General features: G+C 38.7%; 1 protein-coding gene across 1 annotated transcript; it reads left to right on the top strand.

The window, feature by feature from the left end:
* Positions 1 to 38,229: 38,229 nt before the first annotated feature.
* Positions 38,230 to 67,198, top strand: MFSD14B (major facilitator superfamily domain containing 14B). The gene is made up of 12 exons (XM_051777367.1): positions 38,230 to 38,467; positions 49,354 to 49,449; positions 51,960 to 52,022; positions 53,143 to 53,270; positions 54,086 to 54,200; positions 57,044 to 57,262; positions 58,404 to 58,517; positions 59,058 to 59,129; positions 61,062 to 61,174; positions 62,047 to 62,144; positions 63,880 to 64,037; positions 65,543 to 67,198. Exons 1-12 carry the CDS (start codon positions 38,285 to 38,287, stop codon positions 65,744 to 65,746), a joined length of 1,563 nt encoding a protein of 520 aa, XP_051633327.1. The 5' UTR covers positions 38,230 to 38,284; the 3' UTR covers positions 65,747 to 67,198.
* The last annotated feature ends 4,891 nt before the right edge of the window (positions 67,199 to 72,089 follow it).

Below are 72,089 nucleotides of genomic sequence, written 5' to 3'. Positions count from 1 at the left end.
TAGTACCAGAGTGAGCTTTGAGCTTGTCCAAGTAACCAGGTCCTCTGCTGTTTATTCTTGTAAGTCTTACAGGGTTAATATAGCTAAGAAGAGCTAGCTGAATTTGACTGTAATTCATATACAAATACAGTTAAATCCATGGGTGTTATTGGTGACCCTGCAGCTGGTGAAAGATCATTTTTTCTTTGTTCTTCTTACAAACCCTGTATGCATTCTCATTTGGCATTTATTAGTGGAGTCATTCAAGCAAAAATATGAAGGCCCATACTTTACTTGGCTGTTGTTTGTCTGGCTTAAAGAAGAATGGAAAAGAAACACGTAAGAGCACTGGAAAAGAAGTTAAACAGCTGAGCTCAAAAGAACGAAGGAAAAAGGGTCAGCTTTCAAATTTCCATCTTCAGTGGATGATGTTCTGTGTAAAAGCTGTGGTCAATCCTAGTGTTAATATTTGATTCCAACTATTGTCACAAAGAGAATAAGTGTTGGGAAATACAGCATTCTGAGGATGTTTCAGCAGAGTGATGAAAGACTGAATGTATCTGGCAACACAGTATTAGAACCAAGGCAATTAGGAGAGGAGTAATTTAGAGTAAGTGAATTTTAAATTCACTGTCCACTTCCATGGACAGCAGAAATCTCAGTGGAAATTCGGACAATCTACTCTCAAGAGCTATAACAACCCATTTGAATGACACTTAAGGCACATCACTAAACCTTTAACAGGAAATCTCTTCAGTCCTGACTCAAGAACTGTCTGCATAAGGAATTTGTACTTTATCAACCCATTTTGCAACAATTATTTCTTCAGTATTCCTTCTCAGTGCACTAAATTATTTTATACTAAATTCTTACCTGTAATTTAGCTGAAGACACTTCCAAAAGGGCTGAAGTTGCTGTTCAGTTAATACTTTAAACAAGCCAGTCCTTCAGTCACTCTCACTTACACATGACTTGTGCCCATTCCCTTGTTCCAGTACAGTTGTCTATGTAACTACAGGGTTAACTAGATCAAGGAACTTGTGGAGACCAAGAATAACTATTGGGCTCATTTCTTCCTGACAGCCAGTTCCACAACTGACTTCACTTCATGGCTGCACAAATGCATGTGCAGGAGGCAGGGGTGGGAGTCCTTCTGTAGGCACGGGTAGGACTCCTTTGGGCATTGCAAGGCAAGTGTGGCCACTCAAGCTTTAGCAGTTTGCTCCCATCACCCTACTGAAGGTTTCCAAGTGTACACATACTCAGAGTACCGGTTGCAAAAAAGGAACAAGGATGTGTTTCTACAGCTCAATATGATGTCCAGGAGCCTATTTAAATTCTCTGTCGTCATCAATTTACGTCAATCCTCCAGACTTTCCACAATAATCTTATGTTCTTCCCTCTGTAGAGAGATGAATCTCTAGCAAAGAGGTGGAATAGAAATTGGAGAAGTAGGATTTTTTTAGCTCCTCTCCTTTTATAAGTGCTTTAGGTGCAGGAAAATGGAAATAAGAATAGAGGGATCTTAGTGGATCTCTAGTGGAGAACAGCTATTACACTATACAATATACAATAGCTATTCTGAGATGGTTTTGAACGTAGATGGGCCATTGAAGATAGCAACAAAGCCAAAACCCTGATGCATTTACAGAATAAAAGGGGATCTCAAAGTAGCAAAGGAGTAGAAAGACTTTCTGAAGCATATGCAGGGACTTTGTACACAAGGTTTGGAGCCACAAACAGCTTTGTGTGAAACTTACGGTTCTGGTAAGCCAGTTTCAAAAAAGATTCATCCTGACTGACACTGTTGAAGACAGAAGCTATTAAGACTGTGAGTCTTGTCAGGCTGTTTTTTAAGTTAAAGTGAAATTTAAAAGGATTTTATGTGGTTAGACCCAAGCAAAACCTCCAAGTGTTCTTCAAGAGCGTGGAGCACAAAGAAAGGAAAAGACCAAACACAGAGAAGAAAAGAATTAGGAACTCAGGCCCCCAGGATGAGAAACCCTTATCATATGTCACTGATATTTCTTGTTGAATAAAATAACTCCTTTCACAGTGAGCACCTCTGAATTTCTTTATAATAACATGAAAACCATTGGAACGGGTGCTGACACAAATGAAAGACATAATGTGGAAGAGGTGAAAAATGAAAGAGACATCGACGGGACAATAAAGTTCTGTGTGCATTAGTCTTGTTTAAAACAGGGTGTACAGCGAATTAGTTGCCACCTTAATTTTTTTACTGAATGGCACAGGCACTCAGTAGGAAAGCCATCCAGATTATTAAGGTTTGCAAGACTTTTGAGACAGAGAATAGTTTTGCCTATCAGGTCATTAATTCAATATCAATAGCAAGCAGCAGCTCACATCTGAGCTCAGAAAGAAAGAGAGGAATATACAGAAATAACCTTGCTTTTTAAGATTAACTTGGCAGAGGTCTTTTCCTCCCCCCTGCTTCCACCTCCGAATTTAAGTCAGCCCAGTGATGAATGAAAGGGTTTGCTGTAGGAGGGAAAAGGAGTCAGGCATAAATACTGTAATAAAGTGAAAGGCTGGATTCATCAAAAAGAAAGTTACATTTAACTACCTATAGTACTGCTTTGAAAAAAACAGTGTAAAGCATTGTTTGAACACCTATAGCTTATCACAGAGAGGAGATGGATGAGAAAATTGCTATGATACTTGAAAAATTGGGCAGTGAAGACGGAGAAAGTAGTGTAGTTGAAACTTAAATTCGGATGCACAGTAGCTATTTATCATAGCAGCAGGCAAGATAAATTTTTCAGAGTATGAAAACGGCAAGTGAGTGATCTCTTTTTACTTGCTTGAGAGATAAGGAAATTCATAAGCACCTTTGTTGTTAAGGTGCAATAAATATTTGTGGGATTTCTTTCAGTGCCACTCTGTCTTCAGAAAAGTTAACTCTACCTAAGGCCCATAGCACTTAAACCCCAGTTTCCAAACTTTTAGTGGTGAAAGAAAAGCAGTTTTTAGGAGGCTATAAAATTAGTGGTTCATATAAATGAAAAAAATATATGTATATACAAACTGTATGTCTATCCAACTTTCAGTTGGTTTATTCCTATTCCTTCCTGATTGCTGACTAATTCCTCTTGAAGATTGATGACAGGTTCTCACAGACCACCTCAAGACTCTGGATCAAGAGGTTTGTTATAAATTTGTCCCTACATTCTCATTAATACTCTTGAATTAAAAACTTATACAGTATCCATGTGCAATGCATTTCCTTCTTTCTTTTTCTTTCTTTCTTTCCTTCTTTCCTTCCTTCTTTCTTTCTTTCTTTTTCTTTCTTTCTTTCTTTCTTTCTTTCTTTCTTTCTTTCTTTCTTTCTTTCTTTCTTTCTTTCTTTCTTTCTTTCTTTCTTTCTTTCTTTCTTTCTTTCTTTCTTTCTTTCTTTCTTTCTTTCTTTCTTTCTTTCTTTCTCTTCTTTCTTTTTCTTTCTTTCTTGTAAAGCTGGGAAAATGAGAAGGAGTGCAGTCCATGTAAGGTTAATTCTGAACTTGATTTATTAATTCTTTGCCTATCATATTCCTTTTTCTATCCCACAAGGGTAGTTTCCATACATAAGGTTTGAGGAGATAAACTGCATCCAGATGGCTGTTGCCCAAGAAAATTCCTTTATGTAGCCCTTATTTAATGGCAGCATTTTCAATGTATGAGGTAATGCAGAAAAAAACATTGTGGGTGCACAAATGTACAGGATCACACCAGAAAGGTCATTCTATGGTAACATAAATAGTTACTAACAATAAATGCCATCATTCTATCTGTTTCAGCATTTGCTTCTCAATATCAGCACAGCCCATCAGCTGATGAACTCCTGGGCCTTTTGTTTTTTTTTTTTCTCTTAGCTTTAACTTCCTTTTAGTTTTGCATTTTCTTACTTACCAGTTGTAAATATTTCTTCTTGGGCATAAGATTTGCAGAGGAATGGGGAACAACTGACTTGTTTATCCCTTTATTTATACTGGAACCTGGCTTATTTATGGACTGTTTGTTAGGAACAGTGTGAATACCTTGATATACATACACAATGCATCTGTAATCCATTATCAGTTTACTAACATTTAGTAACTATTAGTCCATCTCCCCCCTGCTTGGGCACCTCCCTAGGGTCCACATCATACTACTGGTATTCACTAAGTTGAAGGATATTCCTATTTTCATATTCTTGTTTAGCATTGCTTCTGAGTTTAATTTTTTTTTTTGCCATTTTCTGTAAGTATGCATTTGAAAATAGGGTGTCTGAAAATACAGGCTAAACTCAATTCCATTTGAAAGTTGAACTTTGTGTAAATTAAGCATAATGATGGTGTGTTTCTAGCATACATTATATCATTATTTTGCCTGTAGTTTGTATTTTACTCTGTTTGCACTGAACAGTGCACAAAATCCTTTTATTCATTGCAATGCTATTCTGCCTCCAGAAAATACACAGGATCCATTTTTTGCACTCACACTGATTTCTGTGACAAATAAAAACATTTACTCTCGTTGTCTGGATAATTGCTACTTTTCAGTTATTTTTCACCCATTTTGAGTGCATCACAGCTACTTGACATGACAGAACTAACCCCATTCCTTAAAGGTTGAGTATATCCCTGGTGGTTTTAACCAAGCTTCTACTGTGTATGAAGGATTAATAAGGATTAGCCAAGTTTACCTGCTCCGTCCTCCCTGGTTCAAGCTGTTGTTTTGAAAATCTAGTTTGAAAACAAAGACAGACAGGAATAAAATCATTCTTGATCCAAATGTTCTCTTGTTGCTCTTTAGTTTGACAGCTTGCCCGTAGAGAAGGCTTACAGTCTTCTCTCCAGCTGCTGCACTGTGCATCTATAACCTTCATGGGACTTATGCTTCTTGGAGTCTCAGAATGCACCAAATACAAAATTGCACTTGACCCCTGACCTCAGAAAGACATATGAAAATGAATCTGTAGGATGAAAAGCAAAGGGTCTCATCACGTGGGGTGAAGAGATGCCACTAGGGAATGGATTATGCACAGCTTAAGACCCATCTAGCTTGTTTCCTCTTGTGAGTTGCAGGGTTCTTAAATTAGGGCTATATACATTTCTTAAAATAACAAGACGCTAATAAGAAACACTCATCAATCAGTGTAGGGCACAGATGTCCAGGTACCATCATCCTCAAAGAAAAGACCTGCCACTGAAACAGGAGAGTTGCTCACAGAACTGGAAAAACTGTCTTCCTCTGGATAGGAGAGCACGAGTCCACTGGGGAGACAGAGCTGTGCTGAAAGGGCAGCAGAGCTGCAGCCTGGTCAGGGGTAAGTCGTGATGTGCTGTGAACAGTCCAGGGCTCAGCATTTCAGCTCCTACGTGCTGAGGTACTTGCTGATGTTGTTGTGAATGGTAAAGCAGAACTGTGGAGTGCCTGCCAGCAAAATGGTCTGTAAAAGTGGATGGCAAAGGCAGTTGGAGCGTGTTTCCATGCTGATATCTAAGGGGGCCACAATGTGATGACATTCCATTACAGTTGAGAAAATTGCTCACTTCTTAACGTGCAGTTTCAGGCTAGAAATACAGTGGACACTATATTTCTGAGATGTTGGTGACTAAGCTATGTGATTCACAAGAAGAGAGACCTGCGTTGTCACCCAACCTTTCATGGATGAGACACAGAACTTACTCTCCAAGATAGTTCAGTGGTCTTTATGATGAATTAAAATCATTTCACCATTGCAAGTGTGTGTTTATAGACGTAAATACTAATATTGTGTCCAACATGCACATTATTTCAGTGTGGAGAGAGTGGTTTTTAAAGCTGATTACATTTGCATTAAATCTATGCTGTACTGTTTAGATCAGTGACAGCCAATAGCTTGAGGAGTGAGTAGAAATTGATTTATTAAAGCTACACTTTTAATTGGAGTAAAGTTCTACTTGTACGGACTCAGAGCTTAACAGTAGAAGAAGATCTGAAAGCAAAGAGATTCCAGTGATCACGGTTTGATCTTTAAAGAATCCCAGTGATTTTAAAAGATTAGTATTAGAGGAGCATTTTTACAGCCCTGTTTTGATCTTTCTTGTATCTGCAGGTAAGTAGACTTTTTCTCAATCGAAAAACTACAAGAAGAATAGAAATTTTTTGCTATTTTTCCCTTACTGGAACTGCTTGACTATTTGAGAATAATCTTGTCTTGTTAAATTGCTATACTGCTATTTTAAAAGACTCTTATGGCAAAATAATCCTGCTTTAGTACAATGAATTTCTTGTATGCAGGAAGCATTTGCTCCCTACAAATAGTCACTATAATCAGTAAGTCCGTGTGCTGTGCCTCTTGTAGGTCAGAACTCAGCAGAACACTCACAAATGTAAAAATGTAACTTAAACTTAGCCGTGTTCTTGAGTCTTGCACAGTTGCATGGGGCTAAAGCACACGTTTACCAAGTTTACTGAATTGAAGGAGGGTTGTCACTAAGCTTTAGGCTGCCTGGAGCACTGAAAAGGCATGGCCACTTGAAGCAAGAGTAAATGACAACCAGAGGACAAAGTATTCCAGTTTTTTTTTTTTTTGCTGCTGAATGGGCTGCAGCGGGTTCTTCATTTGTCCTTGGTTGGTTTAGAACCCTAGGCATAGGCAGAGTGTCTGTGGTGTCACTGCCTCAGCACACTAGTTTAAATTTGACGTGGTTTGTACCATTGGTTATGATGATCTGCTCTGGTTAGGGTCCCAAACAGACGTCCTAGTTTTGAACAGAATGTTGCAAAGATGACAGAATGTCTGAAACCCTGACACACTTGATGTGGTACTTCTCGTGTTGGTCTGTTGGTTTTGAAGTAATCCACTGTTTCTGCTCACTTTAGAACATCTCCAGGCCCTCACCAGAAGAGTGGGGATGAATATGAAGAGCAGCTGCTTTTCACCAGACCATGGTTACACTGTGGTTACTATGTCACTGTGGTTACATCGCCCATTTTGCTGTTCTGCAGAGTAAGTGGGACACTCTTGAGGCCCTCTTGGTTTAGGATTGAGTGTTTCTAGGCAGAGCTGCACTCCCTAGGTTTCCCTTTGTTCAGAGAACTTGCCAAGTTTTTACTGAGAGAGTCAGTGGTGTTTCTTTCAGCTCTTTTAAATCAAGTCCCAAACATGGAGAGCAGAACTGAAGCCTTGAGCTGTCTTATACAATAGATTTTGTGACGACAGGGACATTTTAGTGGATGTCTAGCAAGAAAAAAAGTGGGCAAGGATGTATATGCTGATCTTTTACTGTCACAGGCATGATGGAACTTTGCTAAGCTTTTTCTACCTGTATAAGAAATTGAAACTTGCAATTGTTTAAGTCATTTTTTTTGGAAGGTACCAAAATGAGAAAGTGTGAAGAAAATGTTTAGAGAAATTTTTTTTGATCAAGAATTAAGGACAACTTGATTATCCTCATGGATGTAATCTTCACCAGAAATAATGTTGACTTGTTGAAGTGCTCAGCTCAGTGTATGAGTATTCTGCAGTTTCAGATGAAAACCTGTATAAATACCTTGGGTTCTATTTCATGATTAGTCTGGGTTTTTTTTTTCTTCCTTTTGTGACCGTTTTATTTTTTTATAGTGGGGTTCAAGAACACTCTCGAAATGTGCTCTACAATTCTTTTCACTCCGTGTAAGGGCACCCACTTCTGGTTTGAATTAGAGCCTGAAGTCAGAGTCTGAGTCAGCCTTTTACCACCTATCTAGGGAGTGCTCTCCTTCTCAAGCAGTGAGAATCACTCCCACAGGATCTAGTTTTAGACGAGAGCAGGGAGGAAACAAAGAATCTCAACTAACTGGCTCAACCTTAAGTTAGGAATTTAGCAGCTGCCCATTGGAAGGATGTATAACTGTCATCCATTATATCATTGTATTTTCTCCTTTTGCTCTGCTGAAGATTTAAAGGTGGGAATTTGAATGAAAGTGAGAGCATATATCAAGAGTACTTAATAAAATATGCACGTGCTGAGTACCCAATTGCAAAAAACAAGTTAGCTTAAGTTTGTTGAAAACCTCTGTATTCTCTGTACCCTTCTGATATAATATTGCTTCAAAACCTTAGGATGAAACCTCTATGAAAATTACTAATTATTCTACGGCCTAATTATGCTACAGCCCTGGAACAGGGAGGGTAGTTCTTAAAACTGATAAAATGTCTATCCTGTCTAGGAAGTGTAAATGAAGGTGTGGGAGAAGTCTCCAGTCTCTCCACCCCATTTTTGGCCATACAGTGTTCTTGTACACAGCTTGAAGGTTAAAAAAGTTTTACATGTATAGGAGGACCTTCGATATTTGGTATGTTCAGAGTAGTGAAACAGTAAAGTAACAACCCAGTAACAGAATGGATGTCAGTTCAAAAGAAAGTGATGAGGAGTCAAACAGCTAAGATAAAGTGATCAGAGTTTGCAGGTGGCAATGTGAGAAAGAAAACACCAAACAGGTTTTGCATTCTCTGGGCAGTTCAAGGCATCAAGCAAGCAGACCAACTAAAAGTTAAACAGTACCAAAAAAGATCCCACAAGATTAAGTACTGGAAAAATGTGTAGAATTGCTCTGGCAATATACTTATGTAATCCAAAAGCAGCACCAGAGATGAGTGGAAAAAATAATGCAGTCTTGGATACCATTATTAAAAGTCTCCCTACACAAGACAGACTTTAAAAATAGACACTGCTGGGATCTGGAGTGATGATCAAGCACAGCCCATGCATTGCAGACCCTTCCAAGTGCTCTGCTTCTGTCTGCAGATGCAGAAGATGGGAGTGTTTGGAATCTGACTGCAAAATCTCAGAGGTGGTGATAATGCTGTTAAATCAAAAGCCTGGTCATTTTCACATTCTACAGATATACAGCTAAGTGGCAAATGAAGGATCACAAATTGATTAGTGTTGAGTTTGGATGTTCTTTTGTATAGTCCCAAGCAGATACAGAGAGGAATACAACCTTGTTTTGTTGCCTGGGTGTCTGTTCATCTAGGATGCTTCTGTAGGGTGTATTATTCTATCCAGTCATTAAAAACCATGGTTCCTGACTAATACATCATTACAATTGTACTCATCTAGACTCAGTTTTCTTATATGATTCCCCACTACTTTACTGGATCTTTGGACCCATATGTTCCTCCAAACACACAAGTAACCTGCAATAAAATGTGCATGTCACGATACACAGAGCAGTATCTTATGTAAGATCTAATGGAAACAAGTATTTATAGCACTGTAAAAATATTCCTCACACTTATGGAGGAAAAAAAATCAAAAAGTGAGTGAAAGACTGAAGGAACTCGTCAGTTTTTACCTCTTATTAAGGATGTAAGATAAGTGGGATTTGATGAAAGCTACTGTGAACTCCCTAAGTAGATCTCAACTAGGGAACTCCTTGGGTACTATCCAGTATCCCAGCCTAATATCCCAACTTAATTTCAGTGTGTCCTTAGGCATCCTAGGTGTTTTCTGTGTCCTAGTGGAAGAAAAAGAAACCTGTAGCATTTGGGAAGTGAGGAGCATTTGGGACTGCAGTTTAAAAAATGATCCCATTCTGGCACATTGATTACCCATCAACTGCATGGCAGGTCTGGATTTTCAAAGGAACAGACCTTCCATTCAGCACTCTCACAGACACCTCTCAAAAGTGGAGATCACAAAATGAACAAACGAGCAAATCATGGCTTATTTTCTTCGGATGTGAACTTAGTGCTTGCAGCACTCTGCTCTTGGAAATTAATCTCTCACTTATACAGCCCTGAAAAGTGGTGAAATTCTAGAAGTATCCTTATCTTAGTGCTGGAAAAATCCCATTTTAGGGATGAAAACAGTCTTAAGTTCCTCTGTTATCCCTCCCGAAAGTCCTATAATGTCGCCGATTTTAGGAGCTCTCTAAATACGGACGAAGGGTCAGGTTTCAAAAGGAAGAGCTGTTTATTCTGTCCAGGGTACAAGGTGGAAGTTTTCCACAAACCAAGGAGTAAACGGTGAGAGAATTTATGCCTATTTAGTACACAGTTACTGCCTACCTACTGCATAACTGTTTAACTTGCACAGGTTTATATACTGCGGTCACTGCGCCTGCGTGGGCCTCTTCAGGGGTCACTGATGGTCTCTGGTGGTTGTCTGGGGAGGTGTCCCCTGCTCAGTTTTGAACAAAGTTCAGTTCAGAACAGGCAGAACCCCAGGCTGAGTGCCAAAGAAGATGTGATCTGCAGCTCAGCACCGCGTGTTCTCAGACAATTACCAGGCAAGCCATAAGTTACAAAAGCTTTCTATAAACATTGAGTAACATCTGCTTAATACACGTGATAGCATCTTCTTACATTCAAAGGAGGGGTTAAAGGTGAGAATGATACCATCATGTTCCATCTGCAACAGAGATCAAAGGAAGGGACAGGGACAGCAAATTCTGCTTAAAGACTCAGAGCTTAAAGATACAGGGAATTCTACTGAAAATACAGAGAATTCTGCTTTAAGACATCAGTAAGACTTCCAGCTGGAGGTTATTCAGTTATGTGGACAATAGCTCACTTTACTGATCACTTTTAAAGAATCACTGAAAGTAATGCTGTTCAGTCATCATCCTCTTGAAGTTTTAAGAGTGACAAATGTTGGAGAGCCCTTTTGGGAACCTAGGCCAACAGGTTATACTTGAGGCTGTGATATAGCTCAGGGGTGCCAGATTTGGGTTCAGAGAGGATCAGAGTGCAGGAGGTGGTGCCTTTTGGTCCCCCACTGTGGCTGTTTGAACACACTGCAGTTCAACAGCCACAGAGTGAAATACTGCATAGACACCCCCATTGATGCTGTCTAGGTTAGAATTCTGCAAATGAGTGACTAATGTATCATTTTATGCACCATGAGGAGAATAATTCTCAACAGGGAGATGAAATTGGTCCTTATCTTGTCACAGTGTACTGTAAATGTAACGGTGTGTCCTTGCAATGGGTTTTCTCCTCTGACTTTGCATTGCTGCTGCATGGCCTGAGGGAAAATAGCTTAGAATAAGTATGTAATTTCCATTATTTCCTTTCCTGTCTGAAAACTGTATTTAAAATTCTTCCTCCCCAACAAGTCCCAATTCTTTGAAATGCAGCTCTCAAGAGAAAGATAACCAGAAATTAAAAATATTGCTGTCTCCAGTCTAGGGAGTGATGAAAAATAGAGAACGATCTCCCTCTACTTCTTTTATCGAAACTGCAAAGAACACACTGAGTTTCTGCTGTGACCCCTCGACAGACACCTGAAAGGGCAACAGATGATTTTTTGTTAGAGCAAGCTGGTTTCATTGTAAAAATGTCAACATGTCAGCAAAAATGACTAATTTCCAGATGACCGAGTTGAAGTGAAAGCCAGAGTAGGAGAAGGAAAACTGGGGAAGAGAAGAATGTTTCAGTAATAATCCTCAAAGGACAAATATTTCATGGGAGCATAGCACATATCTGTGTTGCCTGCAAAAGTCTTCTGCATCTCTGGCATTGCTGAGTTGGCAGGGCTGGTTGAGAGGGCTTTAAACTAAGTTTGAAGGGGAAAGGGGATAAGACCAGGCTCGACAGAGATGAGCCTGGGGGTGACACGCCAGTGTTGGGGGTGAAATAATATCCCAGCTGAAGTGCATCTGCACCAGTGCACACAGCATGAGTAACAGACAGGAGGAGGAGGCCATTGGCAGGAGGAAAGCTGTGACATAGTCACTGTCAGGGAAACGTGGTGAGATGACTCTCATGACTGGAGAGCTGCAGTGGATGGTTACAAACTCTTCAGAAGGGCCAGGTGAGGAAGGAGAGGGGGTGGGATGGCTCTGTACACTGGATGGTGTTCTGACTGTGCAGAGCTCCAGGGCAGTGGTGATGAGGCTGAGTGCCTGTGGGTGAGGACTGGGGGGAAGATAACGAGGCAGACATCCTGGTGGGAGACCATCCATCTGCTGTAGAGCTCCCAGCCAGGATGAAGAGGCAGATGAAGTATTTTATAAGTGTCTGGCTGACGTTTCATGATTACCAGCCCTTGTTCTTGTGGGAGACTTTAACCTGCCAGATGTCTGCTGGAAACTCAGCACCGCAGAGAGGAGACAGTCTAGGGGATTCCTGGAGTGTCTGGAAGACAACTTCCTGACACAGCTGCTAAATGAGCCTGCCAGGGCCAGTGCCCACTAAACCTTCTGTTTACAAACAGAGAAGGGCTGGTGGGAGATGTGGTGGTCGGAGACTCTCTTGGGAACAGTGACCACAGAATGTTGGAGTTTTCAATTCTTGATGAACTAAGGAAGGGAGTCAATAAAACCTGTACCTTGGATCTTCTAAGGGAGGACTTTGGCCTCTTCAGGACACTGGTTCAGAGTCCCTTGGGAAATAGTCCTTAATAACAAAGGGGTCCAGGAAGGCTGGACACACTTAAAAAGGAAATCTTAAAGGCTCAGGAGCAGGCTGTCCCTATCTGCCAAAAGATGACCTGGCTGAACAGGGAGCTTTTGCTGGAACTCTGAGAAAAAAGGAGAGGTAATGACTTTTGGAAGAAGGAGCAGACAACTCAGGAAGAGTGCAAGGATGTCATTAGTTCATATAGAGAGAAAATTAGAAAGGCCAAAGCTCAGCTAGAACTCAACCTGGCCACTGCTGTGAAAGATAATGAAAAGTGCCTTTATAAATATATTAACAACAAAAGAAGGGCCAAGGAAAATCTCTATCATTTATTGGAGGAAAAGGGGGAAAATTCTCACCAAGGATGAGGAAAAGGCTGAGGTTCTTAATGCCTTCTTTGTCTCAGCCTTTAACAGAAAGATAAGTTATCAGTCAGGGCAACCAGCTGGTAGACATGGATGGGGAACAGAACAGACCCCCTGCAGTCCAGGAGGAAGTAGTTAGTGACCTGCTGTGCCACTTAGACACTCAAAGGTCTATCAGGTTGGATGAGATTCATTCAAGGGTACCGAGGGAGCTGGTAGAAAATCTCGCTTAAGCAACTCTCCATCATTTATCATCAGTCCTGGTTAACAGGGGAAGTCCCAAATGACAGGGAATTTGATGCTTATCTACAGGAAGAGTTGGAAGGAGAATCTGGAAAACTACAAGCCTGTCAGCCTGACCTTGGTGCCAGGGAAGTTCCTGGAACAGATTATCTTGAGTGTCCTTCACGCAGCATATACAGCAAAACCAAAAGGTGGGGCCCAGCCTTAGGGAAGGTGGGTTCTGCTTGACAACCTGACCTTTTATGACCAGGTAACCCACCTAGCGGAAGAGGGAAAGACTGTGGATGTTGCCTACCTGGACTGCAACAAAGCTGAAGTCTTCCACAGCACCCTCCTGGAGAACCTGGCAGCCCATGGCTTGGACTCCTCACTGGGTTAAAAACTGTCTGTGCAGCTGGGCTCAGAGAGTGGTGAATGGAGCTGCATCCAGTTGGTGGACAGTCACTGGTGGGGTTCCCCAAGGCTCAGTATTGGGGACAGCTTAATATTTTTAATTGTAAATAGGTTTAATGTCTTTATCAATGATCTGGATGAGGAGATCGAGTGCACCCTCAGTAAGTTCACAGATGACACTGAGTTGGGTGGGATGTTGATCTGCTGGAGGGTGGGAAGGCTCTGCAGAGATGTCTGGACAGGCTGGATCAGTGGGGCCAATGTCAGGGGAGTGACTGAGTCACCATCCCTGGAAGTGCACGAGAAGTAACTGGACATGGCCCTCAGTGCTATGGTTTAGTTGACCTGGTGGTGTTCAGTCTAAGGTTGGACTTCATGATTTTGGAGGTCTTTTCCAGCCTCAGTGATTCTGTGATTCAATGATTGAGTCATCAACAAACTCTTCTTCTTTAAGCTGATAAGAATGTAAGGACATTAAATGTCTTATGAAGGGAATGGTTTGTCAAACTGAAAGGTACCCAAATTCAATTCACACACATCAGCAGAGTATGTGTTTTCAGCAGAAAAGCCTCCAAACGTAATGTGTCACTCTGTAGTAAAGGTGTGACCTGAAAAGAACGAAGTAACTGCTGATTCCAAGAATGGTTCTAGAATTAATTAAATTAGCATGATTCATAAATGCAAGGAAATCAGACTAGCATTAGATGCAGTTGGGAATAATACAGCAGAAAGTATATCCTCTTTATATGGTTTCTTTCCCTATTCTGAAGAAGTTCTAAATCTTCATTTCATATTTATAGTTTGCTCAGTTATCACTGAAGTATTAATTCTTCTTACCATTGAGTTTCCTTAATCCACATTTCTGCAGCTTGGAATAAATCTCCAGATGCACAAAATGGTTTTGCTTTGAGGGTGGAAAGTTTTGTGATTCATGCTCTGTTTCAATTTAAAAGAGATCATGACATTCCTCCTTGAATCAAATAGATATGAAGACATATATCCTTTGCATCATTTGAATGAAATAACATCAATTTCCACATAATATCATTCAAAACCCGGAAGAAAACACATTTTATAAAATGAGCAGACCACTCATCTATTTGGACATCTATCTAACATTTGTTAGACTTCAAAAGAACTTTTCAAGTCTGAGGTAAGAAAATAATAGCACCACAGCAGGATCTTTCATTAATAACCTAAGGTTCTAATTTTCTAAGAAAATCTACTAAATTACATGAAGGTCTGTTCTATATCTGCTTTTATTACAAATATATTATTCTGAAGTGTGGCTTTTTGCATCCATAATTGAATTGGGAGGATCCATTGTGGTAATATCATGATGACTATTTCTCATTTGTGTTGTGGGTGCGTCACCGAGGATCTTTTTTCATCAACCAAGAACACATCATACTGGGTAACACGTAAACACAGAATAAAAAGACAATGCTTATGCTTCAATAAGCACACTAGTACCTTCAGAGTAGGATGCTGTTCACTGCAACCCTGCACAGCTCCTCTCTTCAAAGCCTGTTTAATCAAGATGAGAGGATTTAAGTCTACTTACCAGCCGTGCTTTATTTGTAGCGAAGGACACTTTGTAATGGAAATGCAAACCTGGAGCCCACGTCAGAACGTGTTCTGTGAGACAACCCACTCTTTGTGCACCTCTCTCATAAACCAGACCTTGCTGTTTTTTTGCTTGCCGTGGAAAAGCTTTTTGTGGTGAAGGGGGAGGCATGAGAAATATTTGTCCATGACAATTGGAGCTGTGAAGAACTGCAGCAGCCAGGATAGCTAAGTAGTGTTTTGATCAGACAGCTGGAATGATAGCCCTGAACAACTCCAGTCACAGTGTTCTAACATTCTGCATTCCATGCAAACTGAAATTATTTCAGTAACACAAGTGCAGAGTGTTGGTGTTCTATCCTGGTGTAAGTGGGGTGCTGCAAGAACTGTTCTGTTGCTGACAGAGATAAACATGACCAAGAGCTATTGTCTGCCATTTATAAATAAAGTGCAATTATTCCATGTTTGTTTCTTCTATTAACCAAGATAGCATAACCACATTCATGCCCCTTCATTAGATACTGAATTAAACTGAAATGTAAAAGGAAGATGGGTAAGAGAAATCTTTCTACACTGTTAACACTGCTGCATCATTCTAAAACTTGTTGTACCTCTGGTTCTGTCAACTGTCACAAGCACATTTAACTTAAAACAGACACAACAAAGGAAGGAGGATGACAGATGGTTATGAAAACAATTTCATGACTAAACTCCCTTGATCCTGCAAGCAAAAATGCAAAGAAAGAGAGGTATCCACACTTCAAGTCATCTTCGTGCACATTACATGATTTGATTTTACTCATGCTCGGAAACCCTTCATTTAAAAATATACCCAACAAAGACAAGTTTTTTTTGGAGCACCAAAACTGTTTGCTTTTCCAGCCTCAAAGAGTTTCAGTGAACTTTACTTTTCAAGGAGTCTAGAGCTTTGCTTCAAGCGGAAAAGACCTCTTATTGTCATATTTCTTTATATGAGCATTTCTCTAGCACAATTCTTGTAATAGATTCTTGCATGAGACAGATAGAAAGACTTTCATTTACCTGCACACTCACTTGCATAATTCATGGCCAGGATGACTTACAAAATAAATTAAACTTTCAAATGCTAAGAAATTTACTCATAAGTAGCAGTGATCTGATTGAACCAGAAACTTTACTTTAAGTAAGAAAATGCTCCGTTTGTAGTTGTCTGTAATATTTTTCAAGACTGGCTAAACGTTTAGAAAGCTTGCCTAGATGTATTAGCTTATTATCTGCCTCAGAGGGATTTCCTTTTTACGAGAAATTTTAGGATTTTTAGGAATAAATAAAGTCAAGATATCTATTAATAACATTTTGATTTATTTCTATTTTTTGTTTCCAATAAGTTTGCAGATTTTAGCCATCATGATGTAAGCAGTGTCCTACTGGGTCAGTTTTAGGTGCAGACAGACTTTAAGACTCTGGTTCTTGTGAAACACATAAGTCCTATAAGATCTTTAAACAATTGTCTTTTCTTGTTGGAGGCTATGCAGGAACAAGTTTAGACTTTAGGGCATAATCCATTACAAAGACACTAGTGAAGAATCAGTTGTGTCCAGGGTTTTTTAATAGAGCTGAGATTCAATTTCTGTGTTAAATATATGGAATTCATCATATCTTGCCCAAATTTTTAGCACTTATTAATTAAATTCTGAATGAACTTTCTCAGAATTTACATATAGAGTCATAAATTGAATAATTGATTATAAGGAACTAAAAACGAGTCAGAGTTTTAGCATCTGTGTAAGCAGGTTCTTCCCCCTGAATAATCCAAACAGTGGAACAAAGCAGCTCTTTAAGGGTTATTATGAAAAATAATTGAGATTTTGTATCCTGGCTGTATTTGAAGGCAGTTATAGTTGCTGTACCTATGCAATTGGTAAGACCAGAAAAGGTCATCACCTCAGATGACTTTCAAGAGGAATTGCAGGACCGGTTTAAATAAGGACTATTCATCCGATAGAGCTAACAGATTGAGAAAGTTCTGCTGGTTTTTGTGATGTATAGGTAAGAACGAAGTCAGATAGCCAGGTTATCTCACTTCCAGGTTACGTGTTCCATCCCTGCCTGTCGCTAAAGGTCCGTGTCTGCGGCCCCGCTCGTGTGTCTGACGGACACCGGGGGGCAGCAGTGGCTTGGCTGTGAGCTGGTCAAACCGAAATGTTTTTCTCCTCTTCCTGAGCATGACGTTAGCATTTATGAAAACTGCTGAATTGTTCACAGTTGTTCAATCTGCACACTAGAGTCTCATAAACTCAGCCAACGCCCACCCCTGATGGCTTTGTTACACGTGTACGTGCGTGGCTGTGTCGTACATTGTCACACCAAAAGGCCCTGGCAGAAACCTGGACGTGTATTTATATGATGAGAAAATCTGTCAGTCCGTATTTCCACACTCAGTTCTTGGCTTCTGCAACAAGGCTGTTAAGAAAGGTGGGTTTTGTCTGCTGTGAAAAGAATGGAAACCACCAAATATGTTCCTCTAATTGTATTTATAAAGCGCATCGTGGTCATTTCTAACACAGGGCAGGGAAGCAGAAGTGGAATTCTGATATTCTATTTCAGTCCACGTGATCCTGATAGTTTCCTGCAAGCTAACATTCATAAAAAAAAAAAAAAAAAAAAGGAAAAGCAAAATAAACGTTTATTTGGGGTGAGAGTAGCTCATAGATAGTTCATGTGTTTGATTTTGGTTTTGAATGTTTGGAAAAACTACATGGAGGGAAAAGTTTCTGTGAAAATTGTTAACATTCCCATGCCCAGGCCCTCAAACCATTGTAAATCTACTTATTACTGCCTCCAGAAACTGACATGCAAGAATATATCTTTCCATCCCACCCCAGTTGCAAAATCTGAAAATAAATGGGATTAATTTATCACTCTTGAGTGCCTACTTCGATGTAGTCTGTAGCTTCATGTTTGCCTATATTTTTCTTCTCAAGATCTTTTCCTCTTTCAGTGCACAGTATAAACATTACACATCTCTTGGTGAAGAAAAAGAAATGGAAAAACAGGATTGCCTTTGCACAAAACCATAATGTCCTCTATTGAGGCAATCAGAAAATTCTCTGCACAGACCTCCATGGTTGAACTAATGGAGTAGTAGTCTGGCTTTTTGCCAGCCTGTTTGGACAAGCCCTAAAGGAAGGTCAGATACTCCTGTGGTTTTTAGCTTCAAGTAAATACTGAACCTCCAGACACTGAGTTACCTTGAGGTGCCTTTCTCCTTCACAACTCAAAATGGTGTGAAAGGGGAGATTAAGAACACAGACAAACCTTAGGTAGACAAACCTTAAATCACAGAATCATTTATATTGGAAAGGACCCTTAAGATCATTGAGTCCAATCATAAACCTAACACTGCTAAGTCTACCCCTAAGCCATGTCCCTAAGTGCCACATCTACAGGTTTTTTAAATACCACCATGGATGGTGACTTGACTACTTCTCTGGGTTTCACAGAGAAGTTTCACAACCCTTTTGGTGTACAAATTTTTCCTGTTATCCAATCAAACCCTCCCCTGACACACCTTGAGGCCGTTTCCTCTTGTCCTGTCACTTGTCACCTGGGAGAAGAGACCGACCCCCACCTGGCTACAACCTCCTGCCAAGTGGTTGTAGAGAGCCATAAGGTCACCCTTGAGCCCCATTTTCTCCAGGCTAAACAACCCCAGCTCCCTCAGCTACTCCTTGTATGCTCCAGACCCTTACCCAGCTCCACTGCCCTTCTCTGGACTCGCTCCAACACCCCAACATCTTCCTTGCAGTGAGGGGCCCAGAACTGGACAGAGGATTTAAGGTGTGGCCTCACCAGTGCTGAGCACAGAGGGACAATCCCTTCCCTGGTCCTGCTGGCCACACTATTCCTGATCCAAGCCAGGATTCCACTTGTCCACCAGGCACACTGCTGGCTCATGTTCAGCCACTGTCAAACAGCACCCCCAGGTCTTTTTTCCCAGGCAGCTTTCCAGGCACTCTGCCCCAGGCCTGTAGCACTGCACAGGGTTGTTGTGACCCAAGGGCAGGGCTCTCCACAGAATTTCCAGTTATATTCCAAACCTAAGCTTTCTAAAAAGAATATTTGCCAGAATTTTGCCAGTGTTTTGAATCCTGGACAAAATAAAATAGTCCGCATCAGTGGGGAGACATAAGGCTTGTAAAACTGAAGTTATAATGTTTTAGGTTGTCAGAGCTGTAAGACATGTTGTAGTGAGAAGTGATAATTGGTCTGATCAGTACTAGAGCTGCCATGAAATACTTATCTGTGGGTACATGTAGAAATGTTCTAAAATTTTTATAGTTCACTGAAAGAAACAAACACTTCAGATATTATGGCTTTAATCATCAGAATGATGCTTAAGTTGCTTCTGTAGAGCCGCAATCCTCAAACGACAGGACAAGACCCTGAGCAAGTCATGAGGTGCTAGGAGGTAGCAGACAGAAAGCAGCAGCAGTAGCAATTTAATTTCCTGTGAGCTGTCCAGAAGTTCAGCTCTTTTGAGGTGGGAAAGTGAGAAAAGACTGTAGTGACTGACAGCAAGCACTTCCTAGCCAAGGATCTGCCTTTTATTACTGGCAGTTGCTCAGTTTCTCCAAAGAATTGAAGTAAACATAATCACTTCCTGCCAGTTATCCCCGTTCAACACCCTGCTCCGTGGATGCCAAGTTCCTTGCAGGGGTTTACCTTCAACAGATTGTGCGAAGGACAGAGCTTGCAATGAGTTTGACTACTGATGGGATACATACATATTTACCTATATTAACATCCAAATACTACCCACATACTATACAAATGAGACATGGCTTTCAAGTTCCCGAATTCCCCAACACAAAACTCAAAAGACTTATGCCTGATGGAACTCTAAAAATGGTTGTCATATATGTTCCTACCTCCATTGAAAGGCCAAGAGAATTAAGCCAAAACTCAAAAGATCTTCATGTGGCTTTGAAAAGAAAGAGTTCAAATTCCATCTTAATTTCAAATTTACTTTGGAGCCTGAAGAATCTTGCTCAGGTCCTCAGGTGTTCTCTCGTGGCAGTAGGTGGTGAAAGATAATTTTCCCAGCATTTCTCCAACTGAATTGTAGGCTTAGCAGCATTAAATTGTACATATTTTTGACATGTTTAATGGGATTTAGTCTTTAATTTTAAATTGTATGAAAACCTCACTCTGAAAATAAACCAGCAAAGGTGCTGTTTGAGGAATGAATGAAGATTTTTACCCTTTGAAACACTGTACACAGTAACTTTTGATTTGTAATTTTTTGTTTTGTTCCACTGTCTCTTTTAACGGTTTCCACACTGGCTGCACATTTAACACTTTTATTTTTCTTATACTAAGAAGTGCATTGCAGAATGTCAATAGTAAAAATGTTATTTCTTGTTCTCTGAGAATAAAAACTTTTGCAGCATTACAAAATAATATTATGTATGAGCTGGCTGATCAAGGCAGCATGATTTATGTTTAAAGCAGCACCAAAAATGTCTTTCAGTTTTCTGACTTCAACATGCTTTTTTTTCTCAGGACAATTAAATATTTCCTGTTACTTTAATTGAATGAATACTTGCAGAAGAATTTTTTTCTTACATTATGTCTTATGCACCCATGTAATAATTCTCTCAAAGGAACTGCTATTTTGACTTCAGTTTGTTTCATCTTATTGTCTGGAATATAAATTCCTCAGGTCAGTTAACTGACTTTCCAAAGTGAGATCATTTAAATAGCACAGGCATATCCTATTTGTTTCCAAATAAATACTTCTTAAGTGTGCATCTTGCAGCATCATGTCTCAGTCTAAAAATAAGAATACATTATTTCTGGGTGTATGAGTACTTGAAAAGAGACATAGTAGTTTTGACAGGGGTCTAATGAAAAGATTGTAAAATACAACAGGGAATTTTAAACTCCAAGTCATAGTAACAGCAGGGTAATTGATTATAACTTGTACCCTCTGCAGGAGTTATGAACTCTATTGAAGAATAACAACTATGTATGGCAGTCCAGAAAGAATCTTAAAGATCTGAAAGGTATTGTCATTACTTTAGTGGCATTAAGAAAGCAACGTGGAACATAATTCAATATTTTACCAAACCCAAAAAATACACCTGAAGTTATCCAACTGTGTAACCAGTCTTTTTGTACTTCATGATAACCCGAATCTTCCATCCAACTAAATGCAACCTGTGAGTTTCAACTATGCTAAGAGCTAGTTATAAAATAACCCTAAGGTTATTTTCTTAGGGGCATAGATGTATGAGGGCTTTTGGTAAAGAAGATGAACAGAATGATGGTGACTTAGAGGAATGTCCTTCAGTCTTATGTTGCATTGATCTCAGGGGAAACAATAAGAAACACATTAAGTAATTCATGTTTATATAGCATAAAAGTCTGCAAGCATGATTTTTAATGGTATTCTTTTTTCCAGTGCAGTGCTCTATGTGCCAATAGAGGTATCTGTTTTCCAGTCAGAACGTCACCTAAAGCTCCACAAACTCAAATATATTGTTTTGAATTGTGAGATGTGTTTCCTAAAAAACAAAGGCAGTTTATGATGGCTTTATTTACTTTTTACAAGAGCACATAGTGCTCTTAAACAGTGCAGTCGGTGAGCTTGTGTCAAGCAAAGTCAGTGACTTCCCATGAGTCTACTACTAACCTTTAAATCCCACAGTCTCTTTTGATTTCACAGTTCATTTTCATTTCATCAGACACAAACATTCAGACATAAACATTTCATCAGACACAAAAGAAAAATAAAAACATGAGTCTATATTCGAACTGGTCAGGTGGAAGCATATAACATTTGCACAAGGGTGGTATTTTGGGGATCCCAGCAAATGACTGTAGAGTACTGACATATCTGTCTGTCCTTCCCCAGAAATGCATGTTTTTGCACATACACCTGATGGGGCTGAGACATTATTTTAATCCCATATTTCTTCTTCATAAACAATTGTAGTGACACACCATGCATTAAGCTGATTGAACTCCACAATTTTACATCAACTCCTTGGAAGTGATAGGTTTTATATGTGTTGTTCATCCTCAGAATAATAATTAATTAAAGAAAATCAAGGGAAGCATAACAAGGGATCTAAACAAAAATGTGCAAAATGTCACCTTGCATGAACAATGCTAATGAAATTCTTATTTTCAGAGACTGATGTAAAAAACCTGAAGGCAGTTATAGCTTAAATACAAGTAAGAAAATGCAACCCCCTCACTTACACTAAGTTACTCGGGTTCTGCCTCCCCATGTCCTGAAAGCAAAGTGAGCCCATACGTTCCTTCCCATCAGTCTGAAGCACCAACTCTAATCTGGCTCATCATTAGAGAAAGCAAAATTTGGAGTGAGTTTCAATGGGCCCAGTTAGGGTTGCTGACCAAACACTCCATGGGTTGTGCACTTCACTAGAAATGGCAAACACAGGCAAACAAAAAATTTGCACAGTTCTTTCTGCAGCATCAGAAGCTTGTAAGTTGCATTCACAGCATCATAAAATTGCCCATTGTATGAGAGGTTTTCTGTCAGCCTAAGCATCCATGCTGCTCTAATGCCGAAAAATGCACTCTCATGTTGCTCTTGTAATGAAAAATACAAACCATAAAAAGCTGAAAAATTTTAGTACTGCTCATGATCAGGGGAGCAAACCACAACCAACATTTGTAATATCCATGGTAACAGAAAGCAACCTAGACTTAGTAGGTCTTATCTTGCTGTGTGTAATAATAAGTCATTCATCTGTTAAGAAATAAGGACAGTTTAGAAGAAAAAAAGAGTTCTTTGTAGGGCTTAGCCTTAAATTAGTTGCAAAGTTCCCACGCTTCACCCCAGCCACTTACAAAAGGAATCATGTAGCCAGCCAGATTTTGCCTTCTGGCCCTTCTCTTGCCATTTCTTCTTCACAATTGCTTCAGTGATAAATACACCACTCCCTGCCTTGTGACTTCCCCCTCTGCAGTGACCTTTCTCTTCCTGTCCCAGGCCAGATTTGCTTTGTATGTGCCTTTCTCATATAGAAAGATAGACCTTTAGGGCAGATCTAGGAGAGGTGTCTTGATCTACTGTACCAGAGCTGTTCCATTTAAGTTAATTGACCTAAACTTAAACCAGATATTTAGACAGAGTGAATAAATAGTCTAGTGGGTGAGTGGGTACCTCAGTGGGTGAGAACCCCTTATGTTCACAGCCTTGTTCTGCCAGAGTATCCCATCCTGTCCCTGGATCACGTATTCTTAGTTCCTCAGGTTTTTTTTTTTTGGGGGGGACCTGATGAAGGTAAGGGAAACTTCAAGATATATTGAGTTTCTCCTGATGTTGATGGCATTACTTTGGAAATCATTAAGATATTTCTTGTACCAACCTCTACACGCAACGTCTGGGACCACTTTTCAAGGTGTATTTATTAAAGCTCCTGTTCTGATATGAACATTGAGAATGGCACTGCTGAAATGACCTGTGTTGAGCCTGCATTGTGCTCACTGTTTTCAGCTATGCTCCTCTGTGGAGCTGAGAAGTCTGAAGTGGGACCTGAAATGCTGTACTCTGAGAACTAAATTTGACAAAGAGCTATTTTCTATTCATAAAGCTTGCAGCAAGGAACCTCACTCACTTAGCCAAGCTGTCTCCAGGGAATGAAGCAAGGAGATAGGTAAAAGAAGCATTCCTAAGTAAGGTGCATTCTAACCAAGCTTCTTGGGAAAAGGTCTAGAATTACAACAGCAGCTACACCAGTAAAGAAAGTTAACTGGTTAATATATCCATCTAAACTCAAAACACCAAGAAACACACTATCTCTGTAGACCTGCCTGAAGTCTGATAGTAACTTGCCTGAAAGCATTCTCCTTATGGAAAAAACTGCTGCACTATGCTATACTTTCAGATTTCAAAATGGATTTTGTTAAGTTTTCATATTTATAAAGAAAGGATATTCTAAGGCAATTAGTAGATTTTTTTTTTTGCCCTGTAACATAACATGTATTTAATATTCTAATACATATCAATATAATATTCATAATATAACTTTGAAAGGTTTGGAGTTGATAAGGATATAGGGAGTTCTACTAGGGCACAAGCTGAATGGATGACAGTTTTCATCACCAGTTTGCATTAAAAAATCATCACTGAAAAAAATGCTGTCTTTGTAAAGAAACAAAAAAACAAACAAAAAACCACCACACCCCAGCCCTTTGCATTAGGCTTTGCATTGAACTTTTCTGTTGCCAAAATCATACTTGTGGATTCCTCACAATCTTCAGCATCCCACACTGGACAACTTGCAAATAAATATAGCTTTTTTTTCTGCTATACTGACATAAAAAAAGGATTGGATGACTGGTCCATGGTGCAGTTCCTGAGTTAGTAAGTAGAATTTCTATAAGATCTGTCACGTTTTCAGACTTATTCTTTATAGCAAATCATACACAGAGAACATTTATTGGATTCAGGCTTAATAATCTGATGAAAGTTCTTATACTGACATTGCTTGCATCTAAAGGTTCTGTTTATTCTTCACTGTAACAAAAGGACCTCAGACAACTTTACAAACTTCATACGTATTACAGAGAAACTTTTCCTTTGTTTTTTTTTAGATTTAAAATACATCCTTTCAACTCATTACTGAGTAACTAAAAACAAAAAGTTGTTTTGACACATCTTTAAGCAATATGCATCCCCAGTGCTGCTTGTTGGTGACAGTGTCTGTTAGGGAACACATGAAGTGAATTTCCTGTCAAATTTCTAAAAAAACACTACAAAAAATGAAAAGTGTTTCTAAATCAAGGAAAGTAAAAGCAGTGCCTCTTAACTAAAAATCCCTCAGTATATTCAAAGAATATTAGTATAGATTAGAACCCTGGGAAGCAAAAGTACATTGATACAAACTTTTTAACCTGCAATTCATCACTGCTGTTGAAATGAAACCATGTTATTTTTCCTTCAGTTTTACTAATGTGGAGATTTTGATTCTAGCTGTATTTCCCCAGATCTTGTTCTGTTTTAATTTTTATATTGATTTCAACATTTTTCATTTTTCAGTGGATACCAATCTGAATGTTTCACACCATCTTCCTGGCATTGAGATTTTATATTTGGTGCTTTGATTGCAATTGATACATCTAAGTGCATTCATGGAGACTTGCTAAGCTTTTCTTACTAAGGATGTTTGTACTACTCTTCTATGTTTTGTATTACAAATATACAAGCATTGTACACTTTTTTCTGATGAATCATTGTGGATTTTTACTATAGTAAAAACTATATAGTTTTTAAAACTATAGGTATATAGTTTTAAAGATGCATATGCCATTTTACCATAAAGATCCCTTATCTAGCTTTTAAAAATGCTAGATATAGTATTTGATAAACTTTTCTGACTAAAGCATCTATCTCTAAAATAATGATGTTCTAGTGTATACATACATATATATAAATATATATATAAATATATATGTATATATGCAGAGAGAGCAAACATCCAGACAGTTACTTAGTTTGACAACAGAAAGTTTAATCTATGAGAGTCATATCAGGTGTCTTTTCTATATCCAATACTGAAGAATTTGCAAGAAATGGAATTCTTAAAGAGAAAGACTACTACTACTGGCCTAGTGTGACACTGTTATGGTGATTACGTGGATTATAAATATGTGCTTCAGAAAAAAATGATTTCAAAACACAGTGATGTCAGCTGTCTTCCTGACAGTCCTTCTGTATGTCTCTCATGGTTAAAGACTCCCTGCTGTGAAACTATTTGGCTCTCATGTTTTTCATTTGTTTATTGGCTGCACCACACGAAATCATTTCCAAGCAACAAAACAAAATATTTTTGAAAGCAGAAAACAGTCACAAGTTTCATGTACTTGCTACAAGTCTTCTATGCAAGAGAAAGCACATTACAATAACAAATAAATGCAGAGTCCAGAGGGTAGTTCTGAGAATCAAGGTCAAATTCAAGTTTCTAGGACCTCATATAACCATAAACTTGCAAAATCATTAAATCAGTTCTCACTCTCCTCATCTTTTAAAAGTAAGCAATACTAAGCAACTTCATAGGAATGCTTCAAGTTTTGTTTACCTGATACTCTCAAGAGTTTTAGTTTTCTTAGAAGTAGCAAAATGTTATTATTTCTTCTAAGATTAAGATTTTGATGTTTTTCTTTAAGGAGATATCTCACTTCAATAGTGAGATATTCAATTGGCTTAAATTGGCTCCATATGGGAAAAGCCTGTTCAAGTGGCACTGAAGACAATGGCATAAATCAAGGGTAATGTTAAGGACCTTTACAAAGGATTCCAAAATTGTTGACAAGTGTGATCTTTTGCCGTGGGATGTTTTCTGCGATGTGTTTCCACTTAGGACTCAGGCTGTGCACTGCACCCAGACATCTGCAGTTCTGTTAATGTGCATTTTCTGAGAAGCCTGACACTGAGAGCAGAGTTTTATTTAGCTTAGAGACAGTTGCACCAGCAAATGCTCTGCCTCACCTCAGCCCAGTATATTGTGCTAGAAAACTGCTTAGGAATCCATCACTGTAATTGTACAAGAACAACTATTTCTAAGTTACTAACAGCTAAAACCTCACACCACATCATCTAAATTTTATTTCCTTACACCATTGTTCTTAAATGTTTTTAATTGATAAATCACCTAACCTTTCTAAAATACACACACATACACAAGTGCACACCTCTGCTGTTAAGCAACAGGTGAGAGACCTGAGAACTGTTTTGTAACATGCATGTAAATAAAATATTATTATTATATAAAATCATGGTTTATCTCAGAATTAGAAACAACTGAGTGTGGAACACAACAATAACAACAAAACAAATAAAAAAAGGTGACAGTTGGACTGATATGCCAGAGGATATCCACAGCGATTACTGATTAACTCACAGCTTTCCTTCAGGGCACTTGCTGTTTCTCTGGTTGCAATATTTTTATGGATTTTCTTCTCCTGCCTCATATTAACCTTTAATTTATGGAAATGGGATAAATAACACTGCAGATGTACTTAGGAACTTCCAAGGAGAGACAGAAGACACAATTAGTATCCGGAATTAGGTGGGAGTGGGAAAAGGGTTAAGCCTGATGGAAGGATGGAGGGCAGGGGGGACATTTATAAGCAATACATGTATGCTTTAGGGGGTACATACTGGTGTCTTCATGCAGTCATTGAGATGTCCAGCAATATTCCTCCTTAGTTTCAGGACATGTTGGCTTATGCTTCCACCAAGAGGCAGAATGAGTGTCCTCAGGGGAAGTCCTGAGGCTGCAGTCTATAAATCATATTAATTTCTATAAAATACCAGGTTCAGTTCTTTGGATCCTCGGGGGACTTGGAGGCAAGTCAGGTCTAGTGCATCCACTATGACAGCAGAGAGAGCACAAGTTCAAAATCTCTATGGGAAAAGGGAATCCTTTTGTATGCCAAATGGGCACAAGACTTCCTGCTTGTATTCACAAAAGTTGCCACTATGATTTTGCTCCTTTTTTGCTCAGGAAGGAAAGAAGTCAAGAGTACTGTCACTTTGGGTACAGAGTACTCCTTCATTTGTTTCAAAAGGGTTACAATTGCCTGGTTTTGTTTGCTGTCCTCCATTTCTTGCTATGGGGGACTGTGAAGAAGAATACTTTGAACTGAACCCTTGAAACAGCAGTTTTAGTTCCAGAAAAAAGAATTAACATTATTCACTTGTTTTTTGAAGAGGAAGCAGCATGGAGCAGAGCAGTCATTTATCACATCAGTAAATGTGAACTGCAAGTAGGAAAGGGCAACATGTTGTGCAAAATGTCTGCTTTTCCTTTCTCTCCCATTATACCTGAGCAAAATTATAGGGAACTCCAATTCTGTGTACGTAGAAGAGAAAACGTTTCCAAACTGATTCTAACATATACGTATACTTTAGCAGTTCTAGGACTCGTTTGTTTTTTTTAATCCTTTCTGAAGCTCAGAAGGCAACGTCCAAGGCTGCATATTCAAAATAAACAAAAAAAAATAAAAAATTGAAAAGAACAGTGAAAGAGAACCAAGAACCACCCAAGTGGGATTTCTGAAATCTGATACAGGTCTAAACACAGCTGCAAGGGAAATAACTGACTCCACTAAAACTGAACATTCTCTGTACTTGAGTCATATGTTCTTAGCTTCTACATTTCTAAAAAAATGCTATAATAGGTTATACCACTGGAACTCACAATTTCTCTTTACCTGGAACTTATATGGATATACTTACTAAGTATTCTGTGAGTCTACACGTTAATTTTCATTAATTAGATTGGTTCTTTAAAACACTGCTTTGTTCATCACTAGCTCCTAGTCATAGCTTTTGTCTGGTTAATATTTTGAGAGCTGCTTTCTTCAAAGTGAGAGGGAACACAAAACAATGAGTAATTTATAGAACGGCATTAAAATTCCAGTAAAAAGCCTGAAAATATACTACTGTGAGGTACTTATTCGGCCATGCACTAAAACCTGAAAACTGGTGTGAGTTATTTTCTGAATGGGACATCCCCATGGAAATGGGAGTCAGGGGGTGAGCAGTGGTAGCCACTATGACCATCCCTGCTGTGGGAAGCTACTGAACACTGCTCTGCAGTGCCTGGGAATATATGAATCTGTCAGTCAAAGGGAAGTGCTGTGAATGCTTCAACCTCTAGTCTCTTCCAAAGAAACTAAATCTCTGCAGTAATTAACATTCTATTACTTTAGTAAAAGTATAAAAAAGCAAGATTTGAATTCTTCTTATGTGGTGACATATGTGATATGTAAGTCAGGGATATAGACAAATCAAAACATTAGGGATGGCTTTTCTACTACTCTAGTTGTAAACTTGAAGTCAAGCTATGGCTCAATTAACTTTTGCTTTACACCAGAGAAGCAGAGGAACAGTAGCACCAGCAACATTTACTGGATAAGAGCAATGCCAGCTGAAATTTCAATGGAGAAAATGTCTCATTTGCAGCTGTATACATTCGATACAATTTGATATTCACATTTTCTCTTTCTTGAGCAAATTCAGGTTTAAGTAAGTATGTTCTGCCACCTTGGCATTTTTCTTTACTTCAAATTGACTCTCCTATATTCTTTATTTTATCTACTAAATTATACAGGTTGCTGCAAACTGTTGAACTGTAGCTATTTATGGTTGAATAATTGTTGTAATATAAAGTGAGCAAGCAACATCCACTACAGTTACAGCTGAGCTTCGATTTCCATCTATCATGTGTAGCCAGTAAATTAGTCTGAAATGACTGGACTCAGCTTAAATGAAGTAGGAACTGTGTGGGTAAAGGTTAAACACTACCTTCTTTTTTTCTGTTTAAGTTTGAAATCTTGCATTTGAGTTTCTAGTGCTGTCACCATAACTAACCTGACATTTCCTGCTGACAAGAATTCTTTACCATTTTAACCTCGTGGCATTTTATTAATCATTCGTTTCTACTACTAAAACCCACAGACAACACACATAGAGACAGATATACATGTATCTAATAGAGATACTTTTAAAACAGAGAACAATGAAAATTAAAATGTCCCTTATTTGTTGCAACCTGGATCTCACCTGATTAAGCCATATTTTAATAATGTGGTAATTTTCACAACCTTATTTTTCCTTTGATTTCCAACTGATCCCAAGATGTAAACACAAGCAGAGCACACTGATGGATGTGTGAGTGCCTTCAAAATATGGCATCAGTGTCAACCTCGCTGTGTGCCTGAAGCACTGTTGGATGTGTTATTCCCTTACAGAGAAACCAAAGAAACAAGAATCTTGAGGAACTTTATTCTAACTCATTTCCCATCAGAAATCAGCTAAGTGATCCTTCTGGACCTGTAAATAGTGGTCTATTTTTTTTTTTTTTAAGTGCCACTCTGAGCCAGCAAGATTTCCCATGTGGCCCATGTATGCATTGTCTTTGACACTAACACCCCTCTTCAGACTGAAAGCATATACCACTTGGACACGCAAAGAGGTTTCCTGGTTCCCTTAATCCTCCTAATGGATTAGTCCAAGACTTACTTTCAATATTGTCCCACGGACTTAGCAGACTGCATATTATGATTGAAATCAATATGTTCATTAATAATAGGAATACTCAGCTAAACCCTGTGTCTTATGATTAAGTAAATTATTTGTGACTGTGCAGAAAGTAACTACTATTTTAATTAAATCATCAAAAAGATGGTTAGAATTATTAATGTCTTAATAGACACTGGGGAGACCTCAGTGTGGCTTTGCAGTGGGGGATGAGGATAAATTTTTTAGAGGGATGTGTTGTGATAGAGGAGTCATGTTTTTATGGTAAAAAAGAGTAGATTTAAATTAGATAGAGGATAGAAATTTTTTACCATAAGGGTGCTGAGACACTGGGACAGGTTGCCCAGAAAAGTGGATGCCTCATCCTTTGAAATGTTCAGGGTCAGGCTGGACACGGCTGTGAGCAACCTGATCTAGCTGAAGATGGCCCTGCTCATTGCAGAGAGGATGGACTAGATGACTTTTTAAAGGTCTGTTCCAACCCAAACCATTCTGACTCTTGCATTTTGAATTACTTACAGAGACTACTTCAGTAACACTGATGACCAGTCATGTGTCTCCAATTAACATTAATTGAAGCTATTGTGCATCCTACATTTTGCAATACAGAGTTGCTGTATCGAGCAACTTTGTTTTAAAATTGGTATAGAAGTTGAAATAGGCAATACCACAAGGGAAAATGCCAATGCTCAGCTTTTAAAAAGGACTTTTCCTTAGTCCCTTCCCATGCTATGAGGTAATTGCACCCCCTCAAGCCAACTAGTTATTACAATTCATCAGAAATATGATTTTAGAAAACATCTGCATGGAAATCTTCCAGGTCTTCTCTGACTACACTAACAACTCAAACAATATCTCATTGCTACTAACTAGCAACGACATTTTTACAGTTTTTAAAAAGACATTTACCTAAATTTGATTAAATTAACATCAATACTTTCATATATTTAACAGTAAAGCACCTTGTAAAGAAGTACCCCAAGACTTCTTTGAGCAGAAAACCTAAAATGATATCTACTCCTTGATGCTTTGTTATAAAAGACTCAGGGGTAAATTAAAAGTTACATATCACCTTTTTAAGTTCACAGTGGATGATGCTTCATTCCTGAATGATAACTGGCTATCATATTTTCATATAACCTACTTGACAAGTATTAATAGAAATGATGGAAGCCACATCTTCATCATTGCACTGATAAATCTGAAGCGAAGTTTTTGAATAATCATGCATATCACTCTTATGGCTGTACACAAACTAAAACCAAATTAAATTGAAATTTGTTTCCACAACTGCTAGTGAAAAGTAAGAAGTGACCAGTATCCTCTGCAGCTGTGGATTCCAAAATTACACAGAACTGCCTTTAAGCATATTAGCCTGAACAGTTGCAAGTTGCCACTCATAGGCAACAACAAAGGTAGCTGCAGGGGGTCTCATGGACTAATCTTTCAATTTTTCTCACTAATTTCTGCTGTATGTTTTTATATGTTGCACATCTTATCCATAGCAATAGTCTGTACTGTTTGATGCAATAATTTTAACCTTTTGTCATAGAATTAAGGAGATGGTCTAACCAGTGTGTATGTCCTTTTCTAAGACAAGAAATATGCCTTTCTTCCCAACATCACAGAGGGATGGGGATAGGGAATCCAGTGTGAGGGACCATTGAGAAATAAGAATGTTAAATAAATAATTGACATTGTAATATTCCATTATTCTTCTATAATAATCTCACCTTACTATTATTTTTTATTGGGAAAACAGCACATCTTACATCTTGTGACATAGGTGCTTCTAGTAAGCCATGAATTACATATAATCCAGAAAGAAAATGTTTTTGAGTTCCCAGCTTAACATCCTTCCTTCCTATCCTATTGAAACACGTGAAGTTTCTCTGCAATACGATTGTAGAAAAAAACAAAACTCAAGTATATATTTTAAAAGGGATCATGAAGAAGTAATTTCATATGTTCTATATCTGGCAGCAAAAGTTAACTCTTCTAACTATACAGAATATTTCTGCAAGCATATATGAATATAGCAGGTTAGCAAATAACAACTGTTGGATATGCCTAAATAAACTCAGAATCACAGAATGGTGGAGGCTGGGACCACTGGAAGTTATTTTTCTGGACTCTGGAATCATGCAGGGCTACCTAGAGCCAACTTCCCAGGACCATGTCAGCAAGGCTTTTGAATATCTGCAAGGAAGGAGGATGCACAACTTTTCTGGGAGACCTTTCCTGACACTCATCCACCTTCACAATGAATAAGTGTTTCCTGAGGTTCAGGAGGAACCTCCTGTGTTTCAGCCCACTGACTCTTGCCCTGCCAATTAAAGGGAATGTAATAGTCCGCAAGAGAATATTTATTTCATTGTGCAACTGAAATATGTAGCTTGGGAAAAAACCCCCTTGGTTCACATCAGGAAAAAAAAAAGACACGAATCTTGCGGTTCATGCTGAAAAATTCTCAGCAGTGTCAGCCACTCCTGATGAAGAGTTTGTCATTTTACATGTCTCTAATTCCAAAGGTGTGAAGTATTGCCTTCAGTCAAAAAAGCATTTTCTATCCAAAATTTAACCTTCAAACACAAAAATCTCAGTATCAGGTATCACACAAAGATTAAATATTTGACAGTGAGTAGGACCTGCTTCTTTTAATTCTCTTTCAAACTTTGTTGAGCTGCTGTTCTTCAAATATCCATGATAGCTAATTGCTGGTGGAAGGTAATAGCCATGTTATAGTATTGCAGAACTAAGTCAGTGTGCCAGCTCTGGTGTTATCCCAGAAGGCAACCTCCAGCTTCTGGCATCAGCCCTGGAGATGTTTTGGTGCCATATTATGTAAAACGTTGGCAGTGGCATTTGGTGACAATGACAGTGCTGGATGGGTATGAAAAAGGATGGGTGTGAAAAATGACAGGCAGCTGAATGGTACCCACAGCTGTGGACAGAAGAAGGTCTGCAGGATCCACATTTTTTGTGTGTGATGTTTATCACAGAATGAAGAAAGTTTGTAAACACAATTTTTCTGACTCAGTAAGTTATTTTTCCTGAATCTGATTTTCCTAAAGGCTATCAAACCTCTTCTGCTGCAACCAACAAAGTAATATAATATGTGGGTAGGGGATTCTTCATTCAAAAAGACCCAAACCACTATGCAAACACTATACATGTAAGAGTATTCCAGGTATGTACCTATACATTATTTCAGGATGCAAGTGAAATTGAGTAATGGTAAGAGCAGGTAAATTTTTGAAACAAAACTAGATTTTGATCAAGCCACAATGCTAAACTCATTAATTGTGCAACAACTGCAACCAATGCATGATGTAAAAAAAGGACTGCAAAAGATCAAAATTTTAACAAATTACAATATATGAGGGATAGGTGGCTTTTAGTTAATTATGAAATTCAAGCACAGGGAAGATGGTAAGTGTAAGAAAAAGCTTAATTTCTTATTAATGGGTCAAATAACTTAGCAACACAAAAAAAGTTTCATGGAAGCTGAATTACAGTGTAATGTAAAGATGAAGCTGGAAGGTGCCTAGCAAGCACCAGATAAATTAACATAATGTGTCTTGGGATTGGACAATCCCCAATGACCTTTTCTGTAACCCAGTTTCCACTTGCTAATGCCATCTTTGAACAATAGGGCAAAAAAAAGTATTGTTAGGTTCAGCAAGGACATTCAGAATTGTATTAATGAATTCAATTATTTCACTTAAAAATTTTGGAAGAAACAAATTGCCATTGTATATTTATTATGCTTGTTATTGCTTCATACGGTAAATGACTGTACTTCTGACAGCTCCCAAGCTACAAATGTCTTGTGCTGGAAAAAAAGTTTAAATATTGAGAGTCAGTGAGCCAAAAGTGAAGCAAAAAACCCCTCCTTTGTTATTTTCTCTTTTCCTTCATTCTATAGTCTTCTCATCTGTCACATGTGCTGTTTACACTTACAGTGTAATGTCTGACAGCCTGTGGGTTCAGCACAAAGTCAGAAATTCCATTCTCAGAATTTGAACTAAATTAGAACTCATACTATGGCTAGGGAAGGGAGATGTTAAACCACTTCTGAAAATAGAGTTTTGATAAGATTTTGACAATTTTTAAATAAGTTTGATTTTCCAGTACCTCTTGCTGGAATTCACAACACTTGATATAATCACTAGATGACTCCCAATTTCCCTGTGTTCCTGTCCTCGTCCAGTTCACCCCGTCCCCCTTTTTTCTTCTTCAAGTGGTTTTAAAAGTTAAATTTCATTTGTCATCTTTTGTATGAAAGACTGTAGACAGAAGGGATTTAGTATTCACTAAATTCAATTAAGTTCATTACAGTAGAGATGACCCTTAAGGTTCCCATCATCATACTTAAAATGTAAAATGCAAAGGCATTACTGTAAATATCAATTAAACTGACAGATGAATAAAAGTGTTCTGAGTGTAACAACAACAAATATGGTAAAAGAATATTAATAAATTTTTTTGTATAATCACAGACCAGACAATGTCAAAAAATAATTTTGTTAATCAATTTGTTTTCACTGGATTTTTGTGTATGTGTTCTTCCTTTTAGTTACTACTACATCTAATTGATTCTCATTTGAGAAACTGTTTAAAACTGAACAGAAACAGGGATCTAGGAACATAATTATTATATATATTTAATGTAATTATTTATTATTGCCTTCAGGGGAATTAAAACCCAGCTAGAGGGCGCTCCTGTGCTAACCAGTTTTCTTTTACAAAAATAAAGAAATAAACAAAAACTCTGTTCCCAATAGTTCACAGATTATGGCACCAATGATGTTACTAATGTCAAATTAAAATTATTTGTGACAGATTTTTTTTCCTGTAACTGCTATATATTAGCATACAAAATGATACTGAAGCAGTGCTAGGGACAGCAAATTAAACCCCAAATTTCAGCCATGAAATCTATGAACAGTGGTAAGAGTGCCCCAAACACACCAATAACTTACTCAGATAAAGCTGCAATAACTTGTGCTGAATGTCAGAATGGTAAAAAAAAACCTACTGGTGAGCCAAAGAGATAAAGACATGTTCTAATTTCATAGAATTATGTTCTAAATTTGAACAAAATAAGAAGCAAAAAAATGCTTCTCCTCAAACCAGATGAGAAAATACTCTCCCTTTGAAACTATAACCCCATCTAGTGGAACTCCCTTTCAGTAGCTGGCAGGATTCGATCTATTCCTTACTCTGACTTGAGTACTTTGTGTTAGTAAAGACCATCGAATATCACTGGGAGATTCCCAGGTTTTGTCTATACCAGCTCTCTCTCTTTGCTACTGTTATGACCACTTCATTAGTTAGAAAAGGGTTGATGCGTATGGGGAACTATTTACTGTATTTTCTGGATGAGATCTGAAAAAACTTAGCAGAACAGTGTGGGAAAAATGTTTTATGAGATGTAACTGATTATAGGTAGAAAAGTACAATGGGGAAGTAGTGTTGTCAATGGTCCCTAGATTACTCAGCTTGCATAAATTTCCTTCAAAGTTGTCTGTGTTTACATAAATTAATAAATTACAAGGGACCCCAAGAGCATAAAAGAAGGCAATTTTACTTTACTGAATGTTTGGGACTAGGCTATAATGAACTTGAGCAAATCAGCAAGGATTTCTCACAGTGTGCACAGCTAAATTGCAGTACTGGAGCACAGTCCACTGCTTTTGTTCTGTGCCTTTAATAACACAAAGAAATGAAGGAGGGAAAATGGCTCATTGGTTCTAAACTCTTCTCACTGGGAGCTGTGACGTATGGAGAAGGAGAGAGTGGAGCGTTTTTCTGGTCCCTGATACCTATAGCTCACATTACTGTAACACATAGCTCAGACTGAATGCAGAAACCATGGCAAGTGTCTGCCCTGCAGAATAGGTTGGCCCAGCTCTTGCACACAGCATTGCTCCATTGATAGGAAGCTCAGAGTAAGGTGATCTCCATCAGCACCCTGCCAAGACAGAGCACTCTCACAAGCTGCAGGGATTGCTTTTACAAACTATTGGCCCAACCAACACCATCATCCTCCGTTTTCAAATGATTCTGCAATCTTTGATATTTCTTTGATCAGTAATAATGGTTATTAGCATTGAGATACATATTATTATCAATTTTCTAGAGAATATACACACAGTGAAATAAATGAAGCAATTATATTTTGTCAGATCAGTCATTTTATGCTTGGCAAGTTGGTCGGATGATGCAATTGTATTTTCTGTTTCAAAAGCTCTCAGTCTGTGAGTCTGCAAAGATCTGAGCCTTAAAATAGAAGAGCAGATATGTAGAGCTACACCAAACTTATGCCTATCCAGGTTCTGAAACATTAGCTTATGCTTATGCAAATAGTGGAAAATATGAGCAACAGCAGAGGGATCCTCCAACTAACTCACCCATGCCTGTGCAGCTAGCAGACTGGGGGACTTTGTATGGTTTAGTAGCCCTTAAGAGAGTTTTATTCTACAAAACAATGTAATTGTCTTTTAAACCACTTGTACTTTTTTAACCAAAATATCTTGTGGAAATTATTTTTATGATTACTGACAATTTGACTGGAAAAACACTTGCTTCCATCTGTTTCAAACTTGCTTCTTGGTAGTCCCATTTAATCCGAGGCAGACTCAGCTACCTTGGACAAAGAAAAGACCGAGGTTCTCTAATAATTCTGTGCCTCAGACTTCAATAAGTGCTCTATGCAAGCCTCCCAAGGCAGAAAAAGCAATTGCAGGGACTGGGAGAATGGGGACCCCAAGCCTGGATCAAGGTCAAGACCTTCCAAGGAACCTGAATGTGCACAAGTCCATAGGACCTGATGAGATTCATCTGAGGGTCCTGAGGGAGATGGCAGATGAAGTTGCTAAGCCACTATCCACCATTTTTTAAAAATTGTGGCAGTCAGGTGAAGTCCATGATGACTGGAAAAGGGGGAATATAACACCCATTTTTTAGAAGGAGAAAGCAGAAGACCCGGGTAACTGCAGACCAGTTGGTCTCACCTCTGTGCCAGGCAAGACTGTGGAGCAGATTCTCCTGGAAACTACGCTAAGGCAGATGGTAAACACAGCCAGCATGGCTTTACTAAGGGAAAATAATGCCTGACAAGTTCGGTGACCTTCCATGACAGGCTGGAGCATTGGAAGATGGGGCAGAGCAACTGACATTGTCTACCTGAACTTACACAAAACATTTGACACTGTAGCTCATGACATTCTTGTCTCTAAATTGGTGACATGGATTTGATGGATGGACCACCCAGCGCATAAAGAACTGGATGGATGGGTGCATGCAAATAGTTGTGGTTGATGGTCCACATGGAGAACAGTGACAAGTGGTGTCCCTTGGAGTCAGTGTTGGGGCTGCTACTGTTCAACATCTTTGTCAGCGACATGGAGAGTGGGATGGAGTGCACTGGGAGGTAACAGGTTCTGACTCCTATGATGAACCTGGGGCACTGCTTATGGCAAGCAGCTGGCCTTCCAGTACTGCAGAGAGGAAATCAAGCTCACTGTTGTACTTGCCCGATGATGAAGGACTGAAGGGCCAAGCAAGGTTTAACAGAGCCACACACGACACTAGTTCGGAAGAGATTTGCCTTCTGTGTCAGAAACAGCGTGGCCAGCAGGACCGGAGAAGTGATTGTCTCCCTGAAGTCGGCACTGGTAAGGCTGTACCTTGAATCCCCTTTTAATTTCTGGGGCCCTCAATTCAGGAAGGACACTGAGGTGCTAGAGTGTGTCCAGAGAAGGGTAATGGAGCTGGGGAAGGGTCTGGAGCTCAAGTCTTATGAGGACCGGCTGAGAGAACTGGAGAAAAGGAGGCTCAGGGGAGACCTTATTGCTCTCTGAAGCTGCCTGAATGGAAGGTGTAGAGAGGTGCGGATCGTCCTCTTTTCCCTGGCAAATAGTGACAGGACAGGAGGAGACGGCCTCAGGTTGCGCCAGGGGAGGTTTAGATTGAGTATTAGGAAGAACCTCTTCACAGAAAGGGTGATTAGACACTGGAATGAGTTCCCTGAGGAGCTGGTGGAGTCACCACCCCTGGAACCATTCAAGGAAAGCCTGGACGCGACAACTCAGCGCCGCGGTGCAGCTGCCGTGTTTGGAGCTCGATCGCAGGTTGGCTCCATGACCCCGGAGGCACCTTTTCCACCCCCGGCCGGCGCTGCCCGGCGGGAGGCGGGCGAAGGGCTCGGCCCCAGTCCCGCCTCAGGGGCGGCTCCGCGGGGCGGGCGGGCCGCGCCCCCACAGCCCCGCCCGGCCCGGCCCGGCCCTGCGCGGGCACCATGCGGGGAGCGGCATGAGCTCCGAGCCGCCGCCAGCCCCGGCCCGGCAGGCGGAGGAGGACGAGGAGGAGCCGCCGCCGCCGCCGCCATCGTCGTCGTCGTCGTCGTGGTGGGAGGGCGGCGGCGGCGGCGCCAGGTGGGGCGGCTGCATCATGCTGGTGAAGAGGGTCGGCCTGAAGGCAGGCGGTGGCGGCGCGGTGAGTGCGGGCTGGGGCCGGGGGCTCCTTGGGCTTCTTGCGGGCCCTGCCGGCCCTGCGGCGGCGGTGCGGGCCGGGCCGGGCCGGGCGGGCAGCGGGGATCGGCGCCCGCCTCGCCCGTGAGGGGCCGGCTGCCCTCCTGGTTATCCCCTGGTTATCCCCTGGTTATCCCCTGGTTACCCCCTGGTTACCCCCTGGTTACTCGCAGGTGACCCCTGGCTCCCCCCGGCTGAGCCCCGCAGCGCCCTCCCGGAGGGCTCTGTGCCAGCCCGGCCCGGCCCTGCCCGTCCCCCCGCCCCCGCTGCGTTCCTTACGAGGCTTGTCCCCCAGCAGCCGCACCTGCCAGCAGGTGGCCGTAAATAAGGTTTTTTTTCTTCCAAGATAAGCGATGCCGGGGTGGTGGGAAGGTAAAGCTTAAGTTTTCCTCTGGAGTTGTAGGAGGTGCCCCTTTGTGAACTGAAGTACTGCAGCTTTCGTGACTTACTGCGCTTTCAGTTTCGTCTCTCCGCACTAAGCACTAAAATGCCTTTGTGCAGATGACGGAAGCTGGAGATGAGCGATCTGTGCACTCGCCTGAAAGTGTCTCTGAGGAAAATTGCGTTTGTAAGCGTGGCAGCGGTGCGTGATTTCTTCCCAGCAGAAACGAATTTCTGGTGGCTTAAGCCTGTCCCTCCACACGTGTGTGCTCGCATGGTGCCCTGAAACCAGAGATGACACTTCCTGCAGTGAGTGGGGACGGGTGGCTTGTTTCAGGCAGGATGGCCCTGGCTGAGGTGATACAACCCATCCTGTTTTGTTGGCAGTGAGGCCGGAACTTAAGATGGGGCAGAAGAACCCAGACGAAGACACAAAGTAACAAAGCAGATGATCCTGTCATTGACAGTTTTTGAAGGCAGTGCCTTGCCGTGCTGCATCTCTTTCGGCAAGTTGAATGAAATCACACGGTGTTTTTTTAGCAGCGTGACTTGCTATCTAGTAATAACTTTTTTTAGAGTATATATTCACGTTCGTGTGTTCCTGAATGATTTAATATTCGTTTACTCACAAAATAAAGCACGCTGAAAGCACTGCATATGCCAAAAGTTATAAAACAATGTAAAGTTTGTGTCAGGGAGCCAGTGTCTGCTCTGTGTGTTACCTGCCCTCCGAGAGAGGATAGTGTGCTGTTTTTTGTGAATGTGAGCAAGTATGTTTAGGTGAGCATTAACAGTGTAGCATTAACATGATCACGGCTAGAGCCATCAGTTTGACACCATCAGTTTGACACATGTACGCCTTTGTACATTACTCGTGTTTGATGAAGATGTTAAGGTACTTTTAATACATGAATAAACCAGAAGGGATGTTAAAAAAAAAAAAAGTTATTCTATGGAATTCGTTAGTCAAGTAATTAATTTTTCTGTAAGTTAATTCCAAAATGACTGTTTCACCCATCATTTCTGTGTTCTAGTCTTTCAGTGGTTGTGTCTTTCAAAAATCAGATTTGACTCCTTCAAGAAGTGCACCTGATGTCTGCTGTGTGGTATATTGGCTGTTCCAGGTTTGTGTACAGCAGCTCCCATTAAGGACTCTAGTGTGTATAAGATGCAGTAACCCCATCTGAAGTCAGACTAGAAAAATGACTCTAGAAGAGTCTAGGAGAGTTAATGTTTTAATTAAGAAATACAAGCTTTTTTGTCAGCTCAGATGATGTGGTGAAAGAAATCGAGGATGATCCTAGTATATAGAAGAAAACCAGTTACATTTATTTAAGCATGAACAGAGAATAGGAAATGGAAGGCAGAGGTAGGAAAATTTTAAAAAGTATCAAAGGACTTTGATTTCTTTCTCTAACTTTGAGAAAGCTCAAATGGAAATTGAATCCATAACTGACAAAAGTGCTAACCTGTTCTTTTATTAATGGATAGAATGTTTATTACAGTTGGATTAAATGTTAAAAGAATGCTTTTGAGTACTTAAAATACATTCTTCTATCAGTTTGAAAACTTAGCTTCTAAATTATATAAATTCTTGCTTTTATAAAATGATGACAGATTTTGATTCCTGGGTTTATTTTTTGCCCCCCCTCCCTCATTGTTGTGCGCTTAGAGGACTTTGTGTTCCTGTGAAGCATCTGCTAAAAGAGAGAAAGGCTTAGGGCTCTAGCCTTATCTTTTGTACATTGGTGTAGCAGTGGTGCAATTATACTTACATCATCTTCGGGTCTGCATCTCAGTTCCTGACTGAACAGTCTGTTTCCTGCTCTGTTGCTGCGGTTCCTACACCTCCCTGTGATTTTCATGTGGCTGTCACATTGCTAGAACTCTCTCTGCTTAGACTTCATTGAAAGAACTTATTCACACTAAAATATGAGGGGCTGGACCATGGCTTTAGATGTAGTTGCAGAGATCTGTTTGATATCAGTGGGAGTGCATCCCTGACGTCTGAAAGGGGAAGCTTGCCGTTTGGTCTGCTGCTAAACAAGTAAATACAGAAGTGAAATTTCTGTGAGCTGCATCTTTGGTCTTTGAAGAATGTCTTAATTTTTTTATTTTCGTTTTTACTCTTTTGTCACATCAGATCGGTAGGACAAAGAGGAGGAGTATGACCACGTCTGTCAGGCTGTGCAAGGCTTTCTCCTTTTACCCCTCCAGCCAGGGCACAACAAGCTTCTGGTTTTTGATTTATCTGTAACTAAGTTTACCCTGTTGAATGCATTGGCTTCACTGAATCAAAGAACTATAATATAAATGCTGAACAAATGACTTTTTATGAATTGAGTTACTAGTATGTAAAACTAGAAAAATGATAGAATGTTTAAGTAAGTTCCAGTGGAATTAAATCAGTTTTCATTGGCTGTATTACCATGATTTCAGTGAGCTTCAGAAATTGAAATAAATGATGCCGTGGGACATTTTGTTACTGGTTATGCAATCCTGTTAACATCCAAATTATGAACACCAGTAGTATAAAACTTAGCGTGACATTGACAATATTCATCCCACACACTTCCTTTCTATGCACCCTATTGTCGGTAAAATAATGCCACACTAAGGAAGCTTTGCAACAAAATACAGTGCCGTACTGTCTAAATCAAGTGCTTCTATGGGAGAAGTCCCCAAATGGGATATCAGAGAAGTCACACCCGTGTACCTCTTTGGGAATTAATCACATGTTAGTTTAATGTTCTTGTGCACTATAAAATGCCCCAGCTATTGTGAAGCCCAAGACCTTTATGTTTTTTAGAAACATAATGAAAGCATTCTGAACTGTACATGTTGGAAGTACGTCAGCCTTTGTTATTTAAGCTATTTTACTCAGCTATAAGTTACAGGTTCTCACCCTTACTGCTAGCATTTTTCTTTTTGATATTTCATAAAAAATACAGTACAGTGAAACTGAGGCAGCATAATTTAATGTTACGAGACTTTTCTGAAACAGCTCTGAGTTCACTAAGCTGGTTTCTTAAATTTCTCGCTTGTAGGATTTAATTGGACTGCTAGTAGTAAACACATTGTTCAGTTGTCAGTTTGGGTATTAAGTCCCACACAAGTTATTTTTCATGTTAAATCTGAATAATTAGAGATGAACAGTGTTACCTTCTCAAGGTTGCCAATGTAATTCCAAATCTTCCCATCATGTCAAATTGACGCTGAGTCTGAACTGTTGCAGGAGTGATTAGCTGCTGTCTTTGAAAACAAACCACTCTGGCTTATATTTATACTGAGAGGACAGTTTTGCTGTTATGAGTCTACTGTTACTGATCCTCGAAGTTCTGTGAGTGTGGAAGTTTTTATGTTCAGAAGTACACTAGGCTAGAGCAACAGAAGCTTTGTATGACCATGACTTGTAATTTAGTACTGGAGATCCAACCCTTCCCACTGCACAATGAGCTTGAGTAATTATCTGCCCCACAGAGAAGCATGTGAATTAACTAAGCAGTGGGTGCTTTTTAGAGGAATTCTCAGTGTCATACGTGTTTCTATATTTTAGGAAGAAAACTTCAGTAATAGATAAATCAGCTTGTTATTTGGTGTAGCATAATATGCTGGTTATATGTCATTTCTGTAAGAAGTAGTTTAATTAGGCAATTACTACTGTCTAAAGCTGAGCTTTCAGAATGTGGCAGGGTGTATGGCAATTGGTTGGTTGGTTGGTCTTCCTCCCTCAGTGACCTCAGCTGTGAAGACAATCAGAAATGGTGTTCATGTTTTATGTGCCTTAGAAGATTCCTGCTTCATAAGCTTATCAAGCCTAAACTTAAATAGGAATGTATTCCCAGGAGGAAACATAAGACGTTTTAGACACCAAGTGTAAATTATGTGAAGTGCCACTTATTTTCTTGTATCTTTGTATTAGAAGGCAGTGACAATTGTTTTACCACACCCTTCATGACACTCCCAGTTCAATGAATCCCAGTTGTATCTGCAGCTATTCTGACTGCAGCTTGGAGGAAGCTGCTTTGGCATTCCTCTATACCTTTGGCAGTGTCCTTTTTCTTTCTGTAGGCCTCCTGTACTTCTGTAAAATAGACATTCAGTAATGTGTATTGCTTAGAACTTCTGAACAAAACAAGCAGTTGTGGGATAAGAGGAGGATCTTTTTGTAGATCTGATAAAAATTGTTAGAACACAAGAAGTAGAGGGTTAGCAAGGCAGGCACATCATGCGTTTATGCAGTAACAGAGTGATAATCTTTTCCTGTCAGGATATATATTTGAATACACTTTAGTAAACCACTGCTGAATGTAAATGTAGTAAACCACTTGTCTTTCATTGACTTGTTTTCTCCGGGATCACATTCCTACATAGTAGTCATCCTATATGTGGAAATAAAAAAATGTTTTTTCATGCTTGGATTGGTTAAATTCAGCTACATTAATTTCAATCTGCCATTGACTTTTGTTTTTCTTCACCACTGCCTTATAACTTTTCCAGTGTGAGTTGTGTTTTGTCATCAGTGAACTTTATCACTTTGCTTTTACCCCTTTTTTCAGCTCAGTTATGAATGTACTGAACTACATAGCTGCTAGGACAGAGCACTGGGACTGGTCTGGTAACTCCCTTTGTTTTTTGTTTATGTATTTTCCTTTTAATTCCTGTGAAGAGTTTGCTTGCTTTAAGAGCCTTTGGTGAGCATCTTTGAGTATGTTCACTGAATTTCCAGAAAACTTATTAATGTGATCTCCCTTATCTATACATGTTTGTCTGAGAACTCCAGGATCTTTTTAAGGCACAGCTTCTCTTTACAAAATCTGTAGAGACTTTTCCTCTTTGAACGAATTGTGGCTCTGATACTCCCAACCTGTGTAATATGATTTAGCTTTTTCTTGAGAGAACACATCACGATCTTACAATCCAGAGAGAGATCTGCTGAAGGTATTTCTTTTGCAAGTGAAATACAAGTTTGGACAATGTATAACGTGAACTAGTTGTGATTTATATTGCAGTTCACAAGGCATGTCTAAAATGCTGTACTGGTTTGGAAAGTGCTTTCATTTGTGCTCTGTGGGTTTTTTTTTTCTACTGAATTTTTGCCAGTTTTGACAAATGGAGCATTTGTGGGAAACAGTTGGAATTAATGTTGATCCAAAATACTTCTGTTTGAAAATTAAAGAGAATAAGACACTAGCAAGAGATAAACATGCAGTATCCCTAGAAAGCTACCTGGCTAATATGTGTGGACAAAAAGAGAATCTGTAATGTAGTAGGATGGATTGGAGCATACTATTTGTGCAAGAATAAGCTCAAATGATTAAATAGTCATGTAGAGAGACCTACCAGGAAAAGTTTGCATTTGAAATGGTTGAATTTTGGGGGGAAACTAACAAAATATTGGAAAGTGAATGCACTTTATAATTTGGCGTGATCTTCAAGATATGAATGATTCATACATGAAAGCATGTTTCTCAAGATGTTTTTCTGATTCTGTTAGTTCAGTTCTTTGTTTTCTTGAAAACATGAGAGTTGACATAGTGGACTGCAGTGCAGGTGGTAGTGTGAAAAATAAGCACTTGTACCAGTTAATTTTTGTGGGGGGGGAAATGTTTCTGTAGGCACTTTTTAAAAAAGAGAAAGTAAGAAAATTTGTTATCCTAATGCATATGTTATAGAAGGACAGTAAGTGCTGTTTGCAAAGTGTGTCTGTGCTGGAAGTAAATTAGCAGCTAGCAGGCTCTCATAGGAGACCCCATTTCCTGGTGGGAAAGAATTTCCAGAGGATGGTGTGATGGGGGGGAGAAAGGCAAGTTCCTGTGGTTTGTCAATTCAGAAGTTCAGCTTGAGTTTGGTTTTTATCTGCTTGAGAGCTAATAGGATTATTTGACTGTAAAGGTACTTTAGGGAGATCCCTTCCCCTTCAGGACAGGATCAGCTGTGAGGCCTGGGCAGGTTTCCTGGGGCTTTTCCAGGTGAATATTGAAACAAACCCTTCCAGGATGGAGACCTTGCGTCCAGCTTAGTGGGCAGCAGGCTCTGCTGCTTCGCCCTCATGGAAGCAAAAAAGCATGCTGTATTTATCCAGTTGAATCTTTTGCTTAATTTGCATGGCAAGACTATATGACCTTCATCAAAATATGAAAAGTTTGAAAAGGTGCTCTGGAGGACTTCGGGATTTTAACAGTGAGAAGTGATTTTTTTTTCTGAAATAAGCACATTTCCTAAGAGACACAAACATTTAAGCACGTTTGAAATTGATGTTCTTGTTCTTTTGCAGCCATTCTAACAATTTTAATAATTAAATTACAGATTTAAATCAACAGATAAATAGTTACCTAAAAATGTGTGAATAAATGAATACTGTCAATTCTAGCTTTGCTCTGGAGATCTGGGACTGACTGTAATATTGCATGTTGGCCTTGAGTGTTTTAGGATGAATTGTACTAGCTGTTCTTCAGAATGTCTAAGACAAGGTATTCTTACTGATACCTCCCCCCTCCTATTAGCAGTTCTTGCCAGCTGGATTTTTGATTCTGACATTGTCTCATGGATTTATTAATGTTCAACAGCTGTTGAACAGCTTTGAAAAAAAAATAATTGTATTGCCTCCCAGTAGTATCCATGTTACCTTCAAATTAACTTTTGGGTTTATTCTGACTCAATAACGGCAGAACTAAAAATGAGTTCTTTTTAGAATTGGATAGTGAAAAGAGGCATAGAAGGAGCAAAAGTGTAAAACTGGAGAAACAGCAGGTGTTTTGTTAGAATTTTTAGGACTTCAGATTTTATAATGATGGTCTTAAACTTGTATTGTTAAGCATTTGAGATTAAGTAATGTTCTGCTCATTATTGATTATGCAATTATAAAAGCTTGACAAACAGCTGCACTCGAAAGCAATTATAATGTTCATACATAGTTTCTCTGCCCACACACTGGTCTGTCATGTGGAGATGATCCATGTGCATTCCCAATACAGCCATTTGCACAAGGGTTTTTTAATTAATCTAGGTGTTTAAGACACTGTAAAGAAAACTGCAAATCATCAACTGCAGTCTGTGTGAATCATAGATTGGTAGCTATTAGTATATTTGACATAGAATGCTTGTCTTAATTTTGATAGGTGCATGTTTCTTTCAGGATTTAAATTCTACTTTTCCAGGTCACGTCTTGAATCCAAAAAGTGATTTCTGTTTTTTTTTTTTTTTGTTTAGTAGTTCAATGCAGCTGACTGTAAGCTGCATTATGCTGCAGAAATGACTTGCAGACTATTCTGATCTCCAGGAAAGATTCACGGAGGCTCAGAGCTACAAAAATAGTTTTTAAAATGACTTCTGAGTTAGAAACATGCACGCAGTATGTGTGTACATCATCTTTCTATTAAATCAGATCCAATGTGCATGTTATAACATTATTAAAAAATCCACAAACAGACCAAAACTTTATTTTTTAGTAGCCTTAAAAATGTTTGCTGAATACAGAGCAGATGTCCAACATCATGCTTAGTGATATAAGGGTGTGAGAGAAGTAGAGGCAGGAGAAAGTCCAGGGAGTCCCTTACCCACTCCATACTATAAATTTTGCTTTTTCCAGAGGAAACCATTGTGGAAGGGATATTCAGACTTCAGTGTAATCAGTGTTAAGTGCTAGTCTGGCTGACATACATATTGTCAGAAAAATACTCTTAAAATTGTTATCCTGTTACGTTATATAGAAGTACTTGCAGACTTCTTATATAAGGAAGAATTTTTTACTGCCATAATCTTTGGAATCTTTGTTATTTAGAGATTTAAAATTGCATGGTAATCTATGAAGAAATGTTAATAATGCTTGAAAGTTATTAGACTCCCAGAGATAATCTTTTATGCATGATATTATATTGTTTTCCAGAAGAAAAAAAAGTCTTTTCTTCAAATCCTCACAGTTTGAAGCAAGCTGCAATGTAAAAATTAAATTGAATCATATGAGGTAGGATACACTACTGTTACAGGTTTTGATAAATTCTGATAGATCTAAAAATTATTAGAGGTCTAGGCATTTAGACTGTTTAGGCTATAGGGATTTCTTTACATTTTTTTGCTATAATCTGCTAACTTAAAGGAATCTTGTAATACAAGCATTTTCTAAACCTGTAATTTCTACCAATTTGGATAAACTTTACTGAGTAGGGGAGAAATTCCAAAGGTGTCTCTGCTCCTCCTTCACCATAGACCATCTTGACTTTTTTTGAGGTTCAATGGAAGACCCTGAGTTTCATGCTCTCCCTACTCTCCACGTGCTGAAGTGAGAGTCTGGTTGATACTGTTCACTGGATGATGTCTCTTCAACTTAATCCTGAATTGTTATGTTGCACAACAAAAGACATGTTATTTTATATTTTGAGTAAACCTCAGGTATCTCTGGGAGTACTAGCTGAGAATCCTGTACTGCTCCTTTCTAAGAATTGCCAAATCCTCTTGGAGTGTAATGGCTTTGGAATAGCTGGAAACACTGAAAAACAATCTTTTGTGGCACAGGTGTTAGGGGAAAGAGAGAGTAATTTCAGAACACAAAACCTGTGTAAAACAGCTACTCTGGCAATGGGAAGGTATAAATGAAACAATCATAGAATGCTTTGGGTTGGAAGGGACCTTAAGGATCATTTAGTTCCAACCCCTCCACAATGGGCAGAGATTCCACACACTAGATAGGTTGCTCAGGGCCTCGTCCAACCTGACTTTGAACACTTCTGTGGGCAGCCTGTTCAGTGCCTCGTTACTCTTTGAGTAAAGAATTTCTGCCCAACACCTAGTCTCAGTCTCTCCTCCTTTGCTTTAAAATTGTTTGCCCTTGCCCTATCACTTTTTGCCTGTGTAAAAAGTCACTCTCCCTTTATAAGACCCCTTCAGGTAGTGAAAGGCCACAATGAGGTCTCCCCAGAGCCTTCTCTTCTCTTCCTGGAGGCTGAACAACCTCAGCTCTTTCAGCCTGTCATTGTAGGAGAGGTGCTCCTCATATTTGTGTCCCTCCTCTGGACCCACTTCAACAGGTCCATGTGTGTTCTGTGCTGAGGACCCCAGACCTGGACACAGTGCCCCAGGTGGGGTCTCACAAGGGCAGAGTAGAGGGTCAGAAATCCCATCCTTGACCTGCTGGCCACTTCTCTTTTGATGCAGCCCAGGGTGCAGTTGGCCTTCTGGGCTGTGAGTGCATATTGCCAGCTTATGTCCAGCTTCTCAGCCATGAGAAACCCCAAGTCTTTCCTTGCAGGGCTGCTCTCAGTGACTTTCTCCTCCAGAATGTGTTCTTATCTGGGGTTACCCTGACCCAGGTGCACTACCTTACACCTGGACTTGATAAGCTTCATGAGGTTCTTGTGGGCCAACTTCTCAAGTTTGTCCAGGTCCCTCTGGATGGCATCCCTTCCTTATGTTGTGTCAGCTGCACTGCTCTTGATCTCACAGGCTGTGTCACTGATGAAGATGTTAAAGGGAACTGGTCCTGAGACGGAGCCCTGAGGGACACTGGTTGTTGCCAGCCTCCACGTGGACATAGAGCCATGGACCACAACTCTCTGGCTGCATCCATCCAGCCAATTCCTTATCCATGGAATAGTTGATGCCTTAAATCCGTGTGTCACCAGTTTGGAGATAAGGATGTCATGTAGGACTGCATCAAAAGCCTTTACAGAAGTCTAGGTAGATGATGTCTCTTGGTCTCCCCTTGTCAGTCGTTGCTGTCACTCCATTGAAGGCCACTAGGTTGTTCAGCAGTTCTGCTTAACTCTGCTTTGGAAAATAAAAAAGAAAACAGCAATTCTGGTTAAATATGCTTTACCCAAGGGTTCTGCACATTTTGTCTGAATAAAAAGATTCCAGATGTTTTGTCTGGGATCCAGTCCTTGGCTCTTGAATGGCAGCAGTTTCACAGAATCATGAGCACTTCAACAGTTTGCTAATTCTTTCTGGGATTGTTGACCCGTCGAATAGGTCCTCAGTCTCTGACATAAGTAGCCCTTTATTTTCTCGTACTTTGATGTTTTCAAATACAAAACCAGTTGCTTTTCTGATTATGTACATAGTTGTAGTTTTGGTGAAACAACGCTGTGACCTTCATAAAGTGGATCTGTTTTGTTGTCACTTGTGGGGGTAGCAGGGAGAGGTATACCATTTGTCACTCTGCTGTGGAAGGGTTGTGAATAATGCCCCAGAGGAAGGAAGCCTAAAGGCATACTGAAAGTGAGAGCAGTACAGGCAGTGTCAGGAATGCAGCAAATAATTCTCTTCAATCAGGAAGAACTCGAGGGAACAAACTTTTTCAAGTTCCCTGGATATCTTTATTTGTTTTGTAATAGTTTTTCTCCTCCCTTTTTTTGGCTTATTGTTGTTTCCAAGGGCTGAAAACTGGTTATGCTCAAAACGTGTTTGTAAGAGATGTTTGCAGGTGTAATGAACTGGATGTCTACAACCACTGCACATGTTTTTCTCTCTTAGCAGCAAGGTGTTGGCAGGCCAAGTGTATACCATGCAGTGGTGGTCATATTTCTGGAATTCTTTGCCTGGGGACTCTTGACAACTCCAATGCTAACAGTAAGTATCATTCAAAAAACTGTTATCTTGGCAGTAATGACAAATGTTAGTTTCCTAATTCCTAGGGGTTTGGGTTTTAATTTGTTTTGCGTTTCCTGCCTATCTCATTACCTGAATTCCAGAAGTCGTATCATTCAGCACTATGCAGTAGTTAATATACTACAGCTGAGATCTGGACTGCTGAAAGACTGAAAGGTAATAGAAAATAAATTAGCAATATGCTGTACTGCTCTTTTACTTGTCTTTTAGAGTAACATCAGTTTAGTTTGTTGACGGAAGTATCTCTGGAAATTCTGTTTTTTTAAGACTTCGTAGTTCAATTCATCTTCCAGTTGTGACGATTGAATAAACTGTGTTCACTGTTGTGGTCTGGCTGTGTTACCAGCAAGTAACTGAAAGTAAAATGTAAAGGCATTCATGTAAGACATGGATTTCATAAGCATTTAATCTGTTCTGGAATTATGTCGTTTGCCAGATAAACACATAATTTGTGTTTGGTGATAGGATATGAACCATTTCATCTGAAGACATGGATCTCATTCATTGAAATGGGGCCTGCCAGAGAGAAGCTATCAAAAGTCTATTAGTCCAGGTTTTCATCAGTTAATATCTGAGAGCACTTTGAACACATGACGAGCAAAGTTTTGTGGGATTGAAAGAGTTAATTATTTTTCTTCCCCAAACTTCGGATAAAATAATCTGCATAACTCTTGAAGTGTGTTTGTCTAACCTTCCTAAAGACAATCACTGAACATAACTTGATAATAAAAAAGTCCATATAAAACAGTTAACCCCTTTCTGTAAAGCAGGTGTCTCATTAATGACCATCCTGTCATGATGTCCTGCCAGTGTCAAAATATGGGCAAGCTTACTGGGTGGTCTTTCTTATTTCTTTTTTATTTTTTTCCTTTGCTTTTTTTCTTAACCAAAGTGCTTGACTTCAACTTGCCCAAGCCTGACACTTCTTATTTTTTGTGGTTCTGTCATGATTCTCCAGGTCATTGTCAACGTTCAATCTTATTAAAATGTTGTGTATTATGAAAATAAATTGCATGTATTCTAAAGTAGCTGAGATTATTTAAAGTTAATTTTTTAAATTGCTTTTTCACTTCTTTTGGCATCTGTCAGCAAAGCTATACTGTTTGTTACATGACACTGTATTTGGAGAAGAAAAGATTTAAAGTGTTTGTAAAGCACACAAAGGCTTTTTTGGCCGCAGGCTGCCCAAAGTTTGTGCTCATTACTTTTATTTATGTACTTGTATGCCAATGTTAGTAAATCACCATAAGCAATATTAATCACTTACTGACATGTTCTGTCTTCAATATGATTTTTTTTAATATGTATCTATTGGTAGAACTTGAGTAAAGCAGTTCCCTCTACCAGCTTGTCAACTTTCATTTCTCTAATCTATAAAGTTACAGAAATTAATCTCAAAAACTTGAACCAATATCAGCAGTGGTTGCCTCCCAGGAAAAAACCCTGGAAAACGCTTCACAGAAAGATAATTAGATTAGGAAACTCTGAGTTTCCTGCTCTCTTTTTTTTTTTTTTTTTAACTTAGAAGACATCTGCTTTTGGATCTCTAATTTGAACCCTGACTTTTTTCTTCCATTCATATAATCAGATCAGTGATCTTAACAGGTGAAAAATTGTTTTAAATATCTAACCAAATGATGACACCAGAAGGGAAAAGGGGTATAAATGAGAAGAATTATCCGACCAGTAGTTAATATGAGAACCACCACCTTTATTAAACGTATGATTTGAGAATCCCAGTCATCCTTGAAAAATGATGCTGACACTTTTCAGTGACACTGCAGTATTCTGTTTCTTCAGACTAATGGCTTTCTCAGTATGCATATAAATAATTTCTGTAGTTGGTGGCACTACCTCTAAATAAAGAGCAAACGAATTTGAATTTTGTCTGCATACTTGCTTTGATCACTTCAATAACTTTTTTTAATCGACCCTGTAGCACCTGCGAGGCCCCTTAACTCTCTTGCATATTTATGGTAAATCTGTTTAGCGTAGATTAACGTTCTTGCCCCTGAATTAAGACTGCTGGTAAAGCACCTTAAATGAATTTGTAGCTGTATTTAAACACTCAGAACTCTTGCTAGTATTTATAAGTATCTACTTGTTCATCAGTTGTGAATATGTAACTCTTTTTTCCTCATCAGTGTAAGGTAGACAAATCTCATTTTCACTCCTAAACATTGACAATGTTTGAGTCAACCTTTTGAAGGAATTAGCTAGATCGAAAATTTTGTAGTTTTTACTGCACAGAGATGCTTTTTGCTCACATTGATCCTCTTTTTTTATTTTAATAATTTCTTATGAAGAAAAATAGGAAGTATAATTTTTTCTGGGATTTTTTTTTTTTTAGTTTTTATTTTGCATAAGATAAAAGTTCACATAGAGCTATCCTGTTTTACAAATCAAATTTAAACTTGGAATCAACTTTATTCTGTCTCTCCTGATTCAAATAATGTTTTTTTTCCTATCAGGTCTTACATGAAACATTTCCCCATCATACATTTTTAATGAATGGTCTTATTCAAGGTTTTAAGGTAAGATCTTTTTAAAACCTTTGACCTAAATATTGTGTGTGTTCTTGTATTTTACTTGTCTCACCTGAATTCTCCATAAGAACTTACAAAACAAAACAAACTTAGAAAATGGCTTTCTCAGTATGCATATAAATGATTTTTGTAGTTGGAGGCACTTACTTTATAAGGGTTTGGCAGAACAGGGATTTAGTGCAGTAGTCTGTACCCTTATGTTAAACTTGAGAGTGACTGTATTTGAATAACAGAGGTATGCTAAAGTTAGCTGGAGTAGACTTCCAGTATACAGAACCATGCATTTACTGAGGTTTGGACTTACAGCAGAGTTGGATTGATGAGTGAACAAAATACTAATTCGGAGGAAAATGTTCTTCTAAGCTAAAGTTCTGCACTTAACAAGCTTAAGAAATCCTTTACTTATTTTAATTCTGTGTAACACAGAACAGATTTGAGATGAAGGCCTAGACTCTAGGTCTTCATGAAATGCTGAAAAATCTAGTATTTGACCCTTCATCAGTGGTCCTGTACATCTAACTCTGACCTTTGCCAGTGGAATATCATAATGGTGTCCCGTAATCTCAAGTTGCCAAGCTTGCTCAAGTGATCCTTGTAGTTCTTGCAGTGTACAGATGTACTGTACACGATGAATACTTGATATAAAGCAATAAGTGTTATCTTAAATTTGTTTCAGAGAACAGTTAGCGTTACCCAAAACTGTCTCTTAGAACAATCCAAAAGACCCTTCAGTTAGAGAGGAACTTGGATTTGAAATCTAGCACGAAGTCTCTTGATAGAAGAGTGGAACTAGACTGTATTTTGGAGATTTTAAAGAAGGTTTTTCAATCTGTGATACTTCTATATTGAATTAAATGCATCTTGAAAAAACATATGCTGTTTTTTTTTTCTTTTTTTAAATTCACTGGGGTTTAATAGATTTGAAACATAAAACATCAGAATCACAGAAAACTAGATTGTAGAAAAAATTGTGTACATTTTCAGTTATCGACAACTTTGTGTTTAAATTTCGAATCGATTTTAAATTTTAGTCTTTCCTTATATGGTGGTTAAAGTGGGCCTGGGAAATGTATGTATAGACATAATAATTGTTTTTCTTCTGTCCCAGGGTTTTTTGTCCTTTCTCAGTGCTCCTCTAATAGGTGCTCTCTCGGATGCATGGGGGAGGAAATCTTTTCTTCTTCTTACGGTTTTCTTCACCTGTGTCCCAATTCCACTAATGCGAATAAGCCCATGGTAAGTGGTACAGACTTGTCAGTAGAGCAGAGGAGTAGTTTGGATAGATGGGAAAGGGACAATAAGACAGGAAAGCAGCTTTCTTTTCAAGATATGACTGTATTATTCTGAAACTTTTCTGTTTAAGAGGTGTTAAAACTGAGTTTCTTAGAAGTGGAAATAATGAAATGTGATTTAGTAACTGTATTCACACAAGTAAAACAGTACTTGAAAGGATTTGATAGTCCTGTCTAACTCAGTTTTAAGCTCAGCTGCCGGTTTGTTCCCCTTGATGACTGACAGTAATAAACATGTTTTTAAATCTAAATGAACCTTAGCATTGATTTGCCACAGAAAAGTATAATTGCTGCAAATGAGATCTTCTATCTCTTTGATTAGGACTTTGTTTCAAAGTCAATACCCCTCAGTTAAAACTTCAGTTTCATTTACATTAATTGTGAAACTTGTGAGATTACAAAAGAACTTCATGTGCATGGAATGCATTCAGAGTTTATGGTAGTTTATTCCTTAACTGACTGAGAAAATTAGTTCTAAAATAGTTTGTTTTTCTGAACTTAAACTTGAGAGTGTAAAAATCCCTTCATGTCCTACAGGGGCCACTTCTTTTAGGCTGATGTAAACAGGGGAACATAAAAAATTGAGATGCTGTTTTCCAATATTTAAGTGAGATTGCACAAACATTCATCTCCACGAAAGCTCTATTTTAGTTCTCGAGGAACACTTCTCTTAAGCTTAAATGCAAACTTGCTTATTAGTAAGATAAAAAGCAAGAAATCTTAGCTTAAACTTTCTGATTGTTGCTCTTAAATTTTTAGGTGGTACTTTGCAATGATTTCGGTATCTGGAATCTTTTCTGTTACCTTTTCCGTAATATTTGCCTACGTAGCTGATGTAACACAGGAACATGAAAGGACAACAGCCTATGGACTGGTAAGATATGCTAAACTTTGAAAAAAGGGTCAGATTATGACCTCCCTGTTGAACTGGTGTTTTGATGCACAGATTGTTTTCTGGTTGCGGTGGTTTGAGACCCCTCAAAAATCCAATTTCCAAGTTCAAACCCCCCTCTCACAATTTACTTCAGTGTGAGGGGTTTTCAGACAAAACACAACTACTCAGCATTAGGGGAAGGGGAAAATACTTACAAGGTTTATTTACATACATATATATAGGTAACAACTTAACTGTCTCTTCTACGATGAAATAATATATTTACATTAGATTAAATTTCTCTTTTTCTTCAACAAGAGTCCAGGAAGAAAAAAGTCCTTTTGTCACTTTTCAAGTCACAGTTCCTTCAAATTAATTTCTGTGTATTGGTTAATGTCCTTTATTTTTAAGGCAGCAGATTTGAGTATTGTAGTCAGAATTTTTCTGTTCTTGCTTTGTGAAAATCCCAATCCCTCGAGCCCGAGCCTTCAGGGTACTTCCTTAGAGACTTTCACTTCTCCTCCTCTCTGGTGCTGCTGCATTTCGGAACTCCCTTCAAATAGAAGTCCACCTCTCTTTCCAAAAGAGGGTCTCTGAAAGGGGTTTTGGGGAGATCTAATTCAATCTTACCCCCAAAACACTCTTCATTGAGTTTCCTCTGCTCTGTTGCCAGCTCTCCCTCCTTGCAGGACATCTCTGTGTCTCTCTCAGCTGGCTCTGTGCCATCTCTGCTGCTTGTTATCTCTTGGCTCTCAGCCACAGCTCTCCACTCAGCGCTGCCTCTGCCGCTGCTTTTCCATCTTCTGCTGCCCACTCACAGCAAGGAAATTTCCTCCAGTTCTCAGCTACAGTACTTGGCCCAGTTCAATACTGTTCCAAGCTCCTGCAGCCCCCAGACAGGGGGCTGGGGACTTTGGCCCCCAGCGGGGCTCGCTGGCCCCTCTCTCCTCGTGGCTCAGGCCATGGCTGCCTCCTTTTTCAACTACCTCAACTTCCTTCTCTTCCGGCCTGGGCCATGTGTTGATTTTTAGACGCGAAATGTAGCTTCTGATTGGCCCTGGCACACCAGGAACACCACCCCCTGGGGTTAACCACTTCTCTAACTCCAGGGGAAAACATTTTTTTATCCCAGGACACTGGTTAATGTGAAGCGGTTGGTAAAGGAATGAGCCATGCCTCAAGACACAGAGTTCAGGCAATGAACAGCGTGCTGGGCGCTCATAGGAACACCATAACAATTTGACACTTCACCTGCAGAGAGGGCATGTGTAACAACACACCTCTTAACTTCCACAAGCAAAACATGCAGTCTTGTTAAAGGCAGTGCAGGTTATTTAATACTTCATCCAGCAATACCTTTATCATATGGAAATTACACTTTTAGTTCATATGGCTTCTTTTTAATACGGAATGTCTTTTTTCTATAGTCAAAACAGGTAGGAAGGATGAAAAGGCATAATGCAGCATTCGTAGTAACTTAGTCATGACCTTTCTTAATTAGCAAAAGATGAGGAAAATGGTTCAGTTAGTACCAAGTAATCCTTTCAGTAATATAATTCCTACTTAGTTTGCTTTCCTAGTATTTATATTGGTTTAGGGTTTGGAGATCTGTTGGTAGATGCACTTAGCCTTTGAACATTTTTTATCCCTTTATCTTCTGTGCATCTGTTTTCACTATGCAGATATTCATTGAATTCATTTTTGGCTGATTATATGCTACTTTGGGCTATTAAGGGTTCCATTTATTTTTAGCCTTATGAATATATGATTACTGAGATGGTCATTTAGCAGTTAAGAAAATAAAGGACTTAGTTCTCTTGGACTTGTCTGTGTTGTTACAGCAGAGCACAAAACAGATTTAAAAGTTCTGAAATTCTGACTTTATTTCTGCTGCATATAAAGAGGGCCATAGGTATATTTGTAGCATATATTTGCCTGCATTCAAGCAGTTTTTCTTGACAGAAACAACTTTATCTAAAATTCTATGAAGTGATAGACAAAAGTGCAGTTGCTTTAACGAGGTCTGTTTCTGTTTGTTGTACCTTTTCCTTATTTTTTCCCCCTAAATTGGTATAAACCTAAATTTCTAGCTTGTGTTCTTATTCTGTAAAATAGTTATGGTTTAATTTTGGGGACTGTAAAAGAGCAACAAAAAAACCCCCAACCCCAACAACAAAACAGCTGCTATTTAACCTTTTTCTGGTTATTTTTATAGTGAAATTTAGTTACAGCACTTGATTTTTCATCATATTCTGCTGTATGTGAGTATAGTATGCGATCTGTTAGTAGCTGCATGTCACTACAGCACAGTATGATACAACACAGTCTTGTTGAAGTTGTTGTCAGAACTGTTGTCATAGCTAATGATTTCCTAGTTTGCTGTGCTATCCAGTGGTAACTACATATTTAAAATGCAAACTGTTAACAAAGGCATTATATATTATATTACTCTGTGTATTACCCAGGAGTGCTGACAGCTAGGTTCACTTAGGCAGGCATTTAAATACGCTGACAGCTTTTTCAGTGACATCACTTCAAATTCATAAGTAGGAAACAAAAAATTATTTTAGTCTATCTGAAAGTCAGAGCCATTTTCTTTTGAGCCAGACCCGCTCTTTGACTGCAAATCCTGTCTGGTGTGGTGTGCTGTTGAGGAGGTTGGACCCATACTTACTGTCATAAGTGGTGGGTGTTATTTTTTGGGGGTTTTGTTTGTTTGGTGGGTTTTTTGTTTTTTTGTTTTGTTTTGTTTTTAAAACTTGGATTTTTACCAGTGTATTTTTTTTTAAAGCCTGGGTAGGGGTGGTGGTGTTGGTGAACTTGTGAACTGCTCTTTTGCACAGGTGTCTGCCACTTTTGCAGCAAGTTTGGTGACTAGTCCTGCCATTGGAGCATACCTGTCTGCCAGCTATGGAGACAGCCTTGTTGTACTAATGGCCACGTTGGTGGCAGCTGTGGACATCTGCTTCATCCTGCTAGCTGTGCCAGAATCTCTGCCAGAAAAAATGAGACCTGGTTCATGGGGATCTTCTATATCGTGGGAGCAGGCAGATCCTTTTGCAGTAAGATGCGCTTCAATAAGTAATTATTAAATATTTGATGATTAATAAAGAGTAGTTTTTAATTGCATTTTGTAATCATGAGAAATCTTTAATCTTCTCGGTAGCTTGACTACTCATTATACAATAATCTTGCTTCTCTGTTCTTGCCCAAAAAGACCTAGATGCATTTAAAAACCAAAATCAAACCAAACTTTGTGGATTAAATAATTTTTTATTTGAAAATAATGTTTCATGTGAAAGCCCAAGGGAGAATGCTGTACTTTTGCCACTTAGGTACTCTATTTTATTGTAAGAGAAATGCTTAATTCTTACACCACAAAAGTCAATATTTTAAGATTTCCATATTCACTTTATGTTTGTACTTTTGGCAGTATCTCTCCTGATTTCCAGTTTTGGTTACATGTGATTTCTTTCTAATACAGAATGGATCTACAAAGCCTGATTTTTCTACAGGCTTATATAGAAAAGGCTAAAATTTGTCGTCCAATCTTTGTAGTAACTTGTTCATTTGTTCAACTTGTGTTTGTGTTACACCTTGATATCTTAAAAGAGGAAAGAGTGTTCTTCATGAGATGCATCCTGCTGGGAGCTGGTTGTGAATATTGAGAGATGAATGGCATGCTTGAAAGACTGCAGTTACAGAATTTCTTTTCCACAATGTATTTGTTCCTCAAATTAATTATATCATGGGTGAACAAGTAAAAGAACTGTACATGGAAAAATGCTCTAATAATTTTTGAAAAGAAACAGTTGTAAAGAGGCTATATTATTTGCTAACATCTTTCAAAACAGATTATTACGGAGATCGATTAGAAGATGTTGTGCATTTCCCTAAATAGTATATGATGCTGTTTTCAGGGAATAATTGTAAATTTGGCACTGAACAATAGCTTCAAAAATCTAGTGGAAGCTTTGCAGAAGAATCAGTTACCACAAACCTTACTTAATGAGGTTGTTTGTAACTTGACATTCACCTTAACAGTTTCCATGTGTGATTTTTTTTTTTTTTGGTACAGTAAAATGGATGGGTAAATGCATGGGTAAAAATGGATTTAAAAAAAATTTACCTTCTGCTTACTTTATACTTTCCTTAGACTTTGTATAAATGTTGCAATCCTTGCTTTGTTACTTTGTTTTACAGTCTCTGAGAAAGGTTAGAAAAGATTCTACGGTTCTCCGGATCTGCATTACAGTGTTTCTCTCCTATCTGCCCGAGGCTGGCCAGTATTCCAGTTTTTTTCTGTACTTGAGGCAGGTAAATATTGGTGTCTTCACATCTTAGTAAGGATGTTTAAATAAGTATTGCCTGAGACTTGTTTCTTGTTGAAGACTTTTCTCAGAAACCTGCTTTCTGGCAAAATGCAGCTTTAAAACTGCAGGCAGGGTACTTTGTTAAGCAAAGAACTGAATAACACTTGACTCCCGATGATAAACCCTACAATAGCTTAAATATGTGTTAACCTTAAGCAGACCTTTGTTTCCCATTCAGTGCAGCAGTTTCTGGGTCTTGAGGTGAGATCCTGCCTTGTGAAGAGCTGTTGTGTTTATGGGAGGGAGAGAGCGCTCTAGTTTCCGGATACATGACTTCCTCTGTCTCCTATTTTAGGGCATTTTTTTATTTCTATGTTTTTCTTGGCAAGCAGTCAAGGATTATTCTCGAAAGTGGACACTTCCTCTATGGATTTAGAGTATAAGCAGGGATCAGTGTTTTCTTTGAATAAGATATCTCTCTGCTAGTGATTGTCCTGGTTTGTGTTTGGCATTTGTTTTTTATGCATTTTCTGCTTCTCTGCAGGTTATAGGTTTTGGATCTGCCAGCATTGCAGCATTTATAGCTGTGGTAGGCATTTTGTCCATAATAGCTCAGGTAAGCTTTGTTCTTTACAGTGCTTTATTAACCAGTAGAAACAATATTCAGGCAGACACTCCTTTAAGCTCGTCTATAAAATTTTTACATGCTCTAATGTGCCAGTGTATCTTGCACTCACTAAAGGTTATATTCATTATATATTATGTGTAAATTTCCTTCCTTATGAGCTTTTGTTAGAAACAAAATGAAAATAAAATTTGCTGGAAATCTGACTTAAAATTATTTAAATGATACAGGAAGTTGGTTACTTAATACAAGGCTTTCTGAAAGGGAAATGAGTTATTTTAAGCAAAAGTCATGCTACTTGCAGCTATTTAATTAGCTCATGTTATCAAACTTGCATACAAACAATGCCAATATTGGCCTGGTCTGTCCAGAGTTACTTAAGCTCAGCTTGGAGGCTGAGGTGTGGTTGCTATCATACAGCAAGCTGGTTTTTGAACAGGTCCTTTGGATCTTTTGGAAATCAGAGTTTTTATGATATGATCTTTGGTATCTTTATGGGTACAGTCTGTCTTCCTGTTGTGATAACAAGAAGAGGAATGGCACCTACAGCATGTTGTAACCTTGCTGCCATCTTTAGCAGAGTGAAGGTCTTACTGTTTTGATGTAAACAACACATTCATCAGTGTTTACCAGTTTTACTGGCATCAGTTGTGGCCTTCATTATCAATTCAAGTCATTATATTAATCCTTGGTTTGTAGTTTGTTCTGGTGCTGTTACTTGCACTGACATTTGCCAGTCATACTTTATGCAGATGGGTGTTTTGGCTAAAAATCTCTCGAATTGCTGCCCTTCTGGCTTATAATTTTCGGTGTTGAAATGGGGAAACTCTCTATATTTTTGAACTCTTTGAAGAGTGCAGCTTGTTGAAATAATCTTTGCTTCATAAATACTCATTCGTGTTGGCATGTTGGATATATCCAGAAAGAACTGAACACATGTAGATAGAATTATTGTGGTTTTGCTGTTTAGCATTCCAACTTGCTTTGTCTAAGAGTGAGAATCAAGAAAGCTAGGAAGAGAAACAAGACAAGAGAGGAAGTGTGCTCTTCTCTCAAGTCCTTCTGGTTCCTCTTCTCTGTCTTTTTACTGATGCATTGTTGAGTTTCTCATGTTAAATTAAAATGTGTGCTCTGTTAACTGAGTCACGTTGTCCGTATGGACTTGCTTTACTGGGAACAGACAACTTCTTGCCATGACTGTGTTGCTGTTGTACCTGAATTGAGACCTCCTTCCCCCTCAGCAGTAACACTTCTAACAGATGAGAAGCACTGTTCTTCCCTTAGGAATAGCTTCCATGGGTGAATAAAAAGGTCGTATCAGCGCTGTAAAGAGTCAGCAGAAAATATAATTGGTGATGCCTAGGAATTGGCCTTGGCCAGATTTCAGTGCATGTGATGAACTTGAGAAAGCAGCAGGATTTCCTTGTTAGTTTTAGTTTTAAATTTGTATGATAATTCACCTGACCTAAAAAGTTTAATTTTTCTGAGCTAACAGTCTTTTTTTTTCTCTACTGTTTGTAAATATCGGTAAATTCAACTCATGTCCAACCTCTACTATCTTAACTTGGTACCAGCTTTTGTTTCATGGAGCTTTCTAGTGTGTAATGAAGCAGGATTGTAGAGGTGGAAATGAAAGCCAGTTTACAGTAGAAATAGACACTGAGATCTAATAACCTTAAAAAAGGCAGTACATATGCTTCCTGATGTCCTGAAGTAGTAACCCCTTAAGAGTTAAGAATATTTGTACATGATTATTGATATGACTCATCTGTGTTTTGGACTTAATACAAGGGCAATAAGAGCACAAATAGCATGAATTTTGTCACCAGTTGAAAGGTCTTCTGAATTACTTTGTGTGGCAGAAATTACTTTAACAATCTGGCTTTTTAAAACAACTTTTGAGTGAACTGATTTCTCTTGCAGACTGTGTTTCTCAGTATCTTGATGAGGTCCATAGGGAACAAAAACACAGTTCTCCTTGGCCTTGGCTTTCAGATCCTTCAGCTGACTTGGTATGGTTTTGGATCTCAGTCTTGGTAAGTTCACATTTTCATGGGTACGTGCCTGTTAAGGAACAGAAAGTTTTTTTCCCCCAGAAATGCTACAATTTAATTCTGTTGTCCTGAGTATTTAAAAGTTCTGTGGACTAAGTGTTCTCATTTTCATTACACTACCAAAATTTGGTCTATATTTTGCATATGTAGGAGTGATAGAATTTTCCATATATGTGGTGTACTAACAGCCCTTTTGAAAAGGGAGTCTTTGCACCACTTTGGTTCACTGAGTGTTATATCTAAGGATGTGGTTAAAGCTTTTCCTAAAAGCCAATTAGTAACATGTTCTCTCTTGTCATTCCACTAGGTCCTGGACCTATTCTTTTTTCTGTTTTTCTAACGTGCCCTCTTTACTATAATTATGTTTGGTCTTGAAAATTATCTAGAGCTTCTTTTGTAGGAGAAACTGTCTGTAAGTAAGGACAGCTAGAACCATAAGCTAGAACAACTTCTTCTTTACCAAGTTTGTCCTACTGACAGTGATGAATGCTGTTTCTTTATCAGAGCACTTCCTGTAAGTTATAGGAGTCTCACTGGGACACCCTTGGAAGTTGTTCCTTTGTGCAGCATTTGGAGAGGGAAAGCTCACTTCACTCCCATTTCCCTCTTTTGCTCTACTGTAATAGCTAGTGCAGAAGCAAATCCAGTGGTCTTCTGTTCTAATAAGTTCAGGATAATTCATGGGAGGGGAGCAGGAAGAGGGTTCTAACCAGATAATTTCCAGTCTTTAGGTATTTTAATAAGAGTATTTTGAAATAGCATTAATCTTTAAATAAGGGTGCCTTTGTGGTCCTTCTGGGGTGTGGGGAGTAATTACAGTCTCATTTTTAATTCAAATTATGTGCTTAACACAGGATGATGTGGGCAGCAGGATCTATAGCAGCGATGTCAAGCATTACATTCCCAGCAATCAGTGCTCTGGTTTCACGAAATGCAGAGGCAGATCAGCAGGGTGAGTGTTGAATGAATTCCTGTTTAGGCATCATACTGCATTTTCTGTCTAGAAAGCAGTAGAGTTATCTAGGTGTACTCTCAGTTATCTTGGTGAGTAATATTTTTACTTGGTAGTAGTTGTAGAAGTCTGCCAAGTTATGTAGAGAGGAATTTTTGCATTGCAAAGTACATAGTTCGTGTCTGACCAGCTGTTTTTTTAGCTTCCTTTAAAAGTACTACAAAAGCAACAAAAACTTTTCTCTTTTTTTATCTTTCCTTTTTTATTAAAAGCAATGTTCTCTAAGTAGACAGTGAGGGTTACTGTAACAATACTGCCTTTTTAATAGAAACTAAAAGCGCATTTTACCAGATTAAAATAAGTGTATGCAAGAAACTTTATTCTTTGTGGAAAAGTTGTCCCTGTTTAATATAATACTTTGGATTTTCAAGGAATACAAAAGGAAGCCAAAGTAACTAGTTGATCTGAGAAGACAGAAAATGTATTGATGTGAAGAGGAATGTACAGTCAGAAATAACTCCTCACTTAAAATAAAATGAAGTTGTCACTGGTGTAAAATAACTAAATTTAGTGTTATCTTAAAAAAATATCCTGTATATGTACCTTGTAAGTATCAATCTTGCTTTAACATTGTACAACGTGAAGCTAGGTACGTGCAGTTAGTATGAGTGGTACCAAGTAGGTGCTGTTCCAGGAGGCAGATTTCTGTTGAGTTTGAAGGTGCAAAAGACAGTATTTACATGGATTTTTTCAATTATTCCCCTCTCCCCCATTTTTTTTTCTAATAGAGACATCTAAAAGCTTTTTGAAGACTTGTTTTCTATTTGTATCAGGAAAGGAATAGTTCAGTTTAGCTGTCACAAGCCACTGAACCTTCATTTTACAGAGGGAACTGGTGTTAATAGCTCAGGCTTTCAGTGGTTCCAAGAGTGATGTTTTGCCACCTAGTGGCATGAAGGTTTTAAACTTAAATGTCAACCTACGAAGTAAAAACTTGGAGAGCTATCATTTTGGCATGTTTTCTGTGCTTCTATTTTACAAGTTACTGCCTTAAGAAGGCAGCAGATAACACAGAATATTAATATAGTAAAAAATAGCACTTTGTAGTATCTCAATATGTAAGATCATCAGAAAAGTTTTTGCACCGTTGTCAAAATTGCTTAAGTTGAAACAGAAATACACCTATAGCACTTTGATTAATCAAGCTTCTAAAACAATCCAGTGCAAAACTGCAGCCAGTCAAGTATTGTGAATTTACTGCAGTACACTTGAATTTACTGCCCCAAATAAGTTATGTGGTACTTAAATAAATCCTGGTCATGGTTTGTGCATATTTTGTCAATCATGATCCTTTAAAGGTAGATGCATTACTCTAAATTTCACTTGAAAGTAAATTGAATGGGTACCACACTCGAGCTCTGCTGTCATCATTGGAGGCTTTGGATGAGGGTGGATGAACTCTAATATAAAATAAAACCTGTACATAAATTTCATCTCTCTTATTGCTTCCAGTAGCCTGCAAGTTAAGTGACAGAACTATGGTTATGCAGAGGATTATTTTAATCCAACAGAGTTGTCTTCCATGTATTTCTTTAGATCTTGGAATATAGAAGTAATTATGAAATGAACTTTTTTGGAACAGTCATTAGAATGCAGTCAAAGCTCTTGGCTCTGAGTGTTTCTTTCTGGATTAAAAAAAATATAAAATCCTACTCCATTTTTTATAAATTTTTAGGTGTTGTCCAAGGAATAATAACTGGAGTAAGAGGACTGTGCAATGGCCTGGGACCAGCACTGTATGGCTTTATTTTCTTTCTCTTTCACGTGGAACTCAATGAGTTACTACCTGATCATACTTCTGGGAAAAAAGCAATGCAAGTTCCCAGTGACAAGGTAAGTTCAAAATTTGGTGTGCAGTTTGCAGCATATAACTCATGAGGGTAGGAATCTGTCTTTTTTGGTTGATTTAAAATCTTAGTGTCTTATTCTTTAACTACTTCATTCTCACCTCTCAGCTTTATTAGACTGTTAAGATAGCTCATAATTTAAATCTGATAGTAAATATTTAGATTTACAGTAGTAGCAGGAATGGTTTCAGTATTATAGCAGAATACTTTAACTTCTTTAGATGTAAATGTACTGGAGGTAAAAAAGTTGGAGTGAGGTTGTATCATTATAATTATCCACAGGAAGCCCTTACAGCAAACAGTGCAGTCATGAGCTGTGTTTGGAGAGTGATAATAACACTTGGCAATGCAATGAGCAAGGACTACTTTTCAAGGATTCTTACCCATAATACTGAAATATTCAAAAGCTACTCAGATAAATTAGCAAATGAGGGTATTAATTTATGGAAGTTTCTTATATCTTTAAGTACTTGTGTGCATAGTACCTGTTGAAGATTTAAGTAATACCATTAATATGTTCTTTACATGTAGAGACCATCAACTGAAAATTCAGGCCTCTGATTGTAACAGCAGTTGAAGGAAGGGAAATATCCTGCCACTGTATGCTTAACTGCAGCTACTTTCCTCCTTCATATTAGAGTGGCTTCCTACATTTCATTTAGTAGAGTAAAAGTAGACTGGTTTGACAGATTTCATCTTCTGATTTTTATTTAATTGACTCGGTAGCAGAAAAGTTGTTTAAGATTAAAAAAAAAAAAGCTGGATTGCTGGCACTTCCTTTTGTAGAAGTTTGTCATCAACCTTGACTGATTTAAAATTTGTCTTACAACCTTTCTGGTGTTTGTTTTTAATTGTGGTTATGAAATGTGGATAAATTGTGGTTTAAATTTTAAAGTAAACTGCATTGAAGCGGGAGAGAATAAGTCCAAATATCACATTATCGTACATGCCCACAACCTTTCTCTGTGGTGAGAATGGTCTGTAGTGCACAGCCTGCTGTTGCTTTCCTCACTTATGTATTAGTTTTTGGGGATGCTTGTTTGTTTGGATAACTTGATTCTAAAGTATGTCAGCCACGGGAAAGTGAAGTTAAGAATCTATTGAGTATTTGTACTTCTGGATGTTGAAACCTTATTCTGCTAATCTTCAGAGAAGTCTTGCTGATTTAACAGGCAATTTACCTGAAGTAAAAAGAAATTACAAAGAAGCATCAATCAGCTTCTGTTTCATCTGCTAGACAATCCTATTGTCAATTGATAGTTTTGTGTGTTTCTGGTTTTTAGATCAGTGTGGCAGATCGTTTGAGGAATTCATGGGGATCGTAGGTGCAGAAAATTCGTGTTGCAATGCACATAAGAACCTGTTTGCAAAAACTTCACAGTCACCATAAATACATTGCCCATGATCTCCTGCCTTAGTGGTGCAATTCATAATGCAGAACTCAATGTCTGAAGCTTCATGGAATTCTTTAATGTGCTTGTTTTGCCGCAGAGAGCCATCGTTCCTGGTCCACCCTTCCTGGTTGGAGCGTGCATTGTTCTTCTGGCTTTCCTGGTCGCCTTATTCATTCCTGAGAACAGCAAAGCTGGCAGTACCAAAAAACACAGCAACAGCATTGGCAGCAGCCTGAGCGGCAACCCAGACCAAAGTAATGGAGAGGACATTGAACCACTGCTGCAAGATAGCAGTGTGTGAAGGCTGAACTTTGGAGGGGACTGTGGAACAAATTCATGTGCTGAATTGCAGCCCTGGATGGGAGATACAGAGTGTCTGTGCTCTGAGGGGAAGGCAGCTGTGTACAGGAGAAGGTCATGTGCCATATGACACTTGAGGTCGATGTCATACTTGCAGGAGGGGTTTTTTGGGATGCAGGTCACAACTTGGTGTGATTCTACTGAGTATCGGACTGCAAACACTGTGTCAAACTGTGGTGTTGGGTAGAAACCCGAACATGCAGAGATAATGGAATTTTTTTAACAGTTTGAATGTTCAATTCCCAAAGTTGCATCATAATGCAAAATAAATAGGTTTGAGCCAGAATAGTTTCTGCCATCACTATTAAAGTTTTGTTTTGCATTTCTTATACCTTTTGTCTGCATCTATGCCACATGTAGTCTTCATGGTATAGGAGGGACTGATCTCCATGTAGTTCTGGTATCTGAAATAATGGTTATCAGTAACATTCTCTAATGTTACTTACTAACAAGAAGTCCAGAAGTTACCAGAAGGCAGTGATAAAACTGAGATGACAGAATCCTGAGTGTGTGTGATCACACATGACAATCGTTACCCATAAATGAGGATCATATGGAAGTCTTAAACCCGCATTCCAGAATACTCAGTTCTGAGCAGTTAAAGCAAATCCAGATGGCACCAGAGAGCCAGGTCACATTAATGCTTTACTTATAAAAAATAAGATTTTAATTTTAAAATGAACAGTGTCAGAAAAATGGACACTCCTGACTTCTGAGTGGGAGCCAGAGTGGTTTACGTCAAGAAATATGTGTATTTATTGCATTTTGTCACTTTATCTGCCATATGAAGTAATCTTTCTTATTAATTCCTTTCACCCCTGCCTTAACTGCTACTTAGGGTTCAGTTATTAATCATATTTAGCCTTCATATAACTGTCTTACCTGCTGAATATCATGGGTATATTCATATCAAATTTCCTTTCTAAATGATGCTTTAAAGGAGTTATGGATGGTTACAAATATGCTAATTTTTAGAGACATTTTATGAAGAATACACAGATTTATATGAATTTTGCTGCAGTGTAAATGGACTATTAAACCCAACTTTAATGAAGTACTCCTGTGAATGTTTTATATGTATGCAATATATGTAGATATTTCTAAGGAGTTTCAAATTTTTACACATGAGGTGCTGTGTAAATCATGTATTTATAAATGTAATGAGGGTACAGACAGATATACAGTTTTTTAAAAGGATTGTGTATTGACTGGACAAATTTTAAAAAATATATATTTTGAAACTTGTTCCACACTGAGCACAGACAACAAACCTTTTGTACTATGTGGTTTGGTTTTTAAGTTAATAAGCTTCCTAATGCATAATAAATCTACATTTTAAGCTTTCTAGGTTTCATAAGTGCCTGTTCTTCCAAGTTCACCGTTGTACCTTCGCTGCTTCAGAACAGAAGTGGGTTAATGCTGGTGCTGGGTGACAGTACCTGAGTTCCTGCTCTTTTGTGTTGTGTCTGTGTCACAAGCCTGGTGAAAAGTGTGCTTTGCTTAGAAGTTCCTTTGGTGTCTGACATGGTGTCCACTGGAGTAGAGAGGTGGAAAGAGTGAAAGGGAGTCAGTTAAACAAAAAAAAAGAGTAATTTCTGATCTGAACAGTGCTACTGAATCAAGATGCTTTTTCTGATAAGGCTTAGGTGTGTTTATGGTTTTGTTTGGGGTTTTTTGTTTTTGTTTGTTTGTTGGTTTTTTTTTTTTTTAATTTCTTGTAGTTCAAGCCTGGGCTTTTATGCTGGATATTTTATTTTTGCTGCAGGGCAGACTGCAGTTAGGTAGGTTTTGCATGATCCCAGTACAGAGTGTCTTAAACTTGATATGGAACTTAAGAGATCATACAGTATGTTAATGTTAAAAATAGCAGGTGTCAAAATTAATGCTGCTAATAGTATTCCAGCAGTAGATCACACTTTTAGAGTAGAATCTCAGAGTCACAGAGTGGTTGGAGGCACCTTTAAAGGTCATGGAACAGGGGCATCTTTCACTAGAGCAGCTTGCTCAAAGCCACCCTGTCCAACCTGCTCTTGAACACTTCAAGGGATGGACCATCCACAACTTCCCTGGGCAACCTCTTACCACCTTTAAAATGAAATTTTTCTTCCTTATGTCCAGTCTAAACTTACCCTTTTGGTTCAAAACTGTTCCCCTTTGTCCTGTCACTACATGCCCTGGTGAAATGCCTCCTCCTTTCTTACAAGCCCTCTTTATATATTGGAGGGCTCACCCAGTGTGCTAAAAGAGCAAATGATAAAGGTGAAAAAAAAAGTGAACTACAGATTAGATAAACAATTAAAACATATTTTTATTAGTGGTATAAAATATTCGCTGTTCTCAGTATAAAATTAATAAATAAGTGATGCTCCGGAATAACGCTTCATTATTTTTGGAAATTTTGGTTTGACACTGTGGTACAGAGATTCAAAGATTTGGTTCTAGGTTCAGTTTATTTTGATACTTGATTTTAATGTCTGTCACTATTGAGAAAGATACCTCACAAAGATATATAGATCCAAATGGGAGAAATGTGTTGCTAACTATGCCCACTAAGTCAGGATGCTCGTTTTTCAATCCTGTCCTCTAGCTTTGCAAAGGTCTGTGTTAATATTCAGCTAATATTTCCATCTTCCATCGTCAGTTGTTCTTGCAAACTAACTAAAGGTCTTGAATTTTTGTGTTGTTAACAAATGGATTGGAAACCCACTAAAACTCTTCCTTTGGAAGATTTTTTTTTTTTCCAACAGGTTAGGAAGTTACTTTCCCAGTTCAAGTTGTACAGAGATTTTATGGGTGACACCTTTACTTACATCTTTTTTTGCAACACAGTTGCATGACGAGGGAAACATTTTCAAACCTGTTTTCAAAATACCCTCTCTGTGCAACAGCTTTCTTTTAAAAAGAAAAATTTTCTTTCTCATATTTAAAACGTCATCTTTATCTTGAAGAGACACGTGAAATGATTTCATTTTTCCAAAATATTAGCATAGTACTGACAGGCCCTTTTCATCAAAGAAAAGGTCAGGAAATTTGGAACAATTGCTTGTCTTTCTGTGAAAGAAAAATGTGAGTTTGACAGCATTTTTAAGCACTTTACCATGATATAACCAGTGAACCTCTGAGGTACAAAAGACATTCATGATGACTCCCAATCTGTTTCCAAAGTATTGTAAAGATTCCAAGATTAAAAGGTCTTGTTGTTACAAAATTAACCGCATTGATGACATCCTGTAGCACTTTTTGCGCTTCTGACTCCAATTTATTTGCTGCACTGGCTTGCCCATGAGACATCCAGTGACTGAATTTCACTATTGCTGTAACCTTCTCCTATGCTCCTTTTTTTTTTAATTCCATTCAAAGCAGCCACTTCATCAGTGATTACACTTGTACATTTTTTTCATAATTTTTAATAAATGGTTTACTGTTAAGAAGCTGTCTTTCCCACAACATCTTTTCTTTAGTGATTAACAAAATCACTCTTTATCTGCTTTATCATTTAAAAAACTGAGACAGGTTAGGAACACCTGTAGGTTCAGACCTCCCACAACCCATAACTTGTTCCAATATTTTTTTCTTCAAACCTTCAGCAGTGTTTTCTGTGAAATTTTGTAAGCACCGGGTTGAGCATCACATGACTTTTAATCACTGATAAAACTCTTAAAGATTTTTCTTCATATCCTGGATGGCTGATTTTTAAATGCCCTGCTAATCCTTATGTCTTCTTACTGTTGTTAGCTAAGACCTAAAGGCACAGCATACGTTCGTGGTTAGCAACAGTGCTAATGTAGATGTTTCATTAGTATTACCTTCAACCTGCAGGGCTGGGCTTTTTTTGAGGGTCAGTTTAGTTTTGACTAGGTAATACAATCCATGGACCACTTAAGTGGGCACATGTAGATGTCAGTATGTCACAAATACACTGAATGGGCGAGTGAGGATGTCACTGTCAACCCCCCTCTGTGTTGTGGAGCACCCAGAGACCCCAAGGATACCTTGTGTACTGCCTATGTCTGGTGCACAGACCAAGTGAGAGTCCCAGTGTCAAGGCATGGTAAAAATTAGTAAAGTTTGATTCCTTTCTTACTGTTTTTAGATTAAAAATAAACAGTAGTTCTGATATTGTCTTCGTGCACCCCAGTGGATTGCCTTGGTATTATGGTAACTTAAAGCTGAATGGGTTGGATTTTGCAAAGTTGTGTGGGGTAACACGTGCTAAATCAATGCTCTGTGAAATGCTTTGGTTGAATGTTGCCCTTTAAACTTTACTGAGTTCCTTTATTTTCTAAAGTTTACCAGTAAAATGTGTTATTTGACCTGCTGAGAAACATGTGCACATCATCTGCCACACACTCTCTCAAGGTCTAAAAAGGTCTGAAGGCCCTTTCAGTAAATCCGTTGGGCAGATTTTTGGAGCCTTTTGTACTTTTAATGTAAAACCCCTTCTGTGAGCTCACAGTGTGAGCCTGGAGTCTTACACCAGTGCTCCAGAGCATGTTTTATTGTAATTTAAGAACAAGCAGTAATTACAGTTAAGGCAGTGCCTCACTTCTTCAGGATGATTAAGGGCTTGCTTCTCTAGGGCAGCTGCTGGTCTTCATTTGTGCTGAGGTGTGCTTCTGATCCAGAGAAACAAAGGCCTAGTTCTGATGAAATTTACCTTTTGCCTTTTTTTTTTTTTTTATTATTATTATTATTTTTTTTATTTTTTTCAGGAGAAATCAAGGATAGTCTTGCTCCCCCAAAAGTAGGGCAAGAGAGGAGGGATAACAGTTGAAAGATCCAGAAAATAATACTTAGGAAACTTGCTTCCTTTTCTGCTGTTGTCAGAGATTTTGCTCTGCTGTGTACATGCATTTATCACAAAAATATGATGTTACTGTACTTTGATTATAACATACTAGAAGATAAGTCCTATGATAAATAAACCTATGATTTAGGTTGGACAAGTGTGTTAACCAATCTGTTATGTATACTGGCATTAAGATTTCTTTTACCAAGGAGAGAATTTGATTTTAAAAGTTTTTTAAAAAATTCTGCAAAAACTTTCAAGTTGTGGTCCAAAAGCTCTCACTTACAGAATCTTCCAAGCTCAGTTGGCTACACTTAGACACTTCCTGGTCAATCTGAAAAATGTTGGGAATGAAGAAGAGTAGATAAGCAGAATAGCCTGAGGAAAATGAGCATGATTTCTAGTTCTCTGTTTAGTGGCATGCTGTCTCACGTGTTGCATTTCAGGAGTGTGGTGGTGAGATTAGGAGTAGAAGGTAAAGTCTTGAATCCCACGTGTTTAAAGATAGAAATTAAATCAGTTTTTTATTTTCGAGGCAATTTCTCTTGAATAAGCGTTGCAGAAAAGAAGGTACTATTTGTCTTCTCTCATTACTGTTAGTCTTGCTCTGTTTCCCAAAAGAACACTGCAATAAAAGGATGGAAGATGCTGGGCAAGGTTCAAGATACACTCCTAGGCCTAGCATTGCTACTCTGCTGCCCTTGCAGCCTGTCTGGTTTGTGTTGGTATATAGATGCCTTTATGTATTGCATTTTCAGCACTAGCACCTTAGAGTGAGTGTGTTAAAATCCTTCCTTAATTTGAAAGTAAGTGCTGGATCACTTGCTGAATCCCTGAGAAGTGTAGAGCTGTTTAATGTACGTGCAATGGGGCTGCATTAGGTGTTAACAATTTAAAAGTCAGAATATTTTTTTATAGCCCTTGTTTTTATTGGCAGGAAACAATGGCCACTTCTGATTGCATACTCCAATGAGAATTTAGGCTTATGGATCTCAGAAAGTTGCTCGTATCTGAAATGTCCCTTAACTGCTGCCTGATGTATCCCTTAATGTTTATGTATCAATATAATTGTGTGAGAAACAGGCTGTAAGGAAAACCGTGCTGCTAACTCTGCACCATCTGAACAAAGGCAAAAAGCTGCTCAGCAGGACCTTGCTTAATGATGATGCAATAAAAAGTGATGGCAAACAACAGGCAAGCAACATCAGCCATGACAAATGACTTTTCTACACATGTGGAAAGTGCTGCTCTTGAAAACTTTGCTGTGGTTGTATTTTGTCCAGAAAATTTGTCTTACAGGTTTACAGGCAACTATTTTTCTTTCCGTTCTCCTCCACCCAGTTTTGATGAAGAGTATTCTTAAGCATATTTTACACTTTGCAGAAAAATACTGCAGCTTTTTCTGAAAGTGATTGTAAGACCCCAGCCATGGAGCCACACGCTCAGGCAGGGATTTTACTTTTAAAAATGTACAAGACGCCAAAAGTTCTCCCAC

Source organism: Manacus candei, unplaced genomic scaffold (assembly GCF_025592945.1).
Source record: "Manacus candei isolate 608988 ecotype Guabito, Panama unplaced genomic scaffold, ASM2559294v1 h1tg000010l, whole genome shotgun sequence".
In the NCBI taxonomy this organism is placed as follows: Eukaryota; Metazoa; Chordata; class Aves; order Passeriformes; family Pipridae; genus Manacus; species Manacus candei.
This window is presented reverse-complemented; position numbering and strand designations above follow the sequence as displayed.

Coding starts and splice junctions, on each gene's coding strand:
- MFSD14B (XM_051777367.1), top strand. CDS start 38,285: ATGAGCTCCGAGCCGCCGCCAGCCCCGGCCCGGCAGGCGGAGGAGGAC. Junction 53,271..54,085: donor CTAATGCGAATAAGCCCATG/GTAAGTGGTACA, acceptor TTAAATTTTTAG/GTGGTACTTTGCAATGATTT. Junction 57,263..58,403: donor AGCAGGCAGATCCTTTTGCA/GTAAGATGCGCT, acceptor TTTGTTTTACAG/TCTCTGAGAAAGGTTAGAAA.